Genomic DNA, 60,948 nt, shown 5'->3' on the forward strand with positions numbered 1-60,948 from the left:
CCAGGGAACACTGTTGGAACACTTTATTTATTTATTTTTAGGTCTTGTCTATCCTGTTACCTATTTAATATTACCTTATTGTTAGGGCTGTTTTTGTTGTGCATCTGCACTTTATTGTTATCAATGTCTACGCATGGGACAGTGTGATAGTAATTTCAATTCCTTTGTATGGCAAGTACATTTGAAGAAATTGACAAATAAAGTTTTCTATTCTATTACATGAAGCATCTCCTTGGTAAATGGCCTGTATTTATATAGCGCTTTACTAGTCCCTAAGGACCCCAAGGCGCTTTTACATATCCAGCCATCCACACACACATCCACCCACTGGTGATGGCAGCTACATTGTAGCCGCAGCCACCCTGGGGCGCACTGACAGAGGCGAGGCTGCCGGACACTGGCGCCACCGGGCCCTCTGACCACCACCAGTAGGCAACGGGTGAAGTGTCTTGCCCAAGGACACAACGACCGAGACTGTCCAAGCCGGGGCTCGAACCGGCAACCTTCCGATTACAAGGCAAACTCCCAACTCTTGAGCCACGATCGCCCCATGATCTCCTTGTCCAAGTCATTCTGAGCCTGTTGTCTAATGTTGCCTGTGTACTGTTGTGGTCGTTTCAATAAGTCCAGCTGATGTTCAGGCACCAAAAACATCTTTTGCACATGTTCCATTTTCACTAGTGATGTGCGATACCACCGATTTCCTTTCCGATCCGATACCAAGTAATATCCAGGGTGGTATCGACGATACTGATCCGATATCGATACTTTGTACAAAAACGTATTTTATTTATTGTATATCAAATTATAGCGTCATAATGATTACAGGACATCAGATTACTTGTTCTTATCACTTAATAATGCAGAGCTCATCATATAGAAATAAAAAAAAAACTGAAGTTGTGCGCTATTTGAACACCTTGCCTGCCTGCAGCACTAAAGGACTCCATGAGAGACGTCTGTCTCGCCCTAGCAGCACCTGTCCTGTCCTCCTCTTCAGTTCGTCTCAACATACACTCGTCATATTCTGTGATATGATTTACTCTGAGGTGTTTGACAAGGTTAGTGATGTTGCCACAACCATACATGCCAACCCTCTCGATTTTTCCGGGAGAATCCCGGAGCCACCATTCTCCCGAATTTCCACCTGGACAACAAAATTGAAAAACCATATTGCAGAATTCATAGCGCCGCCGAGCCAATTCCAGTTTCCAACAATGGCGGCAGCTACTTAGTTTTAATATTACTCTTATTTCTCTTTCTGGGTCGCAAAAAGAAAAAAACAACTTTTGACATATTTTCAGGTGAGAATGTAGCTGTGTAAACTTCAAATATCTGAGCCGACACATCGTCTTCAAACCCCCGCGGTCTTTCACTACTCGGGTTAAACATGATATATAAGTCACTCTGATAACTTAAAAATGTTATTGTTTGGCTTTTTCAGTGTTTTATTTGTTCGTGAGTAAATCTGTTTGGCTGAGATTAAAGTTATTAGATTAGATTAAATTAAACTTTATTAATCCCTCGGGTGGGTTCCTCCGGGGTTTTCACACAGCTGAATAAACATCAAACAGAAAACTAATTAAAGAAAGTGTGAGACGGTCGAGAGTTTACGTCAGCGCCCGGTTATATTTTAGATAGCAAGGAACAGACGGCAGAGTTTCACTCCATCAAGGGAACTCATGACGTACTACCCGGCTTTCTTTAGACCGCGAAGGCCGGGTCCTCAGGTGGAAGCAGCCTCTGAATTTGGACACCCCCGCTGTTTCGGTGATGGTGACATTTAACGTATTTTATCCGATAAATAAACACTGTAAAATGTGCCCTTTTGATTGTCTCCCTAATTCTGAGGTCTCAAGGTTGGGAAAGTATAGCCACAACACCTCACTCGTGGAGCACTTTTTTGCCACATGTATCCAAACCACGTCTCAGCTGTTTGTGGAGGTAAAATACGTCCGCACAATTAGGCTCAGCCATTGTTGTGAGTGCGCGCGCCAAGGGGCTGCGAGACATTTATACAGCCGTATTTCGCACATGACTATGAAAGGCGGAAGAGCAAGTAGATCCTTTGAATGTAGACAATCCGAATGTTATAGTTTCTTTCCACTGTGTTCCTGTTAATGATAAACTACAAATTTACCCTAAATTACTAAAATATCGATATTTTAATGTGAGAATCGATTCTAGAACATAAATGACTGGTATCGGAGGAATCTATTTCAGGATCAATCCGCACATCACTAATTTTCACCTGTTTTCTATCAGACTGGTTATGAAAGGGATTGCAGCCCCTAATAAGGGTAGTAAAAACCCTCCAGATTGGTTGATTGTCTTTCTCTTTTTCAAAGTTTTTCTTTTTGTCAGCAATCAGTCTGATTAGAGATTTTTTTTTCTTTAACTGTTTGTACTGCTGATTGGTCAGTGGAATGTTAGCCTTTAAGGTATTGCAAGGTATCTCACACAATGCATTGATGAAATCCAAGCCTGCATTGCTAATAATAACTCTGCGTAAAGCCGGTGGAGACTTGTATATCAACTCCAACAGAGACAGATTCCTCCGCATGCGTGATCACATCCTTTCACCTCTTCACTGTTTTTATGTTTTCGGATATAAACAACCGGACGGTCTGACAGTAAATTTGTTCTGAGTCTTGAATAGTCCGGGGTCTTGGCTTTATAGTCTATTAAAAGATACCCGTATGTTGTGGATGTGTCATCATTAAACGCTTCTATAAAATATTTAGTATTACCAGGAAACATTTGTCTACCTAAAAGCATGATTTGATATTTATCTCTTGGATTTTTAAACAGTATTAGTTAGTGTTCAAGGAAATAGTTCTACTGGATTTTCCTTGAATAAACAAATTCTGAACCAGATGTATACAACTCAAATTCCTATGATGCACATACTTTGTGAACACATTTTGTACTTCTAAATTGTTAGCTGCATCGTTCATTACATCGTCTATAATTAACAAATTATTCTTGTCTGTAGGCAGAAGGGTGTCATCAGCCAGAGATTTGGGTATACCGTTAACAAAGTTTGTCTCTTATCTTAAGAAGTTGGTCATATAGTGTGTGTGTGTGTGTGTGTGTGTGTGTGTGTGTGTGTGTGTGTGTGTGTGTGTGTGTGTGTGTGTGTGTGTGAGAGAGAGAAATAATCCTGGAAGCATTTTCAATGACATTTTTGACAAAAAAAAAGTCTTGCCGCAGTTACTGGGACCACTGACCACCATGCTGAACGGGTGCTGCAACCTGGCATCAAACCCCTGATCTAATTTAAAATCCATAAGGCAGGGTTGTATAGTCTGGGAGCACACGGCGCTTGTTGTAGACGACTTTTTTTGGTTTTTTTGTTTCATTCTTCAAATGAAGCTTCCTTTTATCGCGTTTGATATTATCAGACACAGCCACTAGGTGTGCGTCTCATGCCTGATTGGCTACAAACTTGTGGACTAAACCTTTTAAGGATTCGTGGGTGACAACTTTGGAGTTTAGTGCATTCAGTGTTACGCCTTCACATTTGACCTGGGTCTTACCCAGCGATGTGTGATACGCGTAGCATTTTGGCCCACCGGAAACAAATTCTGTGATCTTCCACACCTCCCTGTCCAGAAGCTAATTCGCTGGTGAGATCCCCCAGAAAGGGCCCAGAGGAGGCATCCAGTCGCCAGGGCGTGCTGTGAAAATGATGCTGTCTGTATCACGATACAGCACACGCTACTGCAAGTTTTCTAACAAACCATACAGCATGAGTCTGGCGTGTGCAGTGGTCATGGCACCCACAAAGACATTAACGTCCTTCACGCGGGATGCTCTACCATCGGCGTGGCGCCCACTGCACCATGGCGATGTTGTCAGAGATGAAACTAAACTGCCGCACGTTGTACTGGTCGCTGAACATTAGCTGACTAAACCTGGATGGGTCTGTGATGAGCTCAGATGACGCCATGTTTGACCTCATGCTGAAACGACCCCATAACAAGTTTAGCAGCAGCTTGTTGCAGTTTTGAACAGCTTTATTTACACATATTTTGGACGGAGCCAGCATTATTCCCTCCTTTTCATAACACTTGTCTATGTACTCTTGCTGTTCGTCAGGGGTTTTCACATGTTCTGGATACCCCGAGGCCTCATGTTTAAGTTTTAGAAAGGCTTTCACATAGTCTTTAAACAGTGTGTCAGTCTTGTTGGGGAAATGCCACACCTCATCAATAGAAACAAGCTTGTATCCTTGCTCAGCAGCTTTTTCAAGCTCAAATGAGACCCATGTGCCTTTCAACACGCGTTCACTGTCACTGTGCCCGCATGCAGAGTACTGGAACTGGTCTTCAGAGCACATGCTGCAGAGTGGAAACATCAGTCTGGTACCATTCCATGAAGCTCACCTTGCCACTTTCAGACATGCGCTCATAGCCATAGAAGGAGGGGTCTGGGTATGGACCAACATAATACTCATTATCCCTAGTGTTGAATCTGTGTGGGAAATGGCCCTTCTGCAGGTCTTGAAAACCTAAAGCAGAGGGTATTTTGGCAAGACCCATGGGCAAAAAGCTGAATGACTCAATCCACCGCTGGTCATAGTGCCTGTCATGCATCAGAATCACACGGCTCCCTCTCATTGTGACGGTAGGTGTTATACACTGCTTGACAAAGTACTCCAGAAGTATGTAGTTATCAAAGCCAGATGCATTATGTGCTATGAATGTGTACCCACGAAACCTTGGGCGTCTGCAATGCTGCACAAACGCATCCACACATTTTAATGTATTAAATGTGAACTTGTTACCCTTCAGATCAGACGCACACACAAAGTTGGCCTCATGTTTGCCGTTGTGATACCGTGTCTCAAAATCATATAAAATATATTTATCACAAGAGTTCTGTTGTTCAACAGGCTGTATGAAACACTGATGCTCAGAGTCCCCGGCTAATTTAGGCTCGCGGCAGTGCTCGACACATTTGTGTGGTGATTTCTCTGATTCTCTATGTGTGACCCTGCAACTCATGCAATGCTTCATATTGTCGCACGGGACCATGTTATGTTTTATTTCTGGTAATTTGTGTTGTTGGTAACGGTGTTGTGATTTGCAGATGCGGTTACAGTCACTGCATTTCACGGTGGGACCTCTGTGGTGGTGATGGAGTGTGAAACATACGTTGCATCTATGTTTACAGCTGTGATAGAGCGGTGTTTCATATGTATTGTAACAGAAATTACACACACAGGATGCCCCGAGAAAAGCTGTTGGCTTTTCAATCAGGTGATAGTGTTCGTTGTGTAGGTACAGCATTACAGTGTTTGGATTTGGCTCATCATGTGTGAAGAAACTAAGCAGACGTTTACGCCCTGCTGCGTGATAATAGATTACTATCTTAATGTTTAGGTGCTTCTCAAATTTGCAGACTTCAGAGAATGATACTGTGTGTCGCATAGACCTACTCGAGCATGTAACTGTTTAGCAGTAGCATGTTTTTCATGCTCGGGGGGCTGTTGGGTTTAATGAATGTACTATGCAAAGGGAGTAGCACAAATTGTTGTGCGTATTGTCTGGTGTGTACAAATGTTTACCCTTCTTTGAGAGAATCTCATAAGGGATGTTTGCCAGTTTTAAGCGAGCCCCGCCGCTACTGTTTTGTGCAACCGTGACAAACTCTAATTCATCATCACCAATGGATTCGTCATTACTTTGCATAACTTGAGCTATTTGGTTGAGAAACAGGTCAGGGTCATAGTGATCATCAGGATTTAAAACAGCTTGAACATCAGAAGCCAACGAGGGCCCACGCAGGACCACATTTAGAACAAAGCCCTGCTGAGATCCAGCCACTGCTCTCACATTAGCTAAGCAGCTTCTAACTCTTTCTGGCACTTATTCTGGATCATCAAGACTTATGTCCCTAAAATCAAGGCGCTCGCGCAATTCTCGGGCGTTGAAATTGGGTATCTCTCTGATGCTATGATGACTGACTGCCAGACCCAGACTGAACAATGGGCTCTACTACTGGAGCACCTGTTTGTGGTTAACACTTGAGGAATTTCCATTGTTTGAGGGGTTGTGTGGTGGTGCGTCAGCATCAGCATCAGCATCTGCAGTAGCAGCAGTAGCACCCAGATAAGCATGTGTGCTAGGTGCACACACCCTTTCAGGCATGACAGAAGCCCCAGTAATAAGACAATCGACGGTAGCTTGAGTAACAACAGTCCCTGCAACAGTAACATTTGTGGCTACAGGCAAATCCGGATGTTTCGGTTGGTTGATCAACAGCATCATCAGTAACGGCTTCAGAATGAGTTGGACAAGGACGCGCATTAGACACTGCCCTGCGTGCTGCTGCGAGACTACAAAGTCTTGCATGCAAAACTTGACATTTTCTTACTAATTGTGCAGCCGCATGGTTAAAACCCTCAAAGTCAAACCATTTAGCTCGAGTGGAGGTACCATCATTGTGTTTGAATAATTTACGGGGTGGATCCATGGTGTGGATTTTAAAAGTCAACTATTTAGAAAGCTGGTATCAATGAGATCTAATAAACCCGAGGTATTGTTTATTGTCTGCTGGATACTAGTTAGAACCCCTGCTATTTCTTGCAAGTTCCCTGGTGCTGCTTCTTGACGTTGGTTGACTTTAGCTGCTATTTCTTGCACATCCCTCTGTACTGCTTGTTGATGTTGGCTGAGTTTGGCATCAAAGATGGTATATATCATTTTTTGATGCAGAATGGGTCTGATCAAAAGTAGATGTGTTTGCTGTATTTAAGTATGCGTCGTATGCCTGTGATATTTGCGAGTCTGTTATGCAGCCTTGTTCAAAACCTATGTCTGAATCAGTGTTGTTTCTGAGACAATCTGGTGTGGTGGGTATATCAACTATATTAAAAATCTGATAGACTGTACTCAAAAACATCGCTGAAATCATTAGGCAGACACTCACTCGCGGTTATGCATGGACTGGCGATGAAGAATGGTTCCGAGTCTCCATTGTTGCACAAAGGTTGATTTTTCTGAGAGTTCGATATCGCGTAAATATTATTTTCCCATTCTCTCCTTTCTGTCTCTTGGACTCTTCCTCTGCCAGCTGCTTCTTTCTCTTCTCAGCCTTGGCCGCCTGTTCTGTCCGAGTTTTGTTTTCCTTCAGCGCCTTGATGAAGAGTCCTTGGAAAGTCCTGATGGTACCGAAGAGTTCCTCCAGTGACAGCTGATTGGCATCTTCACGTAAATAGACAGCCAGTTCTCCAAACAACTCCAGATTTGACTCAAGAACTTTTGCATACTGCTCCTTCACCTCCGCCGCAGAGTTGGAGACTTTCTGAACTGCTTGAGGAATATATTTACGTTCAAGCTTTTGTTTGGGTCGATGAACGTGATCTCTTTAGGCTCCTTCTTGACAGGAGCAGCTGCCCCCTTGTCTTTGTGTTCGGCCACCGGGAGGCAGAACAGCTGCTCGATGCTGCTGTAGTCGGGCTCGTGAGGAGGTGGCTCTTTCTGAACCGAGGCCCACATCAGAATCAGAATACTTTATTGATCCCTGGGGGAAATTATTTTTTTTGTTACAGTGCTCCATTTTAAACCAACATTAAGACAAGACAGACAATACACTAAGAATAGTACCATACATACATACATACATACATACATACATACATACATACATACATACATCAATCACTTATAAATAAATAGTTGGAAAAGAAACATGTGTAGTTGTAGCAGCAAACAGTGTGTTAAGTGGATGCGTTGTACAGGGAGATGGCCACAGGCAGGAATGATTTCCTGTGTCGTTCAGTGGTGCATCATGGGTAATCTCAGTCTCTCACTGAACGAGCTCCTGTGACTGACCAACATGTCATGGAGTGGGTGGGAGGTGTTATCCAACATTGTCTTTATCTTGGACAGCATCCGCCTCTCTGACACCACCTTGAGGGAGTCCAGCTCCATCCCCACAACATTGCTGGCCTTACGGATCAGTTTATTAAGTCTGTTGGCATCTGCGACCCTCAGCCTGCTCCCCCAGCATGCAACAGCATAGAGGATCACACTGGCCACCACAGACTCATAGAAAATCCTCAGCATTTTCTGGCAGATGTTGAAGGACCTCAGTCGCCTCAAAAAATAGAGACGACTCTGGCCCTTCCTGTAAAGTGCTGTGGTGTTTTTAGCCCAGTCCAGTTTATTGTCAATGTGTACTCCAAGGTATTTATAGTCCTCCACAAATACCTTGGAGTACACATTGACAATAAACTGGACTGGGCAAAAAACATGGAGTGACCATCAGTAACAGTCCGAAGTTTCTGCCAGTTGAGCTTCTTCATCCTCAGAGTGGGACAGCGGCTTGTCTTTGAGGGCGCGCTGCAGCCCAGGGCCTGGCTACTCTGGGCCACAATCATGCCTGTTGGAGGCGGAGGAGGCATGCCGGGTAAAGGTGGAGGCGGTGGTGGCCCACCACCCATCCCTGGTGAGGGCGGGGGAGGAGGGGGGACCCCTGGTCCAAAGGGCAGAGGAGGTGGTGGTGGTGGTGGTGGTGCCATTCCAGGCAATGGAGGAGGTGGCGGGGGACCAGCAAACCCTCCAGATAGCGGTGGAGGAGGTGGCGGCGGGGGCGGGCACTGGTTAGAGGGCGGTAGAGGGGGTGGTGGGGGTGGCGGTGGAACAGAGGTACACAGTGGCCTTTTAGGGGACGGTGTTTGGCTTCTCCGTGTACGGGTGATCCAGCTCCGTCTGCACAGCCTTATCCACTTTGACCCGCAGTCCGTCCACCTCGTGCCGATCGTCGCAGCTTTTTCTTTTAAAAGCCATCAGCCGCTGCATGATCTTCTCACAGGACTCCATCTGAGAGTCCTGGGCGAGCAGTATGGCTCTGTTAGTGATGGCCTCCAGAGCCAGCCAGATGTCAGGGCGCCCTGGTCCCAGCACCAGCAACGTCTGCAGGATGGACAACAGCTGGAGAGAGGCTGGGGAGCTGCTCACCTTGTTAAAAAGTGTAGTAAAAACCTCCAGGTGATTACTCATATCAATGCCCCCATACACTCGCAGGAGCTCTTCCTCATCTTCAGCCATCGCCTCTTCAAAAGCTTCGCACTGAATAATCAAGTCTTCATCCTCCTGCTCCCTCAGCTTTGGCAGAACATCAAGTAACTGAAGCCCTGCAAGCAAAATAACACAAAATGACACAGCTCCGAGTAAAACAACAAGAAATCAGCGGCTTTTCATGAAATGTCTTACAAAAAAACCCCACATATTTTGATTTTCTCTATTTAGCTGGGTAACATTTTAAGTGAGACATTTCACTGACTCCCTTAGCGTGGCATTTTCAGCAGCGAGCGTTTCCACCTGCTGCTGGCTGAACTCCAGTGATTCTCGCAAGGATTTAAATTCCCGGTGTAGAATCTCCACCAAGTACAGCCTTGCATCGAAACTGGACAATCGTTTGTCGATTGACTCAAGGATGTCAGCTATGTCGTTGCCGGATGGCGATGTTGTGCCAGGGGAATCTGCCGGGCAACATCTTTTCGATGACTGCGTCTCAGATTTGGCCGGGGAAGATGCACTCTGAGCCTTCATTATGAGATCCTGGAAGAACTGATCAATATAATCTTGGAGAGCCTCTAAACTCTCCCCGTTGTTCTCCAGGGTGTTGGAGATGATTTAGATAAATGTTGTTAGTTATAAGACAATTGATAAGTGTATTTGGTAAAATTGAAGCTTAAAGGAATTTGTTCAATTCTAAGCTACCATTTGCTTTAATTTTTTCGCCAAAATCTCTGGCGTCTGACATCAGTTACAACATGAGTCGCTTACCTTGTCCGTCACTTCCGTCACTTGTAAATGTTATCAGGAAATGATCAGACAGCAGGGGGTTTTCTTCTTTGCTGGCATTTCTCTCCGAACTGGCAGCAAATGCAGCTTCTCAGTGACAATTTGTCACAGTCTGGCGAGGGCAGACTGTATGAATTGAAAAAGGACCCAAAATGCAGACTCCAAGGAACAGGGAACAAAACTTGAATGTTAACAAAAAGCGAGCCGTTTAATATGGCTGGTAAAAAAGGTACAAACAAAGGGCAAGGCAAACTGAAGCAAAATTAACACAAACCTAAACTGGGAAATCTAAACAAACAATAAGAAAAACCTAGACAAGAAACTTGGAAGCATGGCATAGGAAACATTTCTCTCCGAACTGGCAGCAAATGAAGCTTCTCAGTGACAATTGGTCTGTTAGGAGCCATCTCACTGATAAACGATGGGGGCGCCAGTTTGCGTGATGTGCATGAAAGATTGTTGTATACCCTCTGGAGTTCGCTGATATTTCGGAGGTCCAGCACTATCCACAGATACAGCGTCTTACAGCCTTTGCTTTGCCTGATTTTCTTTTTGGCGACCCAAAGGCGACTGTTTTTCATATATGCATGGAGCTACCTGCCAGAGAGCAGCAGGTAAGCGCATAGTCCCTCCTGCTAGCCCTCAATGTCTAAGTGTATTTAACATTGAGAGGTGGGCAACGACGCCAGGGGTGGGGTGTACACCCTGATGGTACTTTGGACTCCGTGTATCGTGCCCACCCCCAAGATCCTATATGTATGTGTAATGAGAGTGTGAGTAATGTGAATGTCTAAGTTGTGGGATAAAATTGAGGCAGAGGCAGCCAGAAGGGGACAGAGGGGAGGGGGAGGGGGGGTAGCCTCCTCTGCACCCTGGTGACATACCCCTACTCCAAGGTCCTGCATGTGTGGGTGGTTGTGGTGGAGCGGGAAGAGAGAGGCAGCTGGAGATGGGGGGGGAGGGAAGGAAGGGAGGGGCAAGTGACCCCTCCCTGGGGCCAGCTCCCCCGCTGACCCCAGTAGGCACCCCCATACTCCGCGACCCGCCAGGGAAAGGGGGCCCAGGCCCATCCAGACCGGGGCCCAGTGCAGCAGCGCCCCCCGGCCCCACAGAGCCCGGGACAGTCCACCCAACCCCACCACAGAGAAAACTGCACCCACCCCACCATCCACTCATCTTCCAGACTACATGAGACAATAAACACCCAGGCTGAGATCTTCCTCCACCTCTCCTGTATCTCCCCCTCCTGCAGAGAGAGTTCCTGAAGAGAGGAAAGCTCCTGCAAGATGTGACAATCTCCCCCACCAGTTGAAGAGCCCCCCAGGTGGCTCGACGCACCGGCGGCACACTGCCCCAGGGCTGGGCCCCCATGCACCCACCCGCCCACAACCCCGGCAACACACCAACCAGGATCCAAGCCCCCGAGGCCCGGCCAGGGCCCCAGCCCAGAGACGGAGCGCCCCCAGAACCTCACGCCCATCCCGGACCCATCCAGGGGCAGCCAGGCTACCAGGTCAGTAACCCACGTCCGTCAGCACAGACCCTCCCCTAGCCCCGCTGCACGCAGCCGCGAGGAAACAGTCACCTGAGAGCCAACAGAGCCCCCAACCGGACATGACCGCTACCCCGGGTTGAGCCCCCCAAGGAAGATGCCTCCGGGGAACCCCCCGACGCCCTAAGCCTGTCCCTACCCCCACACCAATCACAACAGTGAAGGCGGGACCAAACTATGACCCCCCCACCCCCACTAGGTGATGGAGCTGATCAAAGGAGCCCAGAGCAATTGATCTGATGTGGTGGCAGAGGCTGTATCAAGACTAATGTAATCTAATAGATAATTTCTATATTGGTTAGAATTAAGATTATTTTTATTTTTCCAGTTCATGAGGACTGTTTTCTTGGCTATGCATAGGGCAGTGAAAACAGTATGGGCGATATTCTTTTCTGAAGTGACATTATCTAAGCTGCCCAACAAACACACTAAGGGGGAAGTTGGAATGTTACATTTCAGACACTTCGATAAGTCTTCACATATCTCGCGCCAAAACTTCTGAACTGGTGGACAGAACCAAAGAGCGTGGATATAATTGTCCGGTGAATTGGTTTGGCAGTGTGAGCAGTTGTTGGTAGACGTAAAGCCCATCTTGAACATCCGATGACCTGTACAGTGCACTCTATGTAATATTTTGTATTGAATTAATTGAAGACTGGGATTTCTAATTAGATGAAAGGTTTTTAAGCAAATCTGAGACCAGAAGTTTAGGTCTAAGTTAACTGATAAATCCGCTTCCCATTTTGCAATAGGAAGGGATATTGATTCATCTGTTTTAGAAAGCATTCTGTATATTTTGGATAGTAATTTGGGGGTTTAAGAGTAAGAAATTGAACCACACTTGGTGGTGTTTGTAGTTCAACTTGACCCGGTTTAAATTTCTTTTTTACTATGGATTTAATTTGTTGATATTCTAAAAATCTTTTCTTGTTGATCCCATATTGTGTAACTAGTCTGTCAAATGAAATAAATTCTGTTCCTTCTAGTATATGTTCTAAATATTTGATTCCTTTACCACTCCAATCTGAAAAGTTTATCATATTATTGTTTTGTAATATGTCAGGGTTGTTCCAGATAGGTGTACGTTTGCATGGGATTAATGAAGACGCCGTCAATTTTAGAAACTCCCACCATGCTGTCAGAGAAGAGCTGATGTTGATGCTTTTAAAGCATTCATGTCGTTGGATGTTTGAGCTGATAAATGGTAGGTCTCAGATCTCTAGATTATTGCAGAGTGCTTGTTCTACATCTAGCCAAGGTTCATCTAAGAGGGTATGTTTTAGCCATCCTGAGATAAACTGAAGCCTGTTGGCTAAGAAGTAGTGCTGAAAGTTAGGCAGTTCTAGTCCTCCTTTATCCTTGGTCTTTTGTAGTGTTTTTAAGCTTATACGTGGGGGTTTATTTTTCCAAAGGAATTTGGACATACATGAATCTAGAGATCTGAACCAATCTTGTGGCGGTTTAGTTGGGATCATTGAGAATAAATAATTTATTTTTGGTAAGACCATCATTTTTATAGCGGCAACCCTTCCCATGAGTGATATGGGTAGACATTTCCATCTAGCCAGATCATCTTCTACCTTCTTTAAAAGTGGGATATGGTTTAATTTAGTTAGATCTGCAAGCTTGGGAGAAACATTAATACCTAAATATTTTATATTTCCCGATTGCAGTGGTGTAGAAGAGGAATTATGGAAGGAGCAATTAATCGGTAGAACTGTAGATTTTGACCAGTTAATTGAGTAATCTGATATTCTTGCAAAAGAGTTTATCAATTCAATCACCCCAGAGATATTGGTTTGTGAATTTTGGGGAAAAAGCAACACATCATCCGCATAAAGGCTGATTTTATGTTCCACGTTCTTGCATTTTATGCCCTTAATTACTGAATTCTGTCTAATTGCTGCTGCTAGTGGTTCAATAAAAATTGCAAACAGTGAAGGGGAGAGTGGGCATCCCTGCCTGGTGCCCCTCAAGAGACAGAAGCTGGAGGATGTCTGGTCATTTGTTCTAACACAAGCTGTTGGGGAATTATATAATATTTTTAACCAGTTTATGAAAGAGGATCCAAAACCAAATTTGTGTAAAGTTGCAAATAGAAATTTCCAGTTAACTCTGTCGAATGCTTTTTCTGCGTCTAAAGAGAATATTGTAGTTTCTAGGTTTTTACTGTATGAGTAGTCTATCAAATTAAGTAATCTATGTGTATTTGTTGATGAGTGCCGACCTTTTATGAAACCAGTTTGGTCAGGATGAATTAAGAGGGGGGTTATTTTCTCCAGTCTCTTTGAGAGAGCTTTGCAGATTATTTTAAGGTCTACATTTATAAGGGATATTGGACGATAGCTTGAGGGATATACAGGGTCTTTGCCTGGTTTTAGCAGGAGATTAATGTTTGCAGAATTCATATTTGATGGAAGTCTGCCCTTTTCTTTAATTTCCAACAACGTTCTGTAGAAAACTGGTGCTAGAATCGACCAGAATTCATTGTAGAATTCTGCAGGAAAGCCATCTGGACTTGGAGCCTTATTATTGGGCATACTTATCAGGGCTTCCTGGAATTCACCTGGTGTCAGTGGTGAATCCAGTGCCATTGCTTGAGTGTCCAATAATTTTGGAAGAGTTATGTTGTCCAAAAACTGATCAATTTCTTTTTTAGATGGGTTTATTTGTGGTGAATACAACGTTTTATAGAAATCCCTGAAAATGTTGTTTATTTGTATCGGTTCATATAATGTGTTCCCAGATGAATCTTGAACAGCACATATAGTTGTTTTTTCTTTATTTATTTTTAGCTGGTTTGCTAGAAATTGACCGGATTTATTACCATGTTCATAATTTTGTAGGCGTAGTCTTTGTACTAAGAATTTTGTTTTTTTTATCAATTATCTCATTTAATTCTAGTTTTGTTTTGCGTATTTTGTTCATTATTTCCTGATCTTGGTGGGACGCGTAGGCTTCTTCTAGTGATTTGATGTTTTTTTCTAATTCCTGAATATTTTTGTTTTCTTTTTTCTTTTTATGTGATGAGAAAGAAATTATTTTACCTCTCATCACAGCTTTCCCTGCTTCCCATAGAACAGAAGCTGATGTTTCGGGAGTGTCATTATAGTCTAAATATGAAGTCCACTCTTTTTTAAAATATTTAATAAAGTCTTCATCTTTAAGTAGTGATATATTAAATCTCCAGTTTTTACTTGGCGTAGTATTATTCTTGTGCATTAGTGTTAAAGATACAGGACCATGATCGCTGACAGCTATAGGGTGAATCTCAGTGTCTGAAATGTCGTTCAGCAGTGAGCTGCTGACCAAAAAATAATCCAGACGAGAGTAGGAGTGATGGACATGTGAGAAAGTATATTCCTTACTGGTGGGGTGAAGGGAGCGCCATGCATCGCAAAGACCAAAGTCGCTCATATACTGTTTGATTATATTTGTGGACTGCCAATTACGCTGAGTTCCCGCTGTATTGAGCCTATCCATGTCTTCATTTAGTCCAAGGTTGAGGTCGCCTCCAAGAACAAGTGTGCCATCTAAGTGTTCAGAGAGTGCACTGAAAAAACCGTGAAAGAATGAGGGATCATCAACATCTGGACCATATACACTTGCAATACATAGCTTTTTATCACGTATAGATAGTTTAATGATTAAGAATCTGCCCTCTGGATCTATAACTGTATCGAGTACTGTGAAATTAATATTTTTATGTATTAAAATTGCTGCTCCCCTTTGTCTAGAATTATAACAAGCTGAGAACACATTAGGAAACTCCGGTGTTTTAAGTTCATTCGAACCTCTAAGAGGTCTGTGGGTCTCTTGTAATAGGACAACATCCGCCTGTAGTTTTTTGAGTTGGTTAAATATTTTTAACCTCTTTACTCTGGAGCCAGCTCCATTTATATTCCATGTAATGAACCTCAGTGTACCCATAGATGTTTGTGTATAACTAGGGATGTATGCTGTGTGCGTCGCTTAGCCAGGTGGAGAGAATACGTCACTTGTTCATAAATAAAGAGAAGGAGAGAGAGAAAAAATGTGTGGCGAGATGCTCCCTGAGTCTGACTTTGTGTATGCATAGTTACTAATATGAGTAGGCTTGGCTTAAGTGTGTGTGTGTATCTTATATGACTGTGTGCGCTGTCTGACTGATGTAAATGTGCTGCCGTTGAGCGCATGGTGCGTATGTGTCGAAATAAAGGATGTTTGTGGATGAGTGTCGAAGCAGGTGATCGAGGCAGTGAAAGGAATAAAGAAAGAAACCAAGGACAGGGGTGAGCAGCATAAAACCAAGAGGGGGAAAAGAGAGGAGGAAAAAAAACGAGAAGAAAAAAAAACACAAAACAAAACGTAAACATTCCAATTAAATCACTGACGGAGAGTGACGGTGTTAATTCTGCTATGAAATCACACTTTAAGATGCGATTTGATACTGGTAAGTTAAACAGATGTTAATGCAAGTTAGTGTGAGTGGATAGGGAAATGGTGTAGCTGATTCTTATCTGGTGTGAGGTTAATACAGCCACGGAGTGATGTTGGGGTCGCGCCTTTTAGGGGACGGTGTTTGGCTTCTCCGTGTACGGGTGATCCAGCTCCGTCTGCACAGCCTTATCCACTTTGACCCGCAGTCCGTCCACCTCGTGCCGATCGTCGCAGCTTTTTCTTTTAAAAGCCATCAGCCGCTGCATGATCTTCTCACAGGACTCCATCTGAGAGTCCTGGGCGAGCAGTATGGCTCTGTTAGTGATGGCCTCCAGAGCCAGCCAGATGTCAGGGCGCCCTGGTCCCAGCACCAGCAACGTCTGCAGGATGGACAACAGCTGGAGAGAGGCTGGGGAGCTGCTCACCTTGTTAAAAAGTGTAGTAAAAACCTCCAGGTGATTACTCATATCAATGCCCCCATACACTCGCAGGAGCTCTTCCTCATCTTCAGCCATCGCCTCTTCAAAAGCTTCGCACTGAATAATCAAGTCTTCATCCTCCTGCTCCCTCAGCTTTGGCAGAACATCAAGTAACTGAAGCCCTGCAAGCAAAATAACACAAAATGACACAGCTCCGAGTAAAACAACAAGAAATCAGCGGCTTTTCATGAAATGTCTTACAAAAAAACCCCACATATTTTGATTTTCTCTATTTAGCTGGGTAACATTTTAAGTGAGACATTTCACTGACTCCCTTAGCGTGGCATTTTCAGCAGCGAGCGTTTCCACCTGCTGCTGGCTGAACTCCAGTGATTCTCGCAAGGATTTAAATTCCCGGTGTAGAATCTCCACCAAGTACAGCCTTGCATCGAAACTGGACAATCGTTTGTCGATTGACTCAAGGATGTCAGCTATGTCGTTGCCGGATGGCGATGTTGTGCCAGGGGAATCTGCCGGGCAACATCTTTTCGATGACTGCGTCTCAGATTTGGCCGGGGAAGATGCACTCTGAGCCTTCATTATGAGATCCTGGAAGAACTGATCAATATAATCTTGGAGAGCCTCTAAACTCTCCCCGTTGTTCTCCAGGGTGTTGGAGATGATTTAGATAAATGTTGTTAGTTATAAGACAATTGATAAGTGTATTTGGTAAAATTGAAGCTTAAAGGAATTTGTTCAATTCTAAGCTACCATTTGCTTTAATTTTTTCGCCAAAATCTCTGGCGTCTGACATCAGTTACAACATGAGTCGCTTACCTTGTCCGTCACTTCCGTCACTTGTAAATGTTATCAGGAAATGATCAGACAGCAGGGGGTTTTCTTCTTTTCTTCTTTGCTGGCATTTCTCTCCGAACTGGCAGCAAATGCAGCTTCTCAGTGACAATTTGTCACAGTCTGGCGAGGGCAGACTGTATGAATTGAAAAAGGACCCAAAATGCAGACTCCAAGGAACAGGGAACAAAACTTGAATGTTAACAAAAAGCGAGCCGTTTAATATGGCTGGTAAAAAAGGTACAAACAAAGGGCAAGGCAAACTGAAGCAAAATTAACACAAACCTAAACTGGGAAATCTAAACAAACAATAAGAAAAACCTAGACAAGAAACTTGGAAGCATGGCATAGGAAACATTTCTCTCCGAACTGGCAGCAAATGAAGCTTCTCAGTGACAATTGGTCTGTTAGGAGCCATCTCACTGATAAACGATGGGGGCGCCAGTTTGCGTGATGTGCATGAAAGATTGTTGTATACCCTCTGGAGTTCGCTGATATTTCGGAGGTCCAGCACTATCCACAGATACAGCGTCTTACAGCCTTTGCTTTGCCTGATTTTCTTTTTGGCGACCCAAAGGCGACTGTTTTTCATATATGCATGGAGGTACCTGCCAGAGAGCAGCAGGTAAGCGCATAGTCCCTCCTGCTAGCCCTCAATGTCTAAGTGTATTTAACATTGAGAGGTGGGCAACGACGCCAGGGGTGGGGTGTACACCCTGATGGTACTTTGGACTCCGTGTATCGTGCCCACCCCCAAGATCCTATATGTATGTGTAATGAGAGTGTGAGTAATGTGAATGTCTAAGTTGTGGGATAAAATTGAGGCAGAGGCAGCCAGAAGGGGACAGAGGGGAGGGGGAGGGGGGGTAGCCTCCTCTGCACCCTGGTGACATACCCCTACTCCAAGGTCCTGCATGTGTGGGTGGTTGTGGTGGAGCGGGAAGAGAGAGGCAGCTGGAGATGGGGAGGGAAGGAAGGGAGGGGCAAGTGACCCCTCCCTGGGGCCAGCTCCCCCGCTGACCCCAGTAGGCACCCCCATACTCCGCGACCCGCCAGGGAAAGGGGGCCCAGGCCCATCCAGACCGGGGCCCAGTGCAGCAGCGCCCCCCGGCCCCACAGAGCCCGGGACAGTCCACCCAACCCCACCACAGAGAAAACTGCACCCACCCCACCATCCACTCATCTTCCAGACTACATGAGACAATAAACACCCAGGCTGAGATCTTCCTCCACCTCTCCTGTATCTCCCCCTCCTGCAGAGAGAGTTCCTGAAGAGAGGAAAGCTCCTGCAAGATGTGACAATCTCCCCCACCAGTTGAAGAGCCCCCCAGGTGGCTCGACGCACCGGCGGCACACTGCCCCAGGGCTGGGCCCCCATGCACCCACCCGCCCACAACCCCGGCAACACACCAACCAGGATCCAAGCCCCCGAGGCCCGGCCAGGGCCCCAGCCCAGAGACGGAGCGCCCCCAGAACCTCACGCCCATCCCGGACCCATCCAGGGGCAGCCAGGCTACCAGGTCAGTAACCCACGTCCGTCAGCACAGACCCTCCCCTAGCCCCGCTGCACGCAGCCGCGAGGAAACAGTCACCTGAGAGCCAACAGAGCCCCCAACCGGACATGACCGCTACCCCGGGTTGAGCCCCCCAAGGAAGATGCCTCCGGGGAACCCCCCGACGCCCTAAGCCTGTCCCTACCCCCACACCAATCACAACAGTGAAGGCGGGACCAAACTATGACCCCCCCACCCCCACTAGGTGATGGAGCTGATCAAAGGAGCCCAGAGCAATTGATCTGATGTGGTGGCAGAGGCTGTATCAAGACTAATGTAATCTAATAGATAATTTCTATATTGGTTAGAATTAAGATTATTTTTATTTTTCCAGTTCATGAGGACTGTTTTCTTGGCTATGCATAGGGCAGTGAAAACAGTATGGGCGATATTCTTTTCTGAAGTGACATTATCTAAGCTGCCCAACAAACACACTAAGGGGGAAGTTGGAATGTTACATTTCAGACACTTCGATAAGTCTTCACATATCTCGCGCCAAAACTTCTGAACTGGTGGACAGAACCAAAGAGCGTGGATATAATTGTCCGGTGAATTGGTTTGGCAGTGTGAGCAGTTGTTGGTAGACGTAAAGCCCATCTTGAACATCCGATGACCTGTACAGTGCACTCTATGTAATATTTTGTATTGAATTAATTGAAGACTGGGATTTCTAATTAGATGAAAGGTTTTTAAGCAAATCTGAGACCAGAAGTTTAGGTCTAAGTTAACTGATAAATCCGCTTCCCATTTTGCAATAGGAAGGGATATTGATTCATCTGTTTTAGAAAGCATTCTGTATATTTTGGATAGTAATTTGGGGGTTTAAGAGTAAGAAATTGAACCACACTTGGTGGTGTTTGTAGTTCAACTTGACCCGGTTTAAATTTCTTTTTTACTATGGATTTAATTTGTTGATATTCTAAAAATCTTTTCTTGTTGATCCCATATTGTGTAACTAGTCTGTCAAATGAAATAAATTCTGTTCCTTCTAGTATATGTTCTAAATATTTGATTCCTTTACCACTCCAATCTGAAAAGTTTATCATATTATTGTTTTGTAATATGTCAGGGTTGTTCCAGATAGGTGTACGTTTGCATGGGATTAATGAAGACGCCGTCAATTTTAGAAACTCCCACCATGCTGTCAGAGAAGAGCTGATGTTGATGCTTTTAAAGCATTCATGTCGTTGGATGTTTGAGCTGATAAATGGTAGGTCTCAGATCTCTAGATTATTGCAGAGTGCTTGTTCTACATCTAGCCAAGGTTCATCTAAGAGGGTATGTTTTAGCCATCCTGAGATAAACTGAAGCCTGTTGGCTAAGAAGTAGTGCTGAAAGTTAGGCAGTTCTAGTCCTCCTTTATCCTTGGTCTTTTGTAGTGTTTTTAAGCTTATACGTGGGGGTTTATTTTTCCAAAGGAATTTGGACATACATGAATCTAGAGATCTGAACCAATCTTGTGGCGGTTTAGTTGGGATCATTGAGAATAAATAATTTATTTTTGGTAAGACCATCATTTTTATAGCGGCAACCCTTCCCATGAGTGATATGGGTAGACATTTCCATCTAGCCAGATCATCTTCTACCTTCTTTAAAAGTGGGATATGGTTTAATTTAGTTAGATCTGCAAGCTTGGGAGAAACATTAATACCTAAATATTTTATATTTCCCGATTGCAGTGGTGTAGAAGAGGAATTATGGAAGGAGCAATTAATCGGTAGAACTGTAGATTTTGACCAGTTAATTGAGTAATCTGATATTCTTGCAAAAGAGTTTATCAATTCAATCACCCCAGAGATATTGGTTTGTGAATTTTGGGGAAAAAGCAACACATCATCCGCATAAAGGCTGATTTTATGTTCCACGTTCTTGCATTTTATGCCCTTAATTACTGAATTCTGTCTAATTGCTGCTGCTAGTGGTTCAATAAAAATTGCAAACAGTGAAGGGGAGAGTGGGCATCCCTGCCTGGTGCCCCTCAAGAGACAGAAGCTGGAGGATGTCTGGTCATTTGTTCTAACACAAGCTGTTGGGGAATTATATAATATTTTTAACCAGTTTATGAAAGAGGATCCAAAACCAAATTTGTGTAAAGTTGCAAATAGAAATTTCCAGTTAACTCTGTCGAATGCTTTTTCTGCGTCTAAAGAGAATATTGTAGTTTCTAGGTTTTTACTGTATGAGTAGTCTATCAAATTAAGTAATCTATGTGTATTTGTTGATGAGTGCCGACCTTTTATGAAACCAGTTTGGTCAGGATGAATTAAGAGGGGGGTTATTTTCTCCAGTCTCTTTGAGAGAGCTTTGCAGATTATTTTAAGGTCTACATTTATAAGGGATATTGGACGATAGCTTGAGGGATATACAGGGTCTTTGCCTGGTTTTAGCAGGAGATTAATGTTTGCAGAATTCATATTTGATGGAAGTCTGCCCTTTTCTTTAATTTCCAACAACGTTCTGTAGAAAACTGGTGCTAGAATCGACCAGAATTCATTGTAGAATTCTGCAGGAAAGCCATCTGGACTTGGAGCCTTATTATTGGGCATACTTATCAGGGCTTCCTGGAATTCACCTGGTGTCAGTGGTGAATCCAGTGCCATTGCTTGAGTGTCCAATAATTTTGGAAGAGTTATGTTGTCCAAAAACTGATCAATTTCTTTTTTAGATGGGTTTATTTGTGGTGAATACAACGTTTTATAGAAATCCCTGAAAATGTTGTTTATTTGTATCGGTTCATATAATGTGTTCCCAGATGAATCTTGAACAGCACATATAGTTGTTTTTTCTTTATTTATTTTTAGCTGGTTTGCTAGAAATTGACCGGATTTATTACCATGTTCATAATTTTGTAGGCGTAGTCTTTGTACTAAGAATTTTGTTTTTTTTATCAATTATCTCATTTAATTCTAGTTTTGTTTTGCGTATTTTGTTCATTATTTCCTGATCTTGGTGGGACGCGTAGGCTTCTTCTAGTGATTTGATGTTTTTTTCTAATTCCTGAATATTTTTGTTTTCTTTTTTCTTTTTATGTGATGAGAAAGAAATTATTTTACCTCTCATCACAGCTTTCCCTGCTTCCCATAGAACAGAAGCTGATGTTTCGGGAGTGTCATTATAGTCCAAATATGAAGTCCACTCTTTTTTAAAATATTTAATAAAGTCTTCATCTTTAAGTAGTGATATATTAAATCTCCAGTTTTTACTTGGCGTAGTATTATTCTTGTGCATTAGTGTTAAAGATACAGGACCATGATCGCTGACAGCTATAGGGTGAATCTCAGTGTCTGAAATGTCGTTCAGCAGTGAGCTGCTGACCAAAAAATAATCCAGACGAGAGTAGGAGTGATGGACATGTGAGAAAGTATATTCCTTACTGGTGGGGTGAAGGGAGCGCCATGCATCGCAAAGACCAAAGTCGCTCATATACTGTTTGATTATATTTGTGGACTGCCAATTACGCTGAGTTCCCGCTGTATTGAGCCTATCCATGTCTTCATTTAGTCCAAGGTTGAGGTCGCCTCCAAGAACAAGTGTGCCATCTAAGTGTTCAGAGAGTGCACTGAAAAAACCGTGAAAGAATGAGGGATCATCAACATCTGGACCATATACACTTGCAATACATAGCTTTTTATCACGTATAGATAGTTTAATGATTAAGAATCTGCCCTCTGGATCTATAACTGTATCGAGTACTGTGAAATTAATATTTTTATGTATTAAAATTGCTGCTCCCCTTTGTCTAGAATTATAACAAGCTGAGAACACATTAGGAAACTCCGGTGTTTTAAGTTCATTCGAACCTCTAAGAGGTCTGTGGGTCTCTTGTAATAGGACAACATCCGCCTGTAGTTTTTTGAGTTGGTTAAATATTTTTAACCTCTTTACTCTGGAGCCAGCTCCATTTATATTCCATGTAATGAACCTCAGTGTACCCATAGATGTTTGTGTATAACTAGGGATGTATGCTGTGTGCGTCGCTTAGCCAGGTGGAGAGAATACGTCACTTGTTCATAAATAAAGAGAAGGAGAGAGAGAAAAATGTGTGGCGAGATGCTCCCTGAGTCTGACTTTGTGTATGCATAGTTACTAATATGAGTAGGCTTGGCTTAAGTGTGTGTGTGTATCTTATATGACTGTGTGCGCTGTCTGACTGATGTAAATGTGCTGCCGTTGAGCGCATGGTGCGTATGTGTCGAAATAAAGGATGTTTGTGGATGAGTGTCGAAGCAGGTGATCGAGGCAGTGAAAGGAATAAAGAAAGAAACCAAGGACAGGGGTGAGCAGCATAAAACCAAGAGGGGGAAAAGAGAGGAGGAAAAAAAACGAGAAGAAAAAAAAACACAAAACAAAACGTAAACATTCCAATTAAATCACTGACGGAGAGTGACGGTGTTAATTCTGCTATGAAATCACACTTTAAGATGCGATTTGATACTGGTAAGTTAAACAGATGTTAATGCAAGTTAGTGTGAGTGGATAGGGAAATGGTGTAGCTGATTCTTATCTGGTGTGAGGTTAATACAGCCACGGAGTGATGTTGGGGTCGCGCCTTTTAGGGGACGGTGTTTGGCTTCTCCGTGTACGGGTGATCCAGCTCCGTCTGCACAGCCTTATCCACTTTGACCCGCAGTCCGTCCACCTCGTGCCGATCGTCGCAGCTTTTTCTTTTAAAAGCCATCAGCCGCTGCATGATCTTCTCACAGGACTCCATCTGAGAGTCCTGGGCGAGCAGTATGGCTCTGTTAGTGATGGCCTCCAGAGCCAGCCAGATGTCAGGGCGCCCTGGTCCCAGCACCAGCAACGTCTGCAGGATGGACAACAGCTGGAGAGAGGCTGGGGAGCTGCTCACCTTGTTAAAAAGTGTAGTAAAAACCTCCAGGTGATTACTCATATCAATGCCCCCATACACTCGCAGGAGCTCTTCCTCATCTTCAGCCATCGCCTCTTCAAAAGCTTCGCACTGAATAATCAAGTCTTCATCCTCCTGCTCCCTCAGCTTTGGCAGAACATCAAGTAACTGAAGCCCTGCAAGCAAAATAACACAAAATGACACAGCTCCGAGTAAAACAACAAGAAATCAGCGGCTTTTCATGAAATGTCTTACAAAAAAACCCCACATATTTTGATTTTCTCTATTTAGCTGGGTAACATTTTAAGTGAGACATTTCACTGACTCCCTTAGCGTGGCATTTTCAGCAGCGAGCGTTTCCACCTGCTGCTGGCTGAACTCCAGTGATTCTCGCAAGGATTTAAATTCCCGGTGTAGAATCTCCACCAAGTACAGCCTTGCATCGAAACTGGACAATCGTTTGTCGATTGACTCAAGGATGTCAGCTATGTCGTTGCCGGATGGCGATGTTGTGCCAGGGGAATCTGCCGGGCAACATCTTTTCGATGACTGCGTCTCAGATTTGGCCGGGGAAGATGCACTCTGAGCCTTCATTATGAGATCCTGGAAGAACTGATCAATATAATCTTGGAGAGCCTCTAAACTCTCCCCGTTGTTCTCCAGGGTGTTGGAGATGATTTAGATAAATGTTGTTAGTTATAAGACAATTGATAAGTGTATTTGGTAAAATTGAAGCTTAAAGGAATTTGTTCAATTCTAAGCTACCATTTGCTTTAATTTTTTCGCCAAAATCTCTGGCGTCTGACATCAGTTACAACATGAGTCGCTTACCTTGTCCGTCACTTCCGTCACTTGTAAATGTTATCAGGAAATGATCAGACAGCAGGGGGTTTTCTTCTTTGCTGGCATTTCTCTCCGAACTGGCAGCAAATGCAGCTTCTCAGTGACAATTTGTCACAGTCTGGCGAGGGCAGACTGTATGAATTGAAAAAGGACCCAAAATGCAGACTCCAAGGAACAGGGAACAAAACTTGAATGTTAACAAAAAGCGAGCCGTTTAATATGGCTGGTAAAAAAGGTACAAACAAAGGGCAAGGCAAACTGAAGCAAAATTAACACAAACCTAAACTGGGAAATCTAAACAAACAATAAGAAAAACCTAGACAAGAAACTTGGAAGCATGGCATAGGAAACATTTCTCTCCGAACTGGCAGCAAATGAAGCTTCTCAGTGACAATTGGTCTGTTAGGAGCCATCTCACTGATAAACGATGGGGGCGCCAGTTTGCGTGATGTGCATGAAAGATTGTTGTATACCCTCTGGAGTTCGCTGATATTTCGGAGGTCCAGCACTATCCACAGATACAGCGTCTTACAGCCTTTGCTTTGCCTGATTTTCTTTTTGGCGACCCAAAGGCGACTGTTTTTCATATATGCATGGAGCTACCTGCCAGAGAGCAGCAGGTAAGCGCATAGTCCCTCCTGCTAGCCCTCAATGTCTAAGTGTATTTAACATTGAGAGGTGGGCAACGACGCCAGGGGTGGGGTGTACACCCTGATGGTACTTTGGACTCCGTGTATCGTGCCCACCCCCAAGATCCTATATGTATGTGTAATGAGAGTGTGAGTAATGTGAATGTCTAAGTTGTGGGATAAAATTGAGGCAGAGGCAGCCAGAAGGGGACAGAGGGGAGGGGGAGGGGGGGTAGCCTCCTCTGCACCCTGGTGACATACCCCTACTCCAAGGTCCTGCATGTGTGGGTGGTTGTGGTGGAGCGGGAAGAGAGAGGCAGCTGGAGATGGGGAGGGAAGGAAGGGAGGGGCAAGTGACCCCTCCCTGGGGCCAGCTCCCCCGCTGACCCCAGTAGGCACCCCCATACTCCGCGACCCGCCAGGGAAAGGGGGCCCAGGCCCATCCAGACCGGGGCCCAGTGCAGCAGCGCCCCCCGGCCCCACAGAGCCCGGGACAGTCCACCCAACCCCACCACAGAGAAAACTGCACCCACCCCACCATCCACTCATCTTCCAGACTACATGAGACAATAAACACCCAGGCTGAGATCTTCCTCCACCTCTCCTGTATCTCCCCCTCCTGCAGAGAGAGTTCCTGAAGAGAGGAAAGCTCCTGCAAGATGTGACAATCTCCCCCACCAGTTGAAGAGCCCCCCAGGTGGCTCGACGCACCGGCGGCACACTGCCCCAGGGCTGGGCCCCCATGCACCCACCCGCCCACAACCCCGGCAACACACCAACCAGGATCCAAGCCCCCGAGGCCCGGCCAGGGCCCCAGCCCAGAGACGGAGCGCCCCCAGAACCTCACGCCCATCCCGGACCCATCCAGGGGCAGCCAGGCTACCAGGTCAGTAACCCACGTCCGTCAGCACAGACCCTCCCCTAGCCCCGCTGCACGCAGCCGCGAGGAAACAGTCACCTGAGAGCCAACAGAGCCCCCAACCGGACATGACCGCTACCCCGGGTTGAGCCCCCCAAGGAAGATGCCTCCGGGGAACCCCCCGACGCCCTAAGCCTGTCCCTACCCCCACACCAATCACAACAGTGAAGGCGGGACCAAACTATGACCCCCCCACCCCCACTAGGTGATGGAGCTGATCAAAGGAGCCCAGAGCAATTGATCTGATGTGGTGGCAGAGGCTGTATCAAGACTAATGTAATCTAATAGATAATTTCTATATTGGTTAGAATTAAGATTATTTTTATTTTTCCAGTTCATGAGGACTGTTTTCTTGGCTATGCATAGGGCAGTGAAAACAGTATGGGCGATATTCTTTTCTGAAGTGACATTATCTAAGCTGCCCAACAAACACACTAAGGGGGAAGTTGGAATGTTACATTTCAGACACTTCGATAAGTCTTCACATATCTCGCACCAAAACTTCTGAACTGGTGGACAGAACCAAAGAGCGTGGATATAATTGTCCGGTGAATTGGTTTGGCAGTGTGAGCAGTTGTTGGTAGACGTAAAGCCCATCTTGAACATCCGATGACCTGTACAGTGCACTCTATGTAATATTTTGTATTGAATTAATTGAAGACTGGGATTTCTAATTAGATGAAAGGTTTTTAAGCAAATCTGAGACCAGAAGTTTAGGTCTAAGTTAACTGATAAATCCGCTTCCCATTTTGCAATAGGAAGGGATATTGATTCATCTGTTTTAGAAAGCATTCTGTATATTTTGGATAGTAATTTGGGGGTTTAAGAGTAAGAAATTGAACCACACTTGGTGGTGTTTGTAGTTCAACTTGACCCGGTTTAAATTTCTTTTTTACTATGGATTTAATTTGTTGATATTCTAAAAATCTTTTCTTGTTGATCCCATATTGTGTAACTAGTCTGTCAAATGAAATAAATTCTGTTCCTTCTAGTATATGTTCTAAATATTTGATTCCTTTACCACTCCAATCTGAAAAGTTTATCATATTATTGTTTTGTAATATGTCAGGGTTGTTCCAGATAGGTGTACGTTTGCATGGGATTAATGAAGACGCCGTCAATTTTAGAAACTCCCACCATGCTGTCAGAGAAGAGCTGATGTTGATGCTTTTAAAGCATTCATGTCGTTGGATGTTTGAGCTGATAAATGGTAGGTCTCAGATCTCTAGATTATTGCAGAGTGCTTGTTCTACATCTAGCCAAGGTTCATCTAAGAGGGTGTGTTTTAGCCATCCTGAGATAAACTGAAGCCTGTTGGCTAAGAAGTAGTGCTGAAAGTTAGGCAGTTCTAGTCCTCCTTTATCCTTGGTCTTTTGTAGTGTTTTTAAGCTTATACGTGGGGGTTTATTTTTCCAAAGGAATTTGGACATACATGAATCTAGAGATCTGAACCAATCTTGTGGCGGTTTAGTTGGGATCATTGAGAATAAATAATTTATTTTTGGTAAGACCATCATTTTTATAGCGGCAACCCTTCCCATGAGTGATATGGGTAGACATTTCCATCTAGCCAGATCATCTTCTACCTTCTTTAAAAGTGGGATATGGTTTAATTTAGTTAGATCTGCAAGCTTGGGAGAAACATTAATACCTAAATATTTTATATTTCCCGATTGCAGTGGTGTAGAAGAGGAATTATGGAAGGAGCAATTAATCGGTAGAACTGTAGATTTTGACCAGTTAATTGAGTAATCTGATATTCTTGCAAAAGAGTTTATCAATTCAATCACCCCAGAGATATTGGTTTGTGAATTTTGGGGAAAAAGCAACACATCATCCGCATAAAGGCTGATTTTATGTTCCACGTTCTTGCATTTTATGCCCTTAATTACTGAATTCTGTCTAATTGCTGCTGCTAGTGGTTCAATAAAAATTGCAAACAGTGAAGGGGAGAGTGGGCATCCCTGCCTGGTGCCCCTCAAGAGACAGAAGCTGGAGGATGTCTGGTCATTTGTTCTAACACAAGCTGTTGGGGAATTATATAATATTTTTAACCAGTTTATGAAAGAGGATCCAAAACCAAATTTGTGTAAAGTTGCAAATAGAAATTTCCAGTTAACTCTGTCGAATGCTTTTTCTGCGTCTAAAGAGAATATTGTAGTTTCTAGGTTTTTACTGTATGAGTAGTCTATCAAATTAAGTAATCTATGTGTATTTGTTGATGAGTGCCGACCTTTTATGAAACCAGTTTGGTCAGGATGAATTAAGAGGGGGGTTATTTTCTCCAGTCTCTTTGAGAGAGCTTTGCAGATTATTTTAAGGTCTACATTTATAAGGGATATTGGACGATAGCTTGAGGGATATACAGGGTCTTTGCCTGGTTTTAGCAGGAGATTAATGTTTGCAGAATTCATATTTGATGGAAGTCTGCCCTTTTCTTTAATTTCCAACAACGTTCTGTAGAAAACTGGTGCTAGAATCGACCAGAATTCATTGTAGAATTCTGCAGGAAAGCCATCTGGACTTGGAGCCTTATTATTGGGCATACTTATCAGGGCTTCCTGGAATTCACCTGGTGTCAGTGGTGAATCCAGTGCCATTGCTTGAGTGTCCAATAATTTTGGAAGAGTTATGTTGTCCAAAAACTGATCAATTTCTTTTTTAGATGGGTTTATTTGTGGTGAATACAACGTTTTATAGAAATCCCTGAAAATGTTGTTTATTTGTATCGGTTCATATAATGTGTTCCCAGATGAATCTTGAACAGCACATATAGTTGTTTTTTCTTTATTTATTTTTAGCTGGTTTGCTAGAAATTGACCGGATTTATTACCATGTTCATAATTTTGTAGGCGTAGTCTTTGTACTAAGAATTTTGTTTTTTTTATCAATTATCTCATTTAATTCTAGTTTTGTTTTGCGTATTTTGTTCATTATTTCCTGATCTTGGTGGGACGCGTAGGCTTCTTCTAGTGATTTGATGTTTTTTTCTAATTCCTGAATATTTTTGTTTTCTTTTTTCTTTTTATGTGATGAGAAAGAAATTATTTTACCTCTCATCACAGCTTTCCCTGCTTCCCATAGAACAGAAGCTGATGTTTCGGGAGTGTCATTATAGTCCAAATATGAAGTCCACTCTTTTTTAAAATATTTAATAAAGTCTTCATCTTTAAGTAGTGATATATTAAATCTCCAGTTTTTACTTGGCGTAGTATTATTCTTGTGCATTAGTGTTAAAGATACAGGACCATGATCGCTGACAGCTATAGGGTGAATCTCAGTGTCTGAAATGTCGTTCAGCAGTGAGCTGCTGACCAAAAAATAATCCAGACGAGAGTAGGAGTGATGGACATGTGAGAAAGTATATTCCTTACTGGTGGGGTGAAGGGAGCGCCATGCATCGCAAAGACCAAAGTCGCTCATATACTGTTTGATTATATTTGTGGACTGCCAATTACGCTGAGTTCCCGCTGTATTGAGCCTATCCATGTCTTCATTTAGTCCAAGGTTGAGGTCGCCTCCAAGAACAAGTGTGCCATCTAAGTGTTCAGAGAGTGCACTGAAAAAACCGTGAAAGAATGAGGGATCATCAACATCTGGACCATATACACTTGCAATACATAGCTTTTTATCACGTATAGATAGTTTAATGATTAAGAATCTGCCCTCTGGATCTATAACTGTATCGAGTACTGTGAAATTAATATTTTTATGTATTAAAATTGCTGCTCCCCTTTGTCTAGAATTATAACAAGCTGAGAACACATTAGGAAACTCCGGTGTTTTAAGTTCATTCGAACCTCTAAGAGGTCTGTGGGTCTCTTGTAATAGGACAACATCCGCCTGTAGTTTTTTGAGTTGGTTAAATATTTTTAACCTCTTTACTCTGGAGCCAGCTCCATTTATATTCCATGTAATGAACCTCAGTGTACCCATAGATGTTTGTGTATAACTAGGGATGTATGCTGTGTGCGTCGCTTAGCCAGGTGGAGAGAATACGTCACTTGTTCATAAATAAAGAGAAGGAGAGAGAGAAAAATGTGTGGCGAGATGCTCCCTGAGTCTGACTTTGTGTATGCATAGTTACTAATATGAGTAGGCTTGGCTTAAGTGTGTGTGTGTATCTTATATGACTGTGTGCGCTGTCTGACTGATGTAAATGTGCTGCCGTTGAGCGCATGGTGCGTATGTGTCGAAATAAAGGATGTTTGTGGATGAGTGTCGAAGCAGGTGATCGAGGCAGTGAAAGGAATAAAGAAAGAAACCAAGGACAGGGGTGAGCAGCATAAAACCAAGAGGGGGAAAAGAGAGGAGGAAAAAAAACGAGAAGAAAAAAAAACACAAAACAAAACGTAAACATTCCAATTAAATCACTGACGGAGAGTGACGGTGTTAATTCTGCTATGAAATCACACTTTAAGATGCGATTTGATACTGGTAAGTTAAACAGATGTTAATGCAAGTTAGTGTGAGTGGATAGGGAAATGGTGTAGCTGATTCTTATCTGGTGTGAGGTTAATACAGCCACGGAGTGATGTTGGGGTCGCGCCTTTTAGGGGACGGTGTTTGGCTTCTCCGTGTACGGGTGATCCAGCTCCGTCTGCACAGCCTTATCCACTTTGACCCGCAGTCCGTCCACCTCGTGCCGATCGTCGCAGCTTTTTCTTTTAAAAGCCATCAGCCGCTGCATGATCTTCTCACAGGACTCCATCTGAGAGTCCTGGGCGAGCAGTATGGCTCTGTTAGTGATGGCCTCCAGAGCCAGCCAGATGTCAGGGCGCCCTGGTCCCAGCACCAGCAACGTCTGCAGGATGGACAACAGCTGGAGAGAGGCTGGGGAGCTGCTCACCTTGTTAAAAAGTGTAGTAAAAACCTCCAGGTGATTACTCATATCAATGCCCCCATACACTCGCAGGAGCTCTTCCTCATCTTCAGCCATCGCCTCTTCAAAAGCTTCGCACTGAATAATCAAGTCTTCATCCTCCTGCTCCCTCAGCTTTGGCAGAACATCAAGTAACTGAAGCCCTGCAAGCAAAATAACACAAAATGACACAGCTCCGAGTAAAACAACAAGAAATCAGCGGCTTTTCATGAAATGTCTTACAAAAAAACCCCACATATTTTGATTTTCTCTATTTAGCTGGGTAACATTTTAAGTGAGACATTTCACTGACTCCCTTAGCGTGGCATTTTCAGCAGCGAGCGTTTCCACCTGCTGCTGGCTGAACTCCAGTGATTCTCGCAAGGATTTAAATTCCCGGTGTAGAATCTCCACCAAGTACAGCCTTGCATCGAAACTGGACAATCGTTTGTCGATTGACTCAAGGATGTCAGCTATGTCGTTGCCGGATGGCGATGTTGTGCCAGGGGAATCTGCCGGGCAACATCTTTTCGATGACTGCGTCTCAGATTTGGCCGGGGAAGATGCACTCTGAGCCTTCATTATGAGATCCTGGAAGAACTGATCAATATAATCTTGGAGAGCCTCTAAACTCTCCCCGTTGTTCTCCAGGGTGTTGGAGATGATTTAGATAAATGTTGTTAGTTATAAGACAATTGATAAGTGTATTTGGTAAAATTGAAGCTTAAAGGAATTTGTTCAATTCTAAGCTACCATTTGCTTTAATTTTTTCGCCAAAATCTCTGGCGTCTGACATCAGTTACAACATGAGTCGCTTACCTTGTCCGTCACTTCCGTCACTTGTAAATGTTATCAGGAAATGATCAGACAGCAGGGGGTTTTCTTCTTTGCTGGCATTTCTCTCCGAACTGGCAGCAAATGCAGCTTCTCAGTGACAATTTGTCACAGTCTGGCGAGGGCAGACTGTATGAATTGAAAAAGGACCCAAAATGCAGACTCCAAGGAACAGGGAACAAAACTTGAATGTTAACAAAAAGCGAGCCGTTTAATATGGCTGGTAAAAAAGGTACAAACAAAGGGCAAGGCAAACTGAAGCAAAATTAACACAAACCTAAACTGGGAAATCTAAACAAACAATAAGAAAAACCTAGACAAGAAACTTGGAAGCATGGCATAGGAAACATTTCTCTCCGAACTGGCAGCAAATGAAGCTTCTCAGTGACAATTGGTCTGTTAGGAGCCATCTCACTGATAAACGATGGGGGCGCCAGTTTGCGTGATGTGCATGAAAGATTGTTGTATACCCTCTGGAGTTCGCTGATATTTCGGAGGTCCAGCACTATCCACAGATACAGCGTCTTACAGCCTTTGCTTTGCCTGATTTTCTTTTTGGCGACCCAAAGGCGACTGTTTTTCATATATGCATGGAGCTACCTGCCAGAGAGCAGCAGGTAAGCGCATAGTCCCTCCTGCTAGCCCTCAATGTCTAAGTGTATTTAACATTGAGAGGTGGGCAACGACGCCAGGGGTGGGGTGTACACCCTGATGGTACTTTGGACTCCGTGTATCGTGCCCACCCCCAAGATCCTATATGTATGTGTAATGAGAGTGTGAGTAATGTGAATGTCTAAGTTGTGGGATAAAATTGAGGCAGAGGCAGCCAGAAGGGGACAGAGGGGAGGGGGAGGGGGGGTAGCCTCCTCTGCACCCTGGTGACATACCCCTACTCCAAGGTCCTGCATGTGTGGGTGGTTGTGGTGGAGCGGGAAGAGAGAGGCAGCTGGAGATGGGGAGGGAAGGAAGGGAGGGGCAAGTGACCCCTCCCTGGGGCCAGCTCCCCCGCTGACCCCAGTAGGCACCCCCATACTCCGCGACCCGCCAGGGAAAGGGGGCCCAGGCCCATCCAGACCGGGGCCCAGTGCAGCAGCGCCCCCCGGCCCCACAGAGCCCGGGACAGTCCACCCAACCCCACCACAGAGAAAACTGCACCCACCCCACCATCCACTCATCTTCCAGACTACATGAGACAATAAACACCCAGGCTGAGATCTTCCTCCACCTCTCCTGTATCTCCCCCTCCTGCAGAGAGAGTTCCTGAAGAGAGGAAAGCTCCTGCAAGATGTGACAATCTCCCCCACCAGTTGAAGAGCCCCCCAGGTGGCTCGACGCACCGGCGGCACACTGCCCCAGGGCTGGGCCCCCATGCACCCACCCGCCCACAACCCCGGCAACACACCAACCAGGATCCAAGCCCCCGAGGCCCGGCCAGGGCCCCAGCCCAGAGACGGAGCGCCCCCAGAACCTCACGCCCATCCCGGACCCATCCAGGGGCAGCCAGGCTACCAGGTCAGTAACCCACGTCCGTCAGCACAGACCCTCCCCTAGCCCCGCTGCACGCAGCCGCGAGGAAACAGTCACCTGAGAGCCAACAGAGCCCCCAACCGGACATGACCGCTACCCCGGGTTGAGCCCCCCAAGGAAGATGCCTCCGGGGAACCCCCCGACGCCCTAAGCCTGTCCCTACCCCCACACCAATCACAACAGTGAAGGCGGGACCAAACTATGACCCCCCCACCCCCACTAGGTGATGGAGCTGATCAAAGGAGCCCAGAGCAATTGATCTGATGTGGTGGCAGAGGCTGTATCAAGACTAATGTAATCTAATAGATAATTTCTATATTGGTTAGAATTAAGATTATTTTTATTTTTCCAGTTCATGAGGACTGTTTTCTTGGCTATGCATAGGGCAGTGAAAACAGTATGGGCGATATTCTTTTCTGAAGTGACATTATCTAAGCTGCCCAACAAACACACTAAGGGGGAAGTTGGAATGTTACATTTCAGACACTTCGATAAGTCTTCACATATCTCGCGCCAAAACTTCTGAACTGGTGGACAGAACCAAAGAGCGTGGATATAATTGTCCGGTGAATTGGTTTGGCAGTGTGAGCAGTTGTTGGTAGACGTAAAGCCCATCTTGAACATCCGATGACCTGTACAGTGCACTCTATGTAATATTTTGTATTGAATTAATTGAAGACTGGGATTTCTAATTAGATGAAAGGTTTTTAAGCAAATCTGAGACCAGAAGTTTAGGTCTAAGTTAACTGATAAATCCGCTTCCCATTTTGCAATAGGAAGGGATATTGATTCATCTGTTTTAGAAAGCATTCTGTATATTTTGGATAGTAATTTGGGGGTTTAAGAGTAAGAAATTGAACCACACTTGGTGGTGTTTGTAGTTCAACTTGACCCGGTTTAAATTTCTTTTTTACTATGGATTTAATTTGTTGATATTCTAAAAATCTTTTCTTGTTGATCCCATATTGTGTAACTAGTCTGTCAAATGAAATAAATTCTGTTCCTTCTAGTATATGTTCTAAATATTTGATTCCTTTACCACTCCAATCTGAAAAGTTTATCATATTATTGTTTTGTAATATGTCAGGGTTGTTCCAGATAGGTGTACGTTTGCATGGGATTAATGAAGACGCCGTCAATTTTAGAAACTCCCACCATGCTGTCAGAGAAGAGCTGATGTTGATGCTTTTAAAGCATTCATGTCGTTGGATGTTTGAGCTGATAAATGGTAGGTCTCAGATCTCTAGATTATTGCAGAGTGCTTGTTCTACATCTAGCCAAGGTTCATCTAAGAGGGTATGTTTTAGCCATCCTGAGATAAACTGAAGCCTGTTGGCTAAGAAGTAGTGCTGAAAGTTAGGCAGTTCTAGTCCTCCTTTATCCTTGGTCTTTTGTAGTGTTTTTAAGCTTATACGTGGGGGTTTATTTTTCCAAAGGAATTTGGACATACATGAATCTAGAGATCTGAACCAATCTTGTGGCGGTTTAGTTGGGATCATTGAGAATAAATAATTTATTTTTGGTAAGACCATCATTTTTATAGCGGCAACCCTTCCCATGAGTGATATGGGTAGACATTTCCATCTAGCCAGATCATCTTCTACCTTCTTTAAAAGTGGGATATGGTTTAATTTAGTTAGATCTGCAAGCTTGGGAGAAACATTAATACCTAAATATTTTATATTTCCCGATTGCAGTGGTGTAGAAGAGGAATTATGGAAGGAGCAATTAATCGGTAGAACTGTAGATTTTGACCAGTTAATTGAGTAATCTGATATTCTTGCAAAAGAGTTTATCAATTCAATCACCCCAGAGATATTGGTTTGTGAATTTTGGGGAAAAAGCAACACATCATCCGCATAAAGGCTGATTTTATGTTCCACGTTCTTGCATTTTATGCCCTTAATTACTGAATTCTGTCTAATTGCTGCTGCTAGTGGTTCAATAAAAATTGCAAACAGTGAAGGGGAGAGTGGGCATCCCTGCCTGGTGCCCCTCAAGAGACAGAAGCTGGAGGATGTCTGGTCATTTGTTCTAACACAAGCTGTTGGGGAATTATATAATATTTTTAACCAGTTTATGAAAGAGGATCCAAAACCAAATTTGTGTAAAGTTGCAAATAGAAATTTCCAGTTAACTCTGTCGAATGCTTTTTCTGCGTCTAAAGAGAATATTGTAGTTTCTAGGTTTTTACTGTATGAGTAGTCTATCAAATTAAGTAATCTATGTGTATTTGTTGATGAGTGCCGACCTTTTATGAAACCAGTTTGGTCAGGATGAATTAAGAGGGGGGTTATTTTCTCCAGTCTCTTTGAGAGAGCTTTGCAGATTATTTTAAGGTCTACATTTATAAGGGATATTGGACGATAGCTTGAGGGATATACAGGGTCTTTGCCTGGTTTTAGCAGGAGATTAATGTTTGCAGAATTCATATTTGATGGAAGTCTGCCCTTTTCTTTAATTTCCAACAACGTTCTGTAGAAAACTGGTGCTAGAATCGACCAGAATTCATTGTAGAATTCTGCAGGAAAGCCATCTGGACTTGGAGCCTTATTATTGGGCATACTTATCAGGGCTTCCTGGAATTCACCTGGTGTCAGTGGTGAATCCAGTGCCATTGCTTGAGTGTCCAATAATTTTGGAAGAGTTATGTTGTCCAAAAACTGATCAATTTCTTTTTTAGATGGGTTTATTTGTGGTGAATACAACGTTTTATAGAAATCCCTGAAAATGTTGTTTATTTGTATCGGTTCATATAATGTGTTCCCAGATGAATCTTGAACAGCACATATAGTTGTTTTTTCTTTATTTATTTTTAGCTGGTTTGCTAGAAATTGACCGGATTTATTACCATGTTCATAATTTTGTAGGCGTAGTCTTTGTACTAAGAATTTTGTTTTTTTATCAATTATCTCATTTAATTCTAGTTTTGTTTTGCGTATTTTGTTCATTATTTCCTGATCTTGGTGGGACGCGTAGGCTTCTTCTAGTGATTTGATGTTTTTTTCTAATTCCTGAATATTTTTGTTTTCTTTTTTCTTTTTATGTGATGAGAAAGAAATTATTTTACCTCTCATCACAGCTTTCCCTGCTTCCCATAGAACAGAAGCTGATGTTTCGGGAATGTCATTATAGTCCAAATATGAAGTCCACTCTTTTTTAAAATATTTAATAAAGTCTTCATCTTTAAGTAGTGATATATTAAATCTCCAGTTTTTACTTGGCGTAGTATTATTCTTGTGCATTAGTGTTAAAGATACAGGACCATGATCGCTGACAGCTATAGGGTGAATCTCAGTGTCTGAAATGTCGTTCAGCAGTGAGCTGCTGACCAAAAAATAATCCAGACGAGAGTAGGAGTGATGGACATGTGAGAAAGTATATTCCTTACTGGTGGGGTGAAGGGAGCGCCATGCATCGCAAAGACCAAAGTCGCTCATATACTGTTTGATTATATTTGTGGACTGCCAATTACGCTGAGTTCCCGCTGTATTGAGCCTATCCATGTCTTCATTTAGTCCAAGGTTGAGGTCGCCTCCAAGAACAAGTGTGCCATCTAAGTGTTCAGAGAGTGCACTGAAAAAACCGTGAAAGAATGAGGGATCATCAACATCTGGACCATATACACTTGCAATACATAGCTTTTTATCACGTATAGATAGTTTAATGATTAAGAATCTGCCCTCTGGATCTATAACTGTATCGAGTACTGTGAAATTAATATTTTTATGTATTAAAATTGCTGCTCCCCTTTGTCTAGAATTATAACAAGCTGAGAACACATTAGGAAACTCCGGTGTTTTAAGTTCATTCGAACCTCTAAGAGGTCTGTGGGTCTCTTGTAATAGGACAACATCCGCCTGTAGTTTTTTGAGTTGGTTAAATATTTTTAACCTCTTTACTCTGGAGCCAGCTCCATTTATATTCCATGTAATGAACCTCAGTGTACCCATAGATGTTTGTGTATAACTAGGGATGTATGCTGTGTGCGTCGCTTAGCCAGGTGGAGAGAATACGTCACTTGTTCATAAATAAAGAGAAGGAGAGAGAGAAAAATGTGTGGCGAGATGCTCCCTGAGTCTGACTTTGTGTATGCATAGTTACTAATATGAGTAGGCTTGGCTTAAGTGTGTGTGTGTATCTTATATGACTGTGTGCGCTGTCTGACTGATGTAAATGTGCTGCCGTTGAGCGCATGGTGCGTATGTGTCGAAATAAAGGATGTTTGTGGATGAGTGTCGAAGCAGGTGATCGAGGCAGTGAAAGGAATAAAGAAAGAAACCAAGGACAGGGGTGAGCAGCATAAAACCAAGAGGGGGAAAAGAGAGGGAAAAAAAAACAGAAACAAAACGTAAACATTCCAATTAAATCACTGACGGAGAGTGACGGTGTTAATTCTGCTATGAAATCACACTTTAAGATGCGATTTGATACTGGTAAGTTAAACAGATGTTAATGCAAGTTAGTGTGAGTGGATAGGGAAATGGTGTAGCTGATTCTTATCTGGTGTGAGGTTAATACAGCCACGGAGTGATGTTGGGGTCGCGGTGGAGCTGTCCGTCCACGTACAGCCGGTCCACAGCGATGACAGCGCGGGAGCCCTTCTGGATGAAGCCGCGTCGGATTGGGAAGAGGACCATGCGTCGTTCCAAGATCTCTTTGGGGAACTGGTCGTTCACGCTGAAGTCCGTTCCTTTTAATTCCCTGCCGCGGCTTTTCACATGTTGCTTTTGTTTGAAGTGGCCGAATTTGGCCACGATAGGACGTGGTCTCCCGGCCGTAGCCCGAATGGGGCCGAGGCGATGTACCCGATCGAAGACGATGTTCTTCACATTGTCCTCCGGCAGCTTCAGGTGGGTTTTGATGAAGCTTTTTACCGTGGTCTCCGCGTCCTCTCCAGCGGCTTCTGGAATACCAGAAAATACCAGATTATCACGCATGCTACGAGCTTGTAGATCGATAACTGTTTCTTTTATTTTTTTATTTTCTCTATTGAGCTGGGTAACATTATCTGTGAGACATTTCACCGACTCCCTTAGCGTGGTATTTTCAGCAGCGAGCGTTTCCACCTGCTGCTGGCTGAACTCCAGGGATTCTCGCAAGCATTTAAATTCTCGGTGAAGAATCTCCACCAAGGACAGCCTTGCGTCGAAACTGGACAATCGCTTGTCGATTGACTCCAATATGTCGGCAATATCTTTGCCGGCTGGCGATGTTGAGCCGGGGGAATCTGCCGGGCGTTGTCTTTTCGACGACGGCGTCTCAGGTTTGGCCAGGGAAGCTGCACACGGGGTCTTCTTCATCACGAGATCCTGAAAGCACTGATCAATATAATCTTGGAGAGTCTCTAAACTCTCCCCGTTGTTCTCCAGGGTGTTGGAGATTATTTAGACAAATATTGTTAGTTATAAGACAATTGATAAGTGTATTTGGTAATGCTGAAGCTTAAATGAATTTGTTCAAATCTAAACTACCATTTGCTTTAATTTTCCGCCAAAATCTCCGGCGTCTGACGTCAGTTACAACATGAGTCGCTTACCTTGTCCGTCACTTCCGTCACTTACTCACCTGCTGCCTCACTTCTCCTTCTCCTTCTGCAGGAAAAGCATCAGATTAATTCAAGTTGATTAATAGGCTGGTGTGAAAAATTGCTGCCACCCCCCCTGGTAGTTAGAATGACTCGGGGGTGTTGATTCATTTAAACTAACATAATCATCCTGCTGCAACCAGGTTTCTGTAAGGCAGAGTAAATCAATTTGTTGATCAATTATTAAGTCATGTCCTAACAGACTTGGAGGAGAGAGACCTAATATTTAATAATCCACATTTCACTGTTTTACTCTTTGGTTCAGATGTGGATACTGTATTGTTCCAATTACCAGAGTTAGACCCCCGGCGGGTGTGTCGCCGAGTGGGGAAAAACGGTTAGACACATGAACAGGTTGGTGGTGTACCTGGGGCTTCTGTTTAGGACTATGCTTCCTCCTCACAGTCACCCAGCCGCCCTCTTTCCCCAGCTGCTTAGGGTCTGCTGGGGAACAGCTAGCGGGGCCTACGCTATCTTCGGCTGCACCAGCTACAGGGACATGGCTAGCTACGGGCGAATGAAGGGTGGGAAGCAGAGTCTCTAATTCAGTAATCCTGGCTGTAGCGGCAAACTCGGTCCTTCCACGCCGCTTCTGTGGGACGTAAAGATTCTGACTCGTGCTCTTCTTGAATCGCTTGTATGCCTTTTGGTAGCAAAAATGAGGCAAATGTTTAAAACAAAAGAGAAAATTTATTTGTTCCATAGAAACCGAAAAATACAAAACAAAGGCCTCTGGTGGGAGCTCCGTTTCCGTTCCTTTTGTTACAGTGAAACCACAATAAACGGCAACGGTCAGAAAACTGTTGCTCCACGTCCTGCTTACTTGCCTAAGCTTTCATCGCCCCCACATGTGGGCAAATACACACCCCCTTTACGACATCTTTCTGAGGCTGAAACCTTTTCCGATGTCCGCCAGGAGGTTTTCTATGATGCAGCCGTCGTTCTGCGGCACAAAACCTTTGATTATTTTCCCATTCTCTCCTTTCTGTCTCTTGGACTCTTCCTCTGCCAGCTGCTTCTTTCTCTTCTCAGCCTTGGCCGCCTGTTCTGTCCGAGTTTTGTTTTCCTTCAGCGCCTTGATGAAGAGTCCTCGGAAAGTCCTGATGGTACCGAAGAGTTCCTCCAGTGACAGCTGATTGGCATCTTCACGTAAATAGACAGCCAGTTCACCCTTTTTCGTCTCAATCGTGGCGAATCTCTCGTTTAATTCTCCGAACAACTCCAGATTTGCCTCGAGAACTTTTGCATACTGCTCCTTCACAATAAACGGCAACGGTCAGAAAACTGTTGCTCCACGTCCTGCTTACTTGCCTAAGCTTTCATCGCCCCCACATGTGGGCAAATACACACCCCCTTTACGACATCTACCAACACTTTACAACAACACAAAAGACAACAAAGCAGGATCAATTTATGGAGCACAGCATATTACATTATAACATAAAATAATGAATATTATAACTAGAAAGTCAAATTAAAGATCACAGCAAAATGTTGGCCTAAACTGTCTAAGCTCCACCACTGGCCTCCAGAGCTGCAAATATGCTACATTTGTTACAAGTATCATTACTGCTAAAGGAGGCCGAGGAGTAACTAAACATCTGACACAATGAGCAGGAAAGTGCAGGAGGGACAGGAGAAGAGGCCATGCTGCTAGCGAGTTGGCTATGAGCTAAGCTAGCGTACAGACACAGTAACTGAATACTTTGGCTATAAATTAGGTAGTGAATACACAGAAATGTGCTTCGGATGAAACACGTGAGGATTATACTATGAAAACAGAAGTTATAGTTAACAGAAGTTTTTAATTAAATTGCTATGCAGATAAGCTACTCAAAAACAGCACTGTGTATTGGAACAGGAAGTAATACTCTACTGCTCGCCTCTGTCAGTGCGCTCCAAGGGTGGTTGTGGCTACAATGTAGCTGCCATCACCAGTGTGTGAATGGGTGGATGACTGGATATGTAAAGCGCTTTGGGGTCCTTAGGGGCTAGTAAAGCGCTATATAAATACAGGCCATTTACCATTTGCAGAGAGATGTGTTTGTGGTTGCATAGGGAAACGGGTGATCCATGCAGTGAAAGAAGGGCCGGGGACAAGGACAAGGGTGTGCTGGAGGGATGAAAGAAAACTGAGATGGGGATAAAAATGTAAAAAATAAACTGGGAATATTGTAGTTAACGTATTAGAAGAGAGTGACTGTGTTTTAGCTGTTATGGCATCACATTGCATTAGCAATTTGACATAATCTATTGTTAATCAATTGCAAATGTTAATGCAAGAGTGTCAGAGCAAGAGAAAGGAAAAAGGGGAGTGAAGTGGATTCTTTTCTGGAGTGAAGAAAACTGACTGATGTTTAGTTACTCCTCGGCCTCCTTTAGCAGTAATGATATCTGTAACAAATGTAGCATATTTGCAGCTCTGGAGGCCAGGATTACTGAATTGGAGACTCGGCTTCGCACCCTTCATTCACCCGCAGCTAGCCAGGCCCCTGTAGCTGGTGCAGCCGAAAATAGCGTAGGCCCCGCTAGCTGTTCCCCGGCAGGTCCCAAGCAGCTGGGGAATCAGGGCGGCTGGGTCACGGTGAGGAGGAAGCATAGTCCTAAACAGAAGCCCCAGGTACACCACCAACCCGTTCATGTGTCTAACCGTTTTTCCCCACTCGGCGACACACCCGCCGGGGGTCAAACTCTGGTAATTGGCGATTCTGTTCTCAGACATGTGAAGCTAGAGACACCGGCAACCATAGTCAATTGTCTTCCAGGGGCCAGAGCAGGCGACATTGAAGGAAATTTAAAACTGCTGGCTAAGGGTAAACGTAAATTCAGTAAAATCATAATTCACGTCGGCAGTAATGACACCCGGTTACGCCAATCGGAGGTCACTAAAATCAATATTGAATCGGTGTGCAACTTTGCCAAAACAATGTCGGACTCTGTAGTTTTCTCTGGTCCCCTCCCCAATCAGACCAGGAGTGACATGTTTAGCCGCATGTTCTCCTTAAATTGCTGGCTGTCTGAGTGGTGTCCCAGAAACGATGTGGGCTTCATAGATAATTGGCAAACCTTCTGGAGGAAACCTGGTCTTGTTAGGAGAGACGGCATCCATCCCACTTTGGATGGAGCAGCTCTCATTTCTAGAAATATGGACAAATTTATTAAACCCCCCAAAATATGACTATCCAGAGTTGGGACCAGGAAGCAGAGTTGCAGTCTTACACGCCTCTCTGCAGCTTCTCTCCTCCTGCTACCCCCCCAAAAACCCATCTCCATAGAGACTGTGTCAGCTCCCAAACAGACAAAAAACAAACTAAAAACCAGCAACAAACAACTTAAACATAAACAATCACAAAGAAAGAACAATACAGTATCCACATCTGAACCAAAGAGTAAAACAGTGAAATGTGGATTATTAAATATTAGGTCTCTCTCCTCCAAGTCTCTGTTAGTACATGACTTAATAATTGATCAACAAATTGATTTACTCTGCCTTACAGAAACCTGGTTGCAGCAGGATGATTATGTTAGTTTAAATGAATCAACACCCCCGAGCCATTCTAACTACCAGAAATCTCGAAGCACAGGCCGAGGGGGAGGTGTGGCAGCAATTTTTCACACCAGCCTATTAATTAATGAAAGACCAAGACAGACTTTTAATTCATTTGAAAGCCTGATGCTTAACATTGTCCACCCCAGCTGTGAAACTCAGAAACCAGTCTTACTTGTTATCATCTATCGTCCACCTGGGCCTTACACAGAGTTTCTGTCTGATTTCTCAGACTTTATATCTAATTTAGTTCTGAGCTCAGATAAAATAATTATTGTGGGTGATTTTAACATCCATGTAGATGCTAAAAATGACAGCCTCAACATGGCATTTAATCTGTTATTAGACTCAATTGGTTTCTCTCAAAATGTAAAAGAACCCACCCACCACTTTAATCACACTCTAGATCTTGTTTTAACATATGGCATCGAACCTGAACATTTAACAGTGTTTCCTGAAAACCCTCTCCTGTCTGATCATTTCCTGATAACATTTACTTTTACAATAATTGATTACACAGCGGTGAAGAGTAGACTTTATCAAAGTAGATGTCTTTCTGAAAGCACTGTAACTAAGTTTAAGAATATAATCCACCCACTGTTATCATCTCCAATGCCCTGTACCAACACAGAGCAAAGCAGCTATCTGAACGCTACCCCAACAGAGGTCGATTATCTTGTTAATAATTTCACCTCCTCACTACGTACGACTCTGGATACTGTAGCTCCTGTGAAAACTAAGGTCTCTAATCAGAAGTACCTGACTCCGTGGTATAATTCTGAAACACGTACCCTAAAGCAGATGACTCGTAATCTGGAGAGGAAATGGCGTGTCACAAATCTAGAGGATCATCATTTAGCCTGGAGAAATAGTTTGCTGCTTTATAAGAAAGCCCTCCGCAAAGCTAGAACATCTTACTATTCATCACTGATTGAAGAAAATAAGAACAACCCTAGGTTTCTCTTCAGCTCTGTAGCCAGGCTGACAAAAAGTCAGAGCTCTTTTGAGCCAACAATCCCTTTAACGTTAACTAGTAATGACTTCATGAACTTCTTCACAAATAAAATTTTTATCATTAGAGAAAAAATTACCAATAATCATCCCGCAGATGTAATATTATCTACAGCTACTCTTAGTACCATTGATGTTAAGTTAGACTCTTTTTCTCCAATTGATCTTTCTGAGTTAACTTCAATAATTACTTCCTCCAAACCATCAACGTGTCTTTTAGACCCCATTCCTACAAAACTGCTCAAAGAAGTCCTGCCATTAATTAATGCTTCGATCTTAAATATGATCAACCTATCTCTAATAATCGGCTATGTACCACAGGCCTTCAAGCTGGCTGTAGTTAAACCTTTACTCAAAAAGCCATCTCTAGACCCAGCAGTCTTAGCTAATTATAGGCCAATCTCCAACCTTCCTTTATATCAAACATCCTTGAAAGAGTAGTTGTCAAACAGCTAACAGATCATCTGCAGAGGAATGGTTTATTTGAAGAGTTTCAGTCAGGTTTCAGAGCTCAGCACAGCACAGAAACAGCTTTAGTGAAGGTTACAAATGATCTTCTTATGGCCTCTGACAGTGGACTCATCTCTGTGCTTGTCCTGCTAGACCTCAGTGCAGCGTTCGATACTGTTGATCATAATATCCTATTAGAGCGATTAGAACATGCTGTAGGTATTACAAGTACTGCGCTGCAGTGGTTTGTATCATATCTATCTAATAGACTCCAGTTTGTGCATGTAAATGGAGAGTCCTCTTCACACACTGAGGTTAATTATGGAGTTCCACAGGGTTCAGTGCTAGGACCAATTCTGTTTACATTATACATGCTTCCCTTAGGCAGCATCATTAGAAGACATAGCATACATTTTCACTGCTATGCAGATGACACCCAGCTCTATCTGTCCATGAAGCCAGATAACACACACCAATTAGTTAAACTGCAGGAATGTCTTAAAGACATAAAGACCTGGATGGCCGCTAACTTTCTGCTTCTTAATTCAGATAAAACTGAGGTTATTGTACTCGGCCCTGAAAATCTTAGAAATATGGTATCTAATCAGATTCTTACTCTGGATGGCATTACCTTGGCCTCCAGTAACGCGGTGAGGAACCTTGGAGTCATTTTTGACCAGGACATGTCCTTCAACGCACATATTAAACAAATATGTAAGACTGCTTTCTTCCATTTGCGCAACATCTCTAAAATTAGAAATATCCTGTCTCAGAGTGACGCTGAAAAACTAGTTCATGCATTTATTACTTCCAGGCTGGACGACTGTAATTCATTATTATCAGGAAGTCCTAAAAACTCCCTGAAAAGCCTTCAGCTAATCCAAAATGCTGCAGCAAGAGTCCTGACAGGGACTAGAAAGAGAGAGCATATTTCTCCTGTTTTGGCTTCCCTTCATTGGCTTCCTGTTAAATCCAGAATTGAATTCAAAATCCTGCTCCTCACATACAAGGTCTTAAATAATCAGGCCCCATCTTATCTTAATGACCTTGTAGTACCATATCACCCTATTAGAGCGCTCCGCTCTCGCTCTGCAGGCCTACTTGTTGTTCCTAGAGTATTTAAAAGTAGAATGGGAGGGAGAGCCTTCAGTTTTCAGGCCCCTCTTCTGTGGAACCAGCTTCCAGTTTGGATTCGGGAGACAGACACTATCTCTACTTTTAAGATTAGGCTTAAAACTTTCCTTTTTTCTAAAGCATATAGTTAGGGCTGGACCAGGTGACCCTGAATCCTCCCTTTGTTATGCTGCAATAGATGTAGGCTGCCGGGGGATTCCCATGATGCATTGAGTTTTTCCTTTCCAGTCACCTTTCTCACTCACTATGTATTAATAGACCTCTCTGCATTGAATCATATCTGTTATTAACCTCTGTCTCTCTTCCACAGCATGTCTTTATCCTGTCTTCCTTCTCTCACCCCAACCGGTCGCAGCAGATGGCCGCCCCTCCCTGAGCCTGGTTCTGCCGGAGGTTTCTTCCTGTTAAAAGGGAGTTTTTCCTTCCCACTGTCGCCAAAGTGCTTGCTCATAGGGGGTCATATGATTGTTGGGTTTTTCTCTGTATCTATGAAGCGCCTTGAGGCGACTTTTGTTGTGATTTGGCGCTATATAAATAAAATTGAATTGAATTGAATTGACTATGGTTACCGGTCTGTCTGCAGTGTACAGGGTGAAGAGGAAAGGGGCGAGCACTGTTCCTTGTGGGGCCCCCGTGCTGCAGACTACCACCTCAGACACACAGTCCCACAGCCTCACATACTGGGGTCTACTGGTGAGGTAGTCAATAATCAACGAGGACAGCTGATGGTCCACTCCTGCTCCCTGCATCTTCTCCCTTAGCACTTAAGGTTGGATTGTATTCAAGGCACTGGAGAAATAACAGCGCACCTGGTGCTCTCCAGATGAGAGAAGCCCCCAATGCAGCAGGTAGGTGACAGCGTCATGGGTACAGATGGTTTGTACCGTGTCTTCCACTCTTGACACTTAGCTCCAGCTCTACAGCCCCGTCTCCTCCGCCGTAACTCCCTGGGGATCTCTGGTCTTTCTCTGGGGTGAATCAGCTGGTTGCTAAGGGCTAACAGCTGATCCCGGGTGTAAACAATGGAGCCGATGTTTGAGATTGCTCTCCACATACTGGGGTTAAACAGTCTGTATATGATCAAATAACACAGAAATAACTTCAAGCTGTTTCTGGCTAGCATTCTTGTGACAGGTTACATGGAAAAAGTGAAAAAAGCAAGGAAAAGAAATTAAATAATTTAAAAGAACAGAAGTTGGTCAGAGCTCCTGTAACTGTAAGCCTCTCCCAAGGTGCCATCAGGGACAGCCTCGAATTGAAACTGGACAATCGCTTGTTGATTGACTCCAGGATGTCAGTAAAGTGGCAGGTGATGATGTGCCGAGGGAGTTTGCCTGGCGACATCTTTTCGATGACTGCGTCTCAATTTTGGCCGTGGAAGATGCGCTCTGGGTCATCATCACTCTGTCCTGGAAGCACTGATTGATGAAACCGTGGAGAGCGTCTAAACCAGGGGTCAGCAACCTTTAACACCCAAAGAGCCATTTGGACGCGCGTCCAGTGTTTTAATGTCTCTGGTTTTATTGCTTGAACGTAGGTAAAACGGTAGATTTGTGTGGTTAAAATCGCACATTACACCCACAAACATAAACGGGCTTCGATTCAGGTCTGCTGTCACCGAGCTGATGATGTGTTGGGGGAAAACTCTGTAAAAAACCCAGGAGAAATAAAGACACAATGAGACAAAGTTACTTTCTTTATCAAACGTGTACACGGGTGAGCTGCTAAGAACAACTCACACCATGCACAGTGGCTTGGTAATTTTTATAGGCACAGAGCACAGAGACAGTGAGAACAGGATAACAAATAATAAACAGATAAAATAAAACAACTCCATATATGGTGCTAGTCTCGTCAGCAGAGAGCTAGGGAAGATAAAACAATCTAAAACAATATGTCCCAGAAACAAGATGTGTTTGCTGGGAAAGTCTAAAAAGATCATTCTAAACTAATCTAACCATAGACAGAGGGCAGACAAAAGGCATCTTTGTACATTTAAAAGAAGGTAAAGAAACATAGAATCATTTTTCCTGTAACATTCCCTCCTGTTTTAACTTATTTTAAATGTATACAACAATTGTCTGTGAAGGTTATTTATTAAGTATCTTAAGCAATTTTTTAATTTTCAAAATGTCAGCATAGCAGAAATGGAAGTCATTTGGTCTAAAGAATAAAACAAAAGAAAATAATAAAAAGAAAAACATAGTAAATGAAAATCATAGTAATTGAAATAACAAGTGGAATAAACAAGAAAAAATAATAAAACTAAAACTACAAAAAATAAAAGGATGAAAACTAAAATGAAAACTTTGTATTTAAAAATGATGAAAACTTCATATGTAAAATGAAAACTTCAAAAAAAATACAAGGATGAAAACCTTATACTTAAAATGATGCAAACCTTAAATTGAAAACTTTATATGTAAAATAATGAAAACTTCATATTTAAAATGAAAACTTCAAAAAATAAAGGATGAGAACTTCAAAAAATAAAAGGGTGAAAACCTTATATTGTACCTGCATAAACTACTAATGTGTTAATCAGTGCATGATCACTTGAAAAAGGCAGAAGTCATTTTTAATCACCACGTCATTCATTAGCAGTTATTACAAGTTCTCCTCTAACAGAATTGCAACGGGATGCTGTTCTTCTTTAGGCACGGCAACATAAGCAGTCATTGTAGTTGTTATCATCTTTGAAATCATTACTCTTAGACATGGCGGTGTAGCTGCTCCAGATGTGTGGTCAGTGACATATTTTTGCAGAATGGACAAATTCTGCAAAGCTTCATAAATGTCTCCTCCAGTTTCGTATCCATCAGGGATAAAAGTGCAACATGTTTCCCCGATCAGCTTGCAAACTCCTCCTTGTGATGCTGTTAGCAGGTCTAGTGTCAGTCTGTTCTGCAGCACCATCGTTCTGATGGCCTGCTGTTCTCCTGCTAAGGCGGTTCCCAGGGTCTTAGTCAAGTTGATGTGTCGTAGCAGAGCATATCGGTTGATTTCCACATGATCCCGCACCTCGGCAACTCCAATGCTGGGGATCAAGCTCTGTAAGAATTTCACTCCTCCTCAGATGCGAAACTCTGGTTCCTTTACTGCTTGGTGCCGTCCGTGCACATCCTGTCTGGTAATGAGTCTTTGTTTGTAGTATCATTCGGTAGCTGTAGTTGGAGCGACAGTTGAGGCTCATCAGTGTCGCGTTACTGGCACAGGTTTCGTTGAGTGAACAGTCCATACACTTCCTCTCGTTCCTCGGTGGGCAGAAAGTGTATATGTATTTGCATAGCAGTCAGTTTTATTATTCCAGTAAGCTGTAGTGTTCATAAACTGCCACCAGAAATTAGTGGCATAGCCATGGGGAAACTTGGTGTACTTTCCTTTGTCATACAGTGTCTGCCTTTTCTCCATATAACGTGACTTGTTGTCCCTCACGGAAGCAAAGGTGAGGAGCCCGGCCATGGTCAGGGCCGCTGCAGTTGTTAAGAGCCACCACCTCATGACGACGGGACACACCCTCCTGTCGCGAGTAGACCCCCCGGCCAGGAAAGCTGACCCCTCCACCGGGCGAGATCACAACAAGTGGGCAAGCCTGCCGTCAGCTGTGTTTAGATGGCTTCACTTACTGGCTCTGATGGATGCAAGATGGTCGTTCCGCTATTTTGCAAGCTCCAGTTTTTCCTTTGGAGCACTTTGATCAGAACCCAGTCACCGGGCTGTGATCTGCAAGACACTTGATAGACATCATTACATTCTTCGTCATTTACAATCATCTCTTTATTTTCCTACAACTTAGACATACATTTTGCTACTGAAATTGTATCTGCCTTTTTCACTGGGTAGATTTCTGGCCACTTTGAGGATACATCTATAACCACTAGGGTGTATTTTTACCCTTGGCATTCATTTAGCTCAATAAAGTCCATATGGATTGTGTGGTCTCAGGTTTCCCTGAGCATTACATTTTTGACACGTCATGCATGTTCTGACAAATTGTTTTGCTGAGGTTTCAAAATTTACAGTGTAGAATTTACAGTGTAGAAATGAGAGTATTGTGTAGAATTTACAGTGTAGAAATGAGAGTTGACAATACTGGTCAGTCCCCCCGTTGACAAATGCGTACAGCCATGAGTCACTAATGCCGCCATTTTGTGGAGGAATTTTGGCAACACTGGCTTGCCATAACACATCATTAAGTCGTTTGTCAGAACTGCACCGTGTTTTAGCCATTTTGCCTGCTCTGCTGTGCTTGCTGCTTTTGTTCATTTTTCAACACATCCAGTGGAATCTGATGTGTGTTTACTGCCATCAATGTGATGTTTGCCTGTTGTGCCGCCTATTTTGCTGCTCTGTCAGCAAAATTGTTGCCTGTAGTAATGAAAGAGTCAGTAGGCGTTGTAAGAGGTTGGCATGCTGGTTTGCCAGTTGGTGTAATCATTCCTCTGGTTTTCCAGATTTTTTGCAAAATGATGCACAGCAGAGAAAACATACTGGCTGTCTGTATGTATGTTTATTAGTTTGTCTTTGTGTATTTCACATGCGCAACAATCTCGTGTGAAGTGACCTTCCTCTCCACGGTTCTAGCAGGCGTTGTCTCTATGTTATCTGCTGTTTCTGCGTGGCTGTCTGCAGCCTTGGTGTTTGTGACTTTGCTCGCCTCTCTGTTCCTGATAGCCACCTGCGAATTAGTGTTTTAGTCTGTTGTCAACAGTCAGCCTTATTTTTAAGTTACAGAATGCTTCTCCCTTTTTTTGTTTTTTGTTTTTTTGTTTGGGAGAATAGATGCAACTCTACATTTTCACTTAAGGCAGTTTTAGATAATTTCTAGTTCTTCAAACAATGCATGGATCTCACACATTTCAAACTTTCAAGTTAGGGTTGTTTCCCATTTATACAAATATATATATTTAACTTTGCATTGCTCACAGCTCATAGCTCACAGCTCTAAACCTAGGCATTTTTCAATCATATGCCTAATCACTATGTGTCACTGTGATTCTCAAGTATGGTCACAAGTTCATTTAAATTCGTTTCCAAAACCAACAAAATAATCAAACAAAACCAAAAAACATAAACGTGTCAGGACACAAAAGAAAAAAGAAAAATGCTGCCACCCGAACAAGGCAGAAGTCTGCATATGTTGGCTTGTAATAGCATGCAGCTTGTAACATGGTAGACTAATGTGCCTGTGTTAATTCAGCTCCATATTATTGTGTGAAGTTGCACTGGGTTGGGAGTGGTTTTGTGTGTGTCACATTTTTGGTGAGCCAATGGCTGGAATGGGGTTGGACTAATTAGAGGCAGGTGTACTTGATTGCACTGATACACCGGTCTTCTTATAGCCCACACTACAAACACTGCTGTGTTGTTTTGTCTCTCTGTGCAGGTATGTAATGTGATGAAATCAGATATGTTTGGGATGGATGGGTTTTGCCCTATGAATTTTATATTAGGTGTGTCGTTTTGTCTCTCTGTGCAGTCCAGGGCCTATTATATGCCACAGCCTAAAGGCTGCAGGGTTGCAGAGGCTTGAGTGACCACTGGCTATATGCTTGCAGGGTGGTGGGTCTCCAAGGACAACTTCTAACCCTGTTAAAGGCAACATGTGGAGTGCAACTTGGCTGTGTGGCATAGCTGGCTCTGGCCTTGGGACTGTGTGTTTTTATACAATTCATAAGTGGGACACTGGACTGTTTTATCTTTTATCTCTTGATATATTTTTCATCAATAAATTATCTTTTAGAATTTTATTGACTGACATCTTTTTGCCCATGACTGAGACGGTTGGTCAGACCTACAGTCTTTCTTTGGGTGTGTTACAGCAGCTTCTGCTCTAAAAGAAACAAATAAATAAAAAGAAAAGAAAATGTGTAACATGCTCATCAGCTTAGCAGTGTCTACATATTTAATTCAGCTTCTCAATCCTGTAGTTGTAGCTGTTGTCTACAGGGTTTTGCTTATTGGTTGTTATTATAGGTGTGCTCTATATCTCAGCAATGTGTCATTCTAGGATGATAGGTTTCAAGCTGGTCAAGTGCCTCTATGCACTTCATTAGTTTAGTTATTCTCTGTATTGTCTTCATCTCACATGTCATTACACTGAGTTTCAGCAAACCTTAAGCTTGATGCAGACTACTGCTTAACAATTATCCACCTCACATCATAACCGATTAAGGTGCCTCTTCATATTAATATTATGTCATTGTTAATATTATCCTCTTTGTCTTATATGACAGCAATAGCATATTATAATATTTTATCAGTGTGTACCATTATACTACTACTGAGCCAATTTGTTAGTTAGGATCATCTTATTCAGCAAACAGATAATTTTGAATTCATCCAATCTGCGGTCACATTTGTTCTCTCTGTTGCATGGCGGACCAGGCAGTTCTATTATAATATATTATTTATATTTTATTTTGTATCCATCAAGGGCTTCAGATGACCTGCAGAATCATCCTTTTCCCAGGGTGGAGACAGTTACCTTTTCACACACTGTCCTTGGCTGAACAATGACACAGCCTTAATATACCTTATTTATTTTATTAAAATATTTTCGTGTGAATTATTTGCTTTATATTCATTTTATACATGCTGGGCATGGTCATCATGCCAACTGTGTTTCATTGTTAATATCACTTTACAGGTTGTTATCCTTGCTATTATTAATTTCAAATACTCTAAAGATCATTTCTACTGTAATTTTCCCTTTGTTTATCTTTATTTCGTACTCTGTTCTCCCGACTGTTTATATTTTGTTTTCTTAAATCTCTCAGTTTACAGACACTGTTTTTGTCCGGCGTCTGGACTTTTCTTTTCTCACCACTGCTCGTCAGCAGGAGTGAGTTTTAATTTCACTTGCTTGATTACCCATCTTATTTATGTATTTACTTATTTTTGTTTAAGTAATACATACACGATACAGCTGCTATAACCTTCGCTGGTATTAGAGACGAGAGTGGTTGCTCACACGCCCTTCTACTTTCGGACTATTTCCAAAAGCGGTGTGAACTTTACGAGACGGAACTCGACCGTTCTCTCAACTCACCAGCACGTCAGTGAACAGCAGTAAAAGAAAAACACAGTAGGAGCAGCTCAGTCTCTTATTGGACCGTGAAAATTCAGCTTGCTCCGTTAGTTACAACAATACACACACACACACATTCACATTCACATTCACACCTATTCGCGCGATCGGAACCCTTATCATAAGGGGAGCTGCCAGTCTTTCTGTAGACGAGCTACTTATTCCCTAGACCCTGTCTAGACCCAGCTGGGGGAGCTACCCAGAGCTCCAAACCTAATCCACAGAAGTGGGGAGCTTCCAGTCGACGAGCTCCAAGCTACCAGCCGACGAGCTACTTTAAACCCACAGAGGTGGGGAGCTTCCAGTCGCGACGAGCTACTTTCGCTATTTTAAATTCCCTGAATTTAAAATACACTTTTACGCAAGATTGTGTCAGTGTGTCTGTATCTACCTGGTCGGTGTCGCCGGGTCTGGTCCACCTCGATCGGGCCCCACCACCGTGGGTCGCTTTCTAAGACGTTGGCCAAGACCCGAATTTAACGCTCTTGGTCTTTTTCCACACACCTGGTGTGTGGGCTGTCGACAGGCGAACAACGTGGACTGGTCACGGAGATGGGACACGATGGAGGTGCTCCGGCTCCGAAGGACCAAGAAATGTTGGGGGAAAACTCTGTAAAAAAACCCAGGAGAAATAAAGACACAATGAGACAAAGTTACTTTCTTTATCAAACGTGTACACGGGTGAGCTGCTAAGGACAACTCACACCATGCACAGTGGCTTGGTAATTTTTATAGGCACAGAGCACAGAGACAGTGAGAACAGGATAACAAATAATAAACAGATAAAATAAAACAACTCCATATATGGTGCTAGTCTCGTCAGCAGAGGGCTAGGGAAGATAAACAATCTAAAACAATATGTCCCAGAAACAAGATGTGTTTGCTGGGAAAGTCTAAAAAGATAATTCTAAACTAATCTAACCATAGGGAGAGGGCAGACAAAAGGCATCTTTATACATTTAAAAGAAGGTAAAGAAACATAGAATCATTTTTCCTGTAACATGATGTCATTCACCTTGGGCGATTTAAACAATGATAATTATGACAAGGGGAACCTCTCGCAGTAAATAATACAGTTCAAGACTCACTGCTAACAGTTCAATGTGTGTATTGCACACATCCGGGGTCCCAGTCTGCTCTCACACACCTGGTCCAGGAACTTTTTTTATGCAGCGTTTCATGTCCTTGTTGGCGTCGCAAGCTCGTCCATCTTATTCACCAGCAATCTGACGTTACCAGTCACTACTGACAGGAGAGCAGGACGAAATCTTTTCCTCTCCAGTCATCCTGCTTTCCCGGCTCTGCAGCCGTGGTAGTTCCTCTTGATCATCGTGGGGATGACGTGCTGAACGCCAGCGCGGCTATGCCATCTGAGTCCCAGCAGCTGTAGCCAAAGGAGCAGAATGGCGTCGCAGTCATCACAGAGGAGTTGTAGTTTTAGGAGAACTGCGTTTCCAAGTGAATAAAAGATTACTTGACTGTGCAAGAAGTATGAACTAAGTAGTGGAAAACAAAGAATAAATAAAAGGAACAAAAAAGAGTGAAGTAGCTTTAAAAAGCAGAGAGCATGCCAGACAGGCTGCCGTCCGAGACGAGTGAAATTCTGTTCAGTGCTCAGTTTCATCTGGAGCTGCAAAATGCAGTCAAAGCCTGGCCTGTCATCGTGGAAAATGATAAGATTCTTATATAGCGCTTTTCTACTCTCCCGGAGTACTCAAAGCACTGTATACAACATGCCACCTTCACACCCATTCTCGCAAGCACTTTCTCTATACTTAGTGCTTTCTAAGAACATTCACACACATTCATACTCCGATAAATACATCGGAGAGCAACTTGAGGTCTTGCCCAAGGATACTTGACATGCAGACTGGAGGAGCCAATGATCGAACCACCAACCTTCCAGTTATCAGTAGGTGACCTGCTCTACCTCCTGAGCTACAGCCACACCAATGCGGTAGGCACAGTGAACAGTGTGCTGTGGAGCGGGCCACACACTCGGACATATTATTAGATCTGGCTGTGTAAGCTGTCGATCCAGCCAAGTATTCTTGTCTGTTTCTTCTGGTGAGGTAATACTCAGGTACTTTAGTAAAGGGTCATTAGGTAATTTGAGCATTTGTTCAGGTGTAATGAAAGTGGGAGTGGCCTCGGTTTGTGGTTTGAAGTTGACACATGGTGCAGTTTGACCTTTATTGTACCCACTGTCTGTTCTTGTCTGATCGACTCCTATGATGAAATAAAAGGATGCTTGGTCTGCTGAAGAATGGGTTTTGAGTTTTAATAGTCAGTAGTAATGGGTTCAGACCAGTACCAGTCCCCAACTGGGGCCTAATAAAAGAAACTATTACTAATCTTTACCTTACCAGCTGTTGGTTTTGTTTGTGGGTCCCAGTACGCTGGCTGGAAATGACCAAAAGTTATGAGTTGCTGCCCTACGTTGAGGAAGGTCTTGTTCACAAGTGAGCAAGAGGGGAATGAGAGATCGACGGATGGATTGGGACTGGAGCTGCAGTGATGAGCCGCTGTACCAGTCCATCATGGTGAAGTCATTCAAGAGGGGCTCAGAGTAGAACTGCTACTCGTCCACATCGAAAGGAGCCAGATGAGCTGGTTCGGGCATCTCGGAAGGATGCCTCCTGGATGAGGTGTTGCGGGCATGTCCCAGGACCAGGACACACTGGAATTCCCCTGGATAAGCTAGAAGAGCGAGGTCTGAGGTTTTCTGCTCAGGCTGGCAGCCTCCACGACCCAGCTGCAGATAAGTGGGAGAAAATGGATGGTATAATTGTTTATATCAAATTTACAGTATTGTTTTGGTAATAGTGCGATAATGCAGCTCGATTGTCTAACTTGAGGTCTTTTCTGTAGCAAATCCAGAAGAAATATGTTGTGGAAAGGAAATCGTTTGCTTGGAGGACACCAGGAGTTCAGTGAAGATGGTCACCTGCAGGTTCAAGCTCATTGCATCTCCAACCCACGTCCACTCAAGGGAAGTTAAAGACTTTCTTCTGCACTTACTTTTGGATCACAAAAATCCATGACAGTCATTCAGGCAGTAATTCCTGGACTGGAAACAAGCCATCCTTAAGATATTACAGCATGCCAGCTCCTGTGTTTGAATGCAAAACAAATGTGTAGTTTACTCTAGAGACAACCCATATGGAAAAAAACTTATAAAAGACTTTCGTCAGATGTGGCCTACTTCATATAGTGAATCATATAAGGCTTCTATGATCTACTCATGAAAGTGGCCACTTTCTCATCACTTTCATATATTGTTTTAGGAAGTATCCAAAACATACAAGTTTCATTTATATAATTTTTCAAGGGGTCTTATATCTGTTTTCACTCTTGTATGCTTTTCATACAAGTTTCACACAAGACGGATAAAAACTTTATAAGATTTATATAAATCTTTTCCATATGGGAATAAATACTCGTGTGTGTGTGTGTGTGTGAGAGAGAGAGAGATTAAAAATAACAGTACAAGTAACTGAACAAACTGTAAGCAGCCTGGGAGATAAGAGGTAAACAAGGCGAGTGCTGTACCACTGATGCCAATAGATGCTTATCTGTGGAGAAGGATGCGGTGGGAGCAGCTGTGAGGTCAAGGAGAATCAGCTGCAAGCAGAGGATCATTAGTGATTTTTACTAGAGTTGTTTCTGTACCGTGAAATAAACGGAAGCTGAACTAAAACTGTCCATACAGGTTATTTCCAGTGAGATGATGATGATGATGATGATGAACCTGTGCAGCCACTATTTTTTCCAGAACTTTGGCTAAGAAAGGCAGATGTGAAATTGTCCTGAAATTGGTTCACAACCTTCCAATCTAAACATTCTTTTTCAGTATTGGGGTTATTATTGCAGTTTTAAGAGAAGATGGAACAGAACCAGATATAAGAGAGGAATGTATTGGCAATCAGTGGACCAAGAGAGGGGAGTGAGAGTTTAGTAAGATTAGTGGATCAAGTTTACACAATGACTTTAACTTAGTAATTATGGAAGATGGCTGAATTATTGTAGGAAGTTCAAATTTGGATAGAGAGGATGACAGTTGAGTAGGACAAAAAAATGCAGATAGAACAATTGACTATATCACAGGACGAGGCCAAGTGTTGGTGAAGAATCTCAGAAGCTGCTGTGGAAATATATTTGTTTGTTGTTCAGCAGAACAGTGTCCAGTATGTTGGCTGATAGACTTTTTGCATTTGCAAATAAAAGTTGGGCTGATTTTAACTCATTTACAGGATTTGTTGTTAATTATTCTGTTTGAATCATACCTACATACATAGTGTTTTGGGGGTTTTTTTTCCTGTCCCGTTTGGCTCTTTTGCCATCAGAATTATTGTCTAAAGGCAAAGAAAGATGCCCAACGGATTTACTTTACCAAATTGACCATCCCAGCCTTGCCATAATGGTCCATTTGATTCACCTTTTATTGTTTATTTTATTTATTATTTTCACTTGCTAGATACGGGACAGACTTGACTGGGGGAAAGAGAGGAAAAGAAAAACAGCTGAGAAGAGGGACGGGGGAGAAGGGCAAAAAACAAAAACCAACAGAATAAGCAGAGAAAAAAAAATGCATATATTGATCACCTGTTGAGAAAGGGGAAAAAAGCAAGCAGAAGAAAACGAGAGCAATACAATAAACAACATCACAATGATATATGTGAATATGACAGTAAATACTAAATATTAAACATTATTGTGCAGCACATAAGATCAACAGAACACAGTGTGCTTTGAGGTAGGAGCCAAAAAGGGTGTAGTTTGTGGGTGTGATCACCCGTGTGTACACCTGTGAGCATGGACGCGCTTGTTTTTAAAAGGTTCCTTCATGTAATGATCTGCTAGAGGGTGTGGGGGGGCCACAGCCCCGTCCTCCAGGGTATGAAGCAGGTATGGAGGAGATCAAGAGACCAAGGAAGACCAACAGAGGGGCAGCCGCGCCACTGTCCCAGTAAGAGCTGAGGAGAGTCCCAGATGAGGGCTCACTCAGCAGCCGCGGAGCAGAAGCCAGGGGGAGTTGCAGGGAAGCGCCCGTGAGCTCCGCCGGCAGCCAGCTGTGCCTGAGTGACCGAGCCCCAGGCCGAGAGGCCGGGGGCACCCCACCTCCGAAGTGGCCCGAGCGAGCCCCAGGCTCCAGGCCCCGACAAGCGGCCGCCAAGGAGTGAGCCGGTGTGTACCTGGACGCCCATCCCCGGACACAAAGAACCACCAACGCACCGATGTCTGAGGGAGTCCGCCACTGGCAGGGGAAGTGGTGGTAGGGGGAGATAGGCCTCCAAACCTTGGAGGGCCTGAGATGTCCCCAGAGAGGTGGCGCCTGACACCCAACCTGACATATAGACACAGACATACAGGCACACACAGACACAAACATCCATTCCCACCCTCATGCTCTCATATGCACTTACTCCACACTCAACCAACGTGGAGACAGACATAAAGAGACGCTGTACACACGATCACACTCCCCAAGCGTACTCTACAAACCGGGTCTAGGTACCCTTGCCCCTGGAGGGGGGAACTGCACCCAGACCCAGGTGGTGTTTCCCTTTTCCCTGCGGTGGGGGGAGGCAGACCACCCCGACTCCGCAGCAGCAGGAAGGCTCCACACTCCAGACCGCAGTCGGACGGCCAACTCCTCCTCCTAGCCCCCCCGCTCCAGCAGGCCGCAGAGAATGGGGGTGAGAGAAGACTCCAAACCTCCCTCCACCCGCTCATTGTAGTGTTGATGCATGTTTGTTCTAAGGTGCAATTAAAACCCAGGAGGGCATGGAGCTACCTGCCAGAGAGCAGCAGGTAAGCGCATAGTCCCTCCTGCTAGCCCTCAATGTCTAAGTGTATTTAACATTGAGAGGTGGGCAACGATGCCAGGGGTGGGGTGTACACCCTGATGGTACTTTGGACTCCGTGTATCGTGCCCACCCCCAAGATCCTATATGTATGTGTAATGAGAGTGTGAATAATGTGAATGTCTAAGTTGTGGGATAAAATTGAGGCAGAGGCAGCCAGAAGGGGGGGGGTAGCCTCCTCTGCACCCTGGTGACATACCCCTACTCCAAGGTCCTGCATGTGTGGGTGGTTGTGGTGGAGCGGGAGGAGGGAGGCAGCTGGAGATGGGGAGGGAAGGAAGGGAGGAGCAAGTGACTCCTCCCTGGGGCCAGCTCCCCCGCTGACCCCAGTAGGCACCCCCATACTCCGCGACCCGCCAGGGAAAGGGGGCCCAGGCCCATCCAGACCGGGGCCCAGTGCAGCAGCGCCCCCCGGCCCCACAGAGCCCGGGACAGTCCACCCAACCCCACCACAGAGAAAACTGCACCCACCCCACCATCCACTCATCTTCCAGACTACATGAGACAATAGACACCCAGGCTGAGATCTTCCTCCACCTCTCCTGTATCTCCCCCTCCTGCAGAGAGAGTTCCTGAAGACAGACACTTCACAGTGTCCTCCGGCAGCTTCAGGTGGGTTTTGATGAAGCTTTTTACCGTGGTCTCCGCGTCCTCTCCAGCGGCTTCTGGAATACCAGAAAATACCAGATTATCACGCATGCTACGAGCTTGTAGATCGATAACTGTTTCTTTTATTTTTTTATTTTCTCTATTGAGCTGGGTAACATTTTCTGTGAGACATTTCACCGACTCCCTTAGCGTGGCATTTTCAGCAGCGAGCGTTTCCACCTGCTGCTGGCTGAACTCCAGGGATTCTCGCAAGCATTTAAATTCTCGGTGAAGAATCTCCACCAAGGACAGCCTTGCATCGAAACTGGACAATCGCTTGTCGATTGACTCCAGTATGTCAGCAATATCTTTGCCGGCTGGCGATGTTGTGCCGGGGGAATCTGCCGGGCGTTGTCTTTTCGACGACGGCGTCTCAGATTTGGCCGGGGAAGATGCACACGGGGTCTTCTTCATCACGAGATCCTGAAAGCAGAGGTGGGACCAAGTCATTGTTTTGCAAGTCTCAAGTAAGTCTCAAGTCTTTATCCTCAAGTCTCAAGTCAAGTCTCAAGTCAAGTCTCAAGTAATGTCAGGCAAGTCAGAGTCGAGTCTCAAGTCACTGGTGTAAAAGTCCGAGTCAAGTCACAAGTCTGAAACTTTGAATTTCAAGTCCTTTCGAGTCTTTAAAAAAAAAAGAAGAAAAAATAATGTTGCAGTTATGCTAAATGTAAATATTAGACCATGTAATTTTAAAATCTGTGTTTTTCTCAACACATGACAAAATAGTGAACTTAGAAAATATACACAAATTGTGAAATTGCACCTCTTTAAAATGCAGCTCAATTAAACCTAGCTCCAAGAATAATTTTCACCGACAGTTCTGAGATAAGCTGCATGTTATTCTTGGATGCGGTTGTAGGACCAGCTTTAAAATCGCATGACAAAAATATCATACATATTTTAAAAAAACTGCATCACCAACGTAGCCTGGACAACATTTGCTAGTTAGATGAAGTCAGCTATCTCATCTTAGCATATTTATATGCATATTTATAATCATACGGTTCTTGGAGTGAGTGCACACACTCATGAAGTTTAGTAACTTCAGGTCACTGCAACAAGCCCAGGTACAGTTTACCGACGGATGGGTGCAGGACCTTGAAATGCACCGTGTAGAAAGTAAAGACCATCGTACGTATCATAAGTTTATCAGTCTCACAAATTGTCGTCATAAATACACATTCCTTAACCGTTTATTAATAGGACCTTTGAGCTCAACGGTAATTAATTAGTAGTGGAAATAATTTCTGGTAGCATTACAGAAATGTAGCAGTGACAATAATATTGTATGCTGTAATCGTACTGGGCAATTAGTGATACAAAACAACTGTTTTATCCTGTGAATAAAAGTATATGTTTTTGTCAATGTACCATAATAACAGAAGCGAAACGCAATATTGTGTCAGGACAATTCACTATTTATGCACAATAAACAAAGGAGCATAGCGCGACAATTTCTGTTCAGCGCCAGACTTGCTTGTAACCTATATCACTAATTATGTTATGAAAATGACACATTAACTACTAAAAAACACTGACCTTCGTGTAAATGCTTGGAGCAGACTAACCTGTGAGCTGGAGTGTTCTGGGACGTTATATTTGATCTTTGAATGGCTGCGATCCAGGCCATCCGTCGCGTCTTTGTTACTTCGGAAACATGGCTCGAACAATTTCTCTTCAACGACGTAATCCGAAAACAACCGATCTCTTTACCCGTCGGCTTCCCGTGGCTGTCATGCGACCGGCTATTGCAGTTAATAATACAACAGCTTCTTGCCATTTTTGTGTTTCTTTTTATCGCTGTATAACTGATTTCAATTGAAAGCCTGCGTGCGCTAGTACCGCTTGCCACGAGTTCCCAGAATCCTTTGCGGTTCTACCCGTGAATGACGTCACATTTTCAATCTCTATATAATATGCATGTTAAATTTTATATTTGGGGTGAAATATCAAGTCTTTTCAAGTAAACCGGTTCAAGTCCAATTCAAGTCCCAAGTCATTGGTGTAAAAGTCCAAGTCAAGTCACAAGTCTTAGAACATTTTTTCAAGTCAAGTCTAAAGTCATAAAATTAATGACTCGAGTCTGACTCGAGTCCAAGTCATGTGACTCGAGTCCACACCTCTGCCTGAAAGCACTGATCAATGTAATCTTGGAGAGCCTCTAAACTCTCCCCGTTGTTCTCCAGGGTGTTGGAGATTATTTAGACAAATATTGTTAGTTATGAGACAATTGATAAGTGTATTTGGTAAAATTGAAGCTTAAATGAATTTGTTCAGATCTAAACTACCATTTGCTTTAATTTTCCGCCAAAATCTCCGGCGTCTGACGTCAGTTACAACATGAGTCGCTTACCTTGTCCGTCACTTCCGCTTACCTGTCTCTCCTTCCTCCTCACACAGTGTTTCTATTAAGTGTTGTACCAGAAATATAAGAAAAATCATAATTTGATTTTAGTTGCATTTCTTTTGTGTGTAAGCAAAATTAAAAACGTTAATTTACCACAAATTGTTAATAAAATATGAAATGTTTCAGTGGGTA

General features: G+C 43.6%; 1 long non-coding RNA gene and 1 pseudogene across 1 annotated transcript; both read right to left on the bottom strand.

The window, feature by feature from the left end:
* Positions 1-6,942: 6,942 nt before the first annotated feature.
* LOC147326838 (inverted formin-2-like) lies at positions 6,943-9,563 on the bottom strand (annotated as a pseudogene).
* A 36,929-nt stretch (positions 9,564-46,492) lies between these two features.
* Positions 46,493-52,819, bottom strand: LOC147326839 (uncharacterized). The gene is made up of 2 exons (XR_015130517.1): positions 52,286-52,819; positions 46,493-50,637 (listed from the first exon to the last, which is right to left on the bottom strand). It is a non-coding gene; the product is annotated as an uncharacterized LOC147326839 (long non-coding RNA).
* Between the last annotated feature and the right edge of the window lie 8,129 nt (positions 52,820-60,948).

The sequence above is a fragment of the Aulonocara sp. 'chitande type north' Nkhata Bay genome, linkage group LG7, assembly GCF_057382095.1.
Source record: "Aulonocara sp. 'chitande type north' Nkhata Bay isolate Kocher_YH1m ecotype deep benthic linkage group LG7, A_spYH_male_GT1.1, whole genome shotgun sequence".
Lineage (NCBI taxonomy): Eukaryota > Metazoa > Chordata > Actinopteri > Cichliformes > Cichlidae > Aulonocara > Aulonocara sp. 'chitande type north' Nkhata Bay.